Source organism: Thermobia domestica, chromosome 10 (genome assembly GCF_964235325.1).
Source record: "Thermobia domestica chromosome 10, izTheDome1.hap1.1, whole genome shotgun sequence".
NCBI classification, from domain to species: domain Eukaryota; kingdom Metazoa; phylum Arthropoda; class Insecta; order Zygentoma; family Lepismatidae; genus Thermobia; species Thermobia domestica.
This window is the reverse complement of record NC_137463.1, coordinates 41,250,577-41,322,665: the sequence shown is the minus strand read 5'-3', so window position 1 is coordinate 41,322,665 and position 72,089 is coordinate 41,250,577. Positions and strand designations below refer to the sequence as shown.

General features: G+C 36.3%; 1 protein-coding gene across 1 annotated transcript; it reads right to left on the bottom strand.

Moving 5' to 3' along the window:
- Window positions 1-24,274: 24,274 nt before the first annotated feature.
- LOC145661444 (uncharacterized) lies at window positions 24,275-24,826 on the bottom strand. The gene has a single exon (XM_081726752.1). The coding sequence runs from the start codon at window positions 24,824-24,826 to the stop codon at window positions 24,275-24,277; it is 552 nt and encodes a 183-aa protein (XP_081582878.1).
- Window positions 24,827-72,089: the final 47,263 nt, after the last annotated feature.

Sequence of the window (72,089 nt, the reverse complement as noted above, 5' to 3'; positions counted from 1 at the left end):
TGAGTGCAAATAAAACGTATTTTAATTTTGAGTTAGATTTGACATAAAACATATCAAATAACTTAGCGAGACAACAGGGACATTTCCATGAAAGCATATTCTTATGTAATTATTGAAAAGCCAGTTGTAATATCTCCTTTCTTCAAAATCTCTGTTTTCCGTACTTAATTTGATTCAAATTTAATTACTCACTAAGCACAGTAATATATTTTATTTTGAAAAACTTAAATGTTTAACAGTTTCGATAACTATCTACTTTTTAGACTTCCAAAGACACTGAATAAAATGAAAAAAAAAAAGTCAATGATAAAAGACAGCTTTTGAGATCCTTGGCTATTCTCAACCAATCTCACCAATTACAATGCAGTTCACTCTAAACAATCCAAAAGGTAAACAAACTCTTTAAACTACATTCCTCCCTATTGTAAGTTACTAAAACGTAAACTAATTGCTTAATTTGCCTTCCTTCCTTGTTTTGACTTATACATAAAAGCTTGTCGTATAGCAATCTGAAATACGAGTAATCCCTTATAAACTAGACGAACTGTTAAGTCCTGCGAGAGATTTGTAACTTAGGTAATAATTTCTTCGAATACATTCTTTTTAAGATTTCTTTGATATCCTCAAGTGGTGAACACCCTCTTTCCATGGGCGCCCGATGGGAAGGCAGGGATCACCTCCCTGGCTCACGAAAATGTATACGTAATATAGCAAACAACGTATATTAAATACCAGATATACCAGACATGGTACAGCAACCATGAAGATGCCCCTCCCTAGAAAATTTTCTCCTCTTTCTGATTTCTTTCTTATGCCATAAACATATTCAATCTAAACTTATGCTCCACATCATTTTAACATGAAATTTTTAATTATATTACAATCATAGACAAAGGCGGAGCTACTCTAAATATTTAGTTAGTTTTCCCCTTGATATAGTCAGTGTATTCATAGAAAGTAATTCAAAAATATTTAGGAAAAACGTAGAAAATATTGTTAGTGTCATGAGAGTAGTCTCACTTATTAAATGCAGGTAGAGCGAAATTTTTCATAGTACATTTTGTTAGGTTCTAAATCGCATTAGCATGAAACAAATTAAAGAAGAGAGAACCTTGTCTTCTTCCATTATCTTAGTATGAACGAATCGGTGACTCATAGAGCAGTTAACAGATCGAATCGGTCGCTCATAGGACAGTTAACAGTTCCTGTCGCTAATAGGAATGTCGCAAGTGGGACGACACCCTCGCTTAGCAACAGCTGAACCGTTATTGGCTCAACGCGTGGGTGTGTGAGGGTGTGAGCTTTAGTTCGCATTTTTGCCACGGCTCAAGACATTTTGGCAGCACAATAGTGAGCCTTTTGAGCCTATTATTTTCTTTTTATTTTTCTTTCTTTCTTTTATTTTAATTGAAATACACAGAGGCATTAACTGCATTACTTAGTTATCGATTTACTGCTGTTTTTTCCTCATTACACTATTTTACTATTTGCTTTAAGTATTTGTTTTATGATTTTTTTTGATTGAAGCTGGGAAAACAAGTATAATTGTTGATTTTAAGCCATAGTAAACAATATTAAAGGTAACTTCAACAAAGGATATTTCAAAGGAAAGAGATAGAGTATTACTATACAGGGTGGCCCAAAAGTAGGTATACATCCCTGCATTGATCAAGTATAATATTCTAACTTATGGGTTTATTTGCTTCGGTTGTTCCGGGTTTAAGGTATAAGTAAAAAAGACATTAAAAACTAGTAATAAAGAAGCTAGGTCTACCTGTTTCATAACAATAAGAAATTATATGAAATACAGTGAGCAGATCAGTACAGGATTGTATACCTACGTTTGGGCCACCCGAGGGCGCCGATTTCTCTGTATATTTGGGGGGGGTATTCAGATGCAGAAGGTATATATATATATATATATATATATATATATATATATATATATATATATATATATATATATATATATATATATATATATATATATATATATATATATATATATCAAGATTTTAACACAAATTGCACTCAAATTATGCCAAATATTGTATATTCATAAATACAATAGAGGGGCCCACATGAGTTTTGGGGGGCCCGGGCCCTCTCGGCCCCCCAGGATCGACGCCCCTGGGGCCACCCTGCATTTGTCAACAAGGAAATTGATTCGTCTTTTCCGTACGGAAAATATTTCTCAGTTTGCATGGTTTTATATTCGTAAAATGATTTACTATCTTATTGTTGGAAAGTATCATAAAACTTATTTGATTAATAAATATCATCTTCTTTGTCCCCAGAAACATTAAAGCAATTGGGAAAACAAGATTGGTTTAATGTGAGAGTCATTCATACATCATTTGGTGACGTAATACCAGGATCCTCCAGAAGGCGCTATTACAGTACTAGCAGAAAGTTTGGATGAGCGGCTCATTCTATGCCCAGCAAATATGGAGGTTGCAACAATTAATGCTCAACGATGTTGTCAAGCATTGACAAGTTTAAGGTGCTTTTATTTTTTTATTTTTTTAGAAAACGGCCTGGACTTTTTAAATCTGGCATTCTCCTTTTGGACGACAATGTGAGGCTGTACTCAGCTGTGGCAGCGAAAAACCTCTTGCCTCTTTCGGATGGGAGGACCTTGATCATCCGTCATACAGTCCCGATCTCGAGCCCACCAACTTTCATCTCTCCAACATTAAAGAAGACTCTTACATATATGAAGACAGTTATGAAAGAGTTTGTCCGTTAAAGGAGAAGTTACGTTTTTTCTTTAACAGATGTTTATAAACCTTGTAAAGCGGTATAACAAATGCATCAACATATTTTGTTCGTATGTGAGAAAAACATATCCTTGTTCTTTATTTTCGTAGTATGTTACTTACTTGTCTTGCATAAACACTTCTGTCATGTCTATAACCGCCAGGGAAACTTCCATTCCGATTTAATCTTGTACCATAGGCGCCGATTTTTAATTTTTTCAGTATGTCTCATGCTACGGTATTTATAAGATAAATCACAATTTTAACCCATTAATTTTTAATAACGCTCGTATTCTAATTTGTTTAACAGGTCCAACAGATAAGTTGTTCCCACACTTGAAATATTTATCAAATTAGGTTTAAATCAACTGTTTTGTCGAATTGTTCACTTTAACCATGTAATGTTGATAACCAATGAAAAACAATGGTAACAAAAAATGTTCTTACCTCATAACATTTGAATTGGAGTTAATTATATGAAATCGAATACAAATATTTTCCCAAAGCATACTCCGTGAGATCACTCACATATGTACCAGTACCTATATTGAATTACTAATTAAAAAGATAAAATTGTCACATCAAGCAAATTGATGAGATGAACTACACAAATTCTCATTTCAAAACATGGTTCGCATTGCCAGTTGTTTACCCACAATCTCACTTGAGATAATGCATTGACAATGTGAACCTTATGGAAAATGTAAACATTGCGAACGCATGTACGTGTTACATTCCATATATTCGCATCACATTCACATATACATGCAAAAATATACTAACATTTGAAATGAAATATAGGTATAAAGAGAATTATCAGTGAATCGTGAACTCTGTGGAAATAATTCCAAATCGAGTGTACGCAGCTAAAAAAGATGCTGCCACTACATGAACTGGGGTACATAGGCAGATGTTACAGGCATATGAAATCACATACATACACAATATATATATATATATATATATATATATATATATATATATATATATATATATATATATATATATATATATATATATATATATATATATATATATATGCACCGCCACACAAAATATCGATCTTAAAACATTACATTTGCATCCGAATGTGAAAAATATATACACTCTGTAAAGAAAAAATAGCGACACTTGCTCTAATATGGTTTTCTCAACATACTTTAATCAATATGAATTTTTACATGAATTCCTGACAATATTACAATGCAGATTCCTAATGAGCAGTTCATTCTTAATACTTGCGCCAGAATTTCAGGCTTTTGACATGAATTTAGTGAATTTATATGCATATATAAGTATCTATGTGTGTTTTGAGCAAAATCGTTTGTAGGAAGAGTAATTCATAGAACTGAAAAAGATCAACAACAATAGCAGAAAACAAGAAATGGAATTTCTTTAGGGTAAGACATATTGTGTGCAAACATCGAGAAGTACGATACACCAAACTAGTATTTTGTATGTGCACCATGGGCTTCCCGCATTGGTAACAAAGCTATTGCAAAATGCAACCTCGATATCACGGAATAACACCCGCATTATCTGTTCCTTGAATTCCATTCTATTTGAGATAGTTGTCTATTGAAATTTCTACTCATATTGATCCACAAATTTTCAACTGGATTCATGTCGGGTGAGTTTGTAGGCCACACGAGTCTCTAAATAGTCATATTCTTGAACCACGTATTAACAATTTTGGCTCGGTGACATGAAGCATTATCGTCCTGGGAAAGGAAGTAGTCCATATTTTCTTCAGAAAAGTCATCTTTAGCTGTTGTAAGAACTTTACGTACCAGAATTTGAAGATATTTTCGTGCATCAAACGATCCTTCACATATATCCGTCGTTCTGACGTCTTTAACGGTGAACCATGCCCATATCATCACTCAGTAACTGAATATTTGAATCTCTTAAACAAAATCCTTGTCAAGTTCCTTGCTTGTTCGTATCCACAACTTCACACCACTATCGTTTCCCACTATTCTAAACTTCTTTTCAATGAAGAAAACGACATGCTTTCGGTTGTCATAAGTCCAAGTTGCATATCGACTCACAAAAGTACATGTTGAAGTCCTCTGTGTTTTGTCAGTTTCGACTTTCTACGCGGTTTTTCTTTATAATATCCTCTTCATACAGTCAAGACAATACAATTGTACAAGTAACTGCAGTTCCAAGATCATGTCAAACTACAAAAGCGATTTTTGGGGAAATCACTCATTAAATCTGCGGTGCAATTGATTTTATTTAGCAGTCTGCTCTGGGTGATGCTTTGTTTTTTCTTTCACACTGTTGACGAAGGGACGATTTGTTATGCTGTTTCCACTTCTGAATTACTCTTCCTGCCGTAGAATGAAGGATTTTCAGAATTCCATCTATTCCTTTAGAGATTTGCCACAACTCACATTTCTTACCCATCTTATTTGTTTACAGTCCACATGTAGCAACAATATCACATACAAACAACACTGCACAAACAACACTGCACCACTTGACACACTGTCCAAACAATGAGAAAGCAAAGAACAATCATAAAATGCTATTTACCTCAGCCTACACATCACAAATGCAATGCAGAATTCTTACTACAATAATTTACGAGACGCACTCAGTTCCATCTATCGAAAATACTACTGATACACAAACAATTGACAAGCGATGTCCTACACCACAGGTGTCACAGATAACGCAAATTAATTATCCCACTCTTCATTTCCTTCTATTCTTCTTCTAATGGGCTGCAACTATGGTTTTCTGTGTAAGTTAGTTTGAGAATTGAGGTGTCGCTATTTTTTCTTTACAGAGTGTACAAACACTCAAATATCGCACACAGGACATTGAAAAGTATTTATACCGGTAAAAGGTAAGACTGCCTTAAACTTCGCTTTTTTTGTGGAATTTGGTAAACTAATCACGTCCATTAAACGATGATTTCAGGAATTTTGAATACGGAGTTGAAAAATGGTAATTTTTATTAATGTGAGCTCAGAATCAATTTAGGAAAGTTCGTATGCAAAGTCATCATGATGAAAACTTCAAACTAAGAGAAAGAAACGTTTAATATTCAAACTTTAGAACACGGAAAAATAAGACGAAACTAGAGGCAAACATTGTGTGTCATTAAAATGATATTAGTGTCAATTTCAATATAGAACTTTATGTGTGTGTGGGAAAATCAATAGAAAAAAAAAAAAGAACTACATTATGGTTACATTTGGATTAGTATCACGTTATGAAGTCTCATACGAGGAGCTAGCCAGTGGCTAATTAGAACTTCAACCTTTTTTTCTTTTAACATGGTAGCATTAAAATCATAACAAGAGAAAAGAAAAGAAAACATAATAGGCATTACTGTCGCTTGAAAACGTGAACAAATTGGTAAATATTACATTATACCTGAACAGCAGCAGTACCGAAGTACAGTTCTGATATGTGTCATCTTCAACAGCTAGGTTAATAACCTCAAAAACAGTTACTGTCACAGTAATCACTACACGACAAAAAGTGTAGATTTCCAATGGATGACTCTTCGACTAACAGTTACAGAGTATCTTAATCGATTGAAGATCTACGGCAAATCTTTCTAAACCTTCTTTTGGTCTTCTGACTATGGTTCAGCTTCAAAATCATCAAGAGACAATGGCCAAAATATCTACATGGAACATCTTCAATATCTAGGTCAAGAAAGACGGAAACAATATATAGACATCATCTTCTTAAAAGATAAAAATCTCAAAATATCAGTACTCAATTCCCCCCACCCCCTAACTAGTTCTTAACTGGTTCCCAATGCATTTTTAGGTTTTCGAACTGACACACAATCATAGTCAACGTCTTGCGAATAAAATCAGAAAAATAAACACACTGCTGAACAAGACTGCACTTATTTAATATAAAAACACATTTACAGGTGACGTTTCGATCTTCTAGCCAAGATCCTAATCAGACGTACACTGCAGTTCTTTAAAAAGGATTATCATCTTTCCTCTGCGGGTGTGTTTGCTTTATCTTTTACTAACATAATAGATTATTATTAAAAAAACAGACACATTGAGATTGTATTTGTAGTGTTTAGGCTTTTCTAAGTGCGAGTGCTCTTTCCCCTCTTCATTGTTTATGATGGGATGCCATACTTAAAATCGTGGCTTTTAAGATTTGTTCTTTTTGGAGAAAGGGTGAGGTGGTAAATGGTTACATTACACGGGGCGGCAAATTGCCTAGAGCCGGCCCTGTCTATATCTGACTTAACTTGATGGAAAGAGACGTTAAACTCCGACAAACAACAAACAACACAACAAAAGGTGTTATTTCGCATTATTTGATTGTTTTGTCACTAGCGAGGCTATTTAGAACAAAATTTACACTTTAAGATGGGAACAAAACCATTCCAATGTGTCCAATGTTTTTCCACCGGGAATCAAACCAGGTACTCGTGCATGTAAGGTATGCAATGTGCAAGTTACATGCTGGTACCATAAAGCTTCACTTAGAAGAACATACGTAAATTTAAGATCCTTAAGGACTTATTTTCTGTAATCCTCTTGAATACTAATCACTTGCAAGAGAGTCAGAAATATTACATATCTTTTAAATGTGTTGATCTTTGAGAGCACTTTACTTCAAAAATACTTAGATACATCCTATTTAATTGATAATATATTTCAATGGAAGTACATTTTATGACGTGATTTTCTTTATGTAACGTTTCTTGCTTGTTGTTATCAAAATTACAAATACGGAAAACGTGTAATTGTGACATTCAGTTTAATATATCAGATACTCTAAAAAAAAAAAAAATCTATTTAGTCTTTTGCCCATGAGATGGTGCTAGTGTTCTAAATCTCAGAAAATATGAATCGCAGCGGGTCAAGCCTACAAGTGAATGATGGAAGAATTGGTGAATTGATATTGTGGGGTAAAACAGGTGTGCCCCGAGAAAACCCACGGACATGATATTGTCCATCTCAAACTTTTTTGACCGGGAATCGAACCAGGGGTCCCATAAACCAGAGGTAAGTGCTCTACCATCTTTTTTTTTTTAAAAAAAAAAAAGTTAATTGATTTATCGAACTTTTCCCAGTAACTTATGTACCTAATTATTACAATGTTTTTACTACATCGTTTTCATCGGCACAAATCTATCTTCAACATGGGGAAGGGGGGAGTAAGATTGTTCCCATAATTTTTTTTTCTTTTGAGCGTTGTTCTAAATATTTACGACATTCAGAAACAGTGGTGTGGAGGATCAGGAAAGCAGAGTTGTCTTCACCAAGGGAGGCCGGCAGATTTGAGACTTATTCTGGGAGGAAGAGGATATGAATCTCATTTCTAAGGTGAATCCGTTGTATATTATACGAGTATATCAGGCGATGAAGATGAAGTAGTGGTACATATCACTAAAACATGTTTCAAATCAGATTATTGGGGGGTACACTCCCCCTAGTTCCAAGATTGGAGGATATGTCTTCTTCATTCCTCTGGAATTTGCGCCAGTGGTCGTTTTACTAGGTTTTACTCGTTTTTTCCAGTAACCGATAACGACAGGGACACGAACACACAAACATCAAGGACAGTTAAAATTCCAAATGCCACCAGGAATCAAACCCCGGACCCCGCATAACAAAAGCGCACGTGCTAGCCACTAGATCAGCGAAGAGGACAACCACTGATACACCGTGACCCTCTGTGTTTTGTCTTCATTTAAACTGGAACTTTATTAATCCTGTTTATAGTATTTTCTCGTATGTTTTACTTAAGATGTTTGGAAGACAGATAGCTCTGTATGATTCGCTATATATGTAGTGTTATTTTGTGTATTTTATTCTATCGACTTATCATAGTGTCCCTTTAATAAGTGTGGCGCTAATTAAGTATTATGTTGATAATATTGAAAGATTAGCTAAAATGGACGTTCTTTACACAGAAAGAATAACTTTATGAAAATTATTTGAACAGGTGGTCATAACATAATTATATTCACATTAGCCGACTCGAACACAAATGTAAACACAAGTGAACCAACATAGTGAAATGTCTTAATTATAACATCAATAAAATAAATTGAGGAAAGTTTACCAAAAAATACAATCTTCCTAACATCAATAGCACAGATGACCTAAACGATATAGCAAAAGAGTTGAAAATAGTACAATTAAGGAGGCTCTTCCAAAATGCTTATACAAAAAGAAGATAAATACTCCTTTTAGAACCTCACTTTAGTTGTCAACCCCATCTAATCAATTAACTAACCAAAGAAGACTGGAAAAATACAGAAGAGACATGGAAAAACATCATAATGGACTTATTAAGGAAAACAAGACTGATGGGTAAAATGTGTGAAAGAAGACCACCATTAAAATAATGTTATCACAACAAAGTTTAGGGGGGATTTTCTTACAAGCTTCCGTTGCGTTCGTTGCTTGCGATTTCTATGTGTAGCCAACAGAAAGTTGTGTTACACGTAGAACCGTCCTTAAGGTTGGTTTAAAGGGACAAGTTTTACCGATAGATGTCATTACTGTCTTCGTATCTCTCTCATGTATTTTTTACCTTTCACAAAAATTCACGATTTTTCTTACAAATTTCAACCTACAGACTCCAAATTTTTCGAGAAGGAACTTTATAACCTATTGAAAGCAACAACCCGTGCCGATTTTTTATTTAGAATTTTCTTCATTGTTGAGATGGATATCCAAACCTTTAACAATGGAACTGTTTCAACAATTAAGAACACTCTAAATGAAAAATCGGTACGTACTGTTGGCTTCGATAGGTTATGAAGTTCCTTCTCTAAAAATTTCAAGCCTCCAGATTGAAATTTGTAAGAGAAATTGTAAATTTTCGTAAAAGGTAAAAAATACAAGAGAGAGATACAAAGGCCGTAATGACATCTATCGGCAAAACTTGCCCCTTTACACCAACCTTAAGTACGGTTCTACGTGTAACACAACTTTCTGTTGGCTACACATAGAAATCGCAAGCAACGAGCGCAACGGAAGCTTGCAAGAAAATCTGTCCTAAACTTTGTTGTGATAAAATTATTTTAATGGTGGTCTTCTTTCACACATTTTACCCATCAGTCTTGTTTTCCTTAATAAGTCCATTATGATGTTTTTCCATGTCTCTTCTGTATTTTTCCAGTCTTCTTTGGTTAGTTAATTGATTAGATGGGGTTGACAACTAAAGTGAGGTTCTAAAAGGAGTATTTATCTTCTTTTTGTATAAGCATTTTGGAAGAGCCTCCTTAATTGTACTATTTTCAACTCTTTTGCTATATCGTTTAGGTCATCTGTGCTATTGATGTTAGGAAGATTGCATTTTTTGGTAAACTTTCCTCAATTTATTTTATTGATGTTATAATTAAGACATTTCACTATGTTGGTTCACTTGTGTTTACATTGTGTTCGAGTCGGCTAATATGAATATAATTATGTTATGACCACCTGTTCAAATAATTTTCATAAAGTTATTCTCTCTGTGTGAAGAAAGTGCATTTCAGCTATTTTTTTAATATTATCAACATAATGCTTAATTAGCGCCACACTTATAAAAGGGACACTATGATAAGTCGATAGAATAAAATACACAAAATAACACTACATATATAGCGAATCATACAAACCTATCTGTCTTCCAAACATCATAAGTAAAACTCATAACTGAACTCTGGACATATTATCTCAAAAAGGAAAAAAGAAAAAAGATAAAGAAAATTTGAAAGAAAGAAGCAGATATACACAGTTCATATTATTATTGTTTTAAAAAAATAATAAATTGAGAAAACACGAACGTAGTATACATCACTTCATTATCATGCATTTAAGTTTAGTAACTGTAACTTGATAACGTTTCTTATACCAATTACATTTATTTTTTCAGGAGTCCATAGTTCATTAAGATAACCTACGGCACGTGAATAATTGTCACTATACACAGTACCGCTCAAAAGTTCTCGAACACCACGGATTTGAAAATGAAGTTAAACCTTTCAGTTTAACATCAAACGGTTGTGTCCTTTAGGCTAAGGGAGACGATGGTCAAGGCAAGTGAATGATAATGGAAGAATTGATGGAATGAGAATATAGTAGAAAACAGGAGTACCCTGAGTAAACCCACAGACACGATGTTGTCCAGCACAAACTTACTTGACCGAGGATCGAAGCCTAGACCCGACGCACCAGAGATAAGGGTTCTACCACTGAGCCACTGTGCCCCAACCCCGGATTTGAGTGAGCATTTACCGTGCACCTATTATTTCGCACTAGAGCTTTACCATTGAATGTCAGAGGTACTCGTGTCTAAAGCATTAAATTGGTGACAGATCGGGATCTCAAAGATATTGCAGATGATGTATCTAATTATAATTCTTAAAATGGATACACAGGAAAAAGCACATTTTGTAGTGGATATTGCACAGTATAAACAAACCTGTGGGAGATCAGGTAGCATTTTGTTTTGTTCTGAAGATATACGGGATGAAGAAGAGATACAGTGACAGAAATTAGAGAGAAAACATGTTTCTTTATAGCATCTTGGTATGTTAACGTTTCAAAAGCCAAAAGAATCTTGCTTTGAAACATGTTTACAATAGTTTAGTATGCCCAATTATTGCTTGTTGGAATAACATCGACGAGCACTACATAAGTATACATACACTCCTATATTGAGCGACAATTGATCACAGAAGGCCGTATATAGGTAATCGTAAACAGTTTCAATGGCTTTTGAAAAGTTGATATCAACGAGGCATAAATAACTACAAAACATGTAAAACTTGTTTTCCTTCTGAATTTACGTCACTGCATTGACCCTGTATGCCTATATCTTTCAAATAAAACTAACTTTTCAACACGTTTGTTCTTACAGTGGAATATCTATTACAAATTCTCTATTTGTGTGTTGATTTAAGAATTATGATCATATATAGCATCTGCAATATTTCTCAGATCCCATTACAGCTGTTGCCAAATAATTTTGTGGTGTAGAAAGGAGTACTCCTGACACACACTAGCAAAGCTCTAGTCAAAAAGAAAAGGTCCACAGTAGATGCTCATCCAAATCCGGGGTATTCAGAAACTTTTGAAAATAGTGTACTCGTAGAGTGGAGACTTGTTAATGCAAAAACATTTTTAATAACCCAGGATTTCTACTGAACCGGTTGGGATAATTTTTCCTCCAGGGAATCTAGGACAATTACCGTTTTTCCAGATATCTTGCTAGGGATGCGCATGAGACAAGATTTGTGACTCTCTCGTCTCGAAAATGTGCTGTAAAAGTGATGTCTCGACTCGAAAAAAGTATATTTCTCTATTGAAAGAGCCATGTCTCGACTCGAATTTTGCCAGGAAAATCCTGTCTCGACTCGTCTCGTGCACATCAATCAATTCTCTGCTGTACAATTACCGGTATAGTTTTATTAAAATGGCATACAAATGTATTTTGAGATATGAAGTGTTTTTTTTTTGGAGGTCTAGAACTGGTGAACCCCAACATGAAGTATGGCCCTGGTTCCAAACCAGCGGAGTAAATCTATCTTCAACATTGGGAGGGGGGGGGACGGGTAAGACCGTTCCCATGATTTTTTTTAAAGCGTTGTTCAAAATATTTATGAAGTTAAAAAACAATGCTGTGGAGGATCAGGGGAGCAGTGTTGTCTTCAACATTGGGAAGCGGGCAGAGTTAAGGCTTATTTCGGAGGAACATAATTTTCATCTCACTTCCCTTTGTAGCAATCGGATACAAATCATCACATTTCTGCCCTCCTACCCCCCCAAAAAATACATATCAAACCGGATTATTGGGGGGAACAGTCCCACCCAGTTCCAAGATTGGAGGGGACATGTCCCCCTCATCCCCCCGGGATTTGCGCCAGTGTCCCAAACAATGCTACCGTAGGGTATCGCATGTGGAAATAACACGCTGCTAGCATAAAGCTTCAGTTAGAAGAACATTATGGAATTTTAAGTTCTTTAAGAACTTACCTACCGTAATGTACTTGAATAAAAACCATTTGCAAGAGAATCACAAATATATATCTTTCAAATGTGTAGATCTTTGAGAGCACTTTACTTCAAAAACACTTAGATAATGCTATTTAATTGATAATGTTTTTCAATGGGAGTACTTGTGACCTGAATTTAATATGTCAGATCGTCTAAAAGTATTGAGTCTTTTGTCCATAAGATGGTGCTAGTGTTCTAAATCTCAGAGAATATGAATCGCAGCGAGTCAAGTCTAACGTAATTTGACAACAGACAGATGAAGCTAATAGATGAACGGAAAGTTTTTCAATTCTTTTAATCACACGTAAGGTATTGTGCCGTGAGGATGAGTGATGAGAAAACTGCACTACATTTTAAATTTTCTTTCGATTAAGGCGCATATATAGCGCAGAGCCGTGAATAAGTTTGTGCTGTTTATGAGGAAGATCGTTATCAAAAGTGTCACCCAAAAGGTGGTTCAGTGGCTTTTGTTCTGGAAATTTCGAAATAGATTATGCTTCTCGCAATAGGTGACCAACCACAGAAACAGTGGATTATATTCTGGCAAAAGTCAAGCAAAACCGGAACTTAAACAGTTGTGATATTTGTCAATTTCATTCATTTGATTTTGAGTTTAGTGTCCCGTTCAGCCGCGAAGCTTAACGTATGATCTGAACTATATAAGATCTCACCGGGAACCTGGATTTCCCACGCTAAAGACGCATACGTTAACCGCTTATTCACGAGGAAGCTCGTTGATATCTGCTTCCGCAACAGTTTGAGAGAGGTAGTTGGTGAGTATTTCAAATTATATGCCCGCAATCAAACTTCCTCTATAAAAATTATTGCATGAATACCTTAGAATTCTGAAACATGTATTTTTGTATAGAGCACAAAATGTAGTTCCTAAGTGAAGTCTTGAACCAACTACGGTAGGTCCCATAGTTTTGGAGCTATGAACCTTTAAAATTCTTTTTTTTTTTTTTTTCATGTTTTCGGCAGTTTATAACTCCGAAAGGAAGCATTTGTGCACCCAGGTTGGTCTTTACTTTTTGCCTTATCTTCGTGTCAGGAATCATCTCCCAAATGTTGTCGGTGTTGTTTTGAAACACCCTGTATATAATTTTCAAATGACACTACATCATGTTATTAGGTATACGAGTGTGGAACATTAGGAACATTAGGTATATAATGTGGAACAATAATATATCTAATATGTAACTGTGCTGCAAACTTTATGAGTAACTTGAGGAGATTGATTAGTATTGCTATCATGCATAGATTGCAAATAAATATACGAAAAAAAAAAAACGTTCTGTGGCGAAAGTAGTTACAAACTGAATTATCCTATCCTTAAGTACAGAATTATGTACACTAACTCAACAGTGCTGTCAAACTATACAAATATCTATCAATAATTTTGTAAAGAATTTTCTGAACGATAGAGTTTTCGAACTAACACAACACATTTCTCATATCAAAATATTTCAAGCACACAAATCAAAGAATAACACCAGTAAATTAAACAAAATAGCCATATAATCATCAAAAGAAAACGAAGTGACGTGAATCACGAATAAGAACTTGGTTTATTTACCAGTTTTCGGCGTAGTTAAAGAGTAGCGTACTGAATTTACAGATGGTAGATTAGGAATATGAATACCACTCACCCAAATATTCTTGTTTCCTTTCAAATGTTCGGGATAAACATTTTTGGGAAACAGTAGATGCACATGTTTTATATCGCCAAATATTAATATCGACCAAATTATGTTAATATAAAGTAATAACTGTTGTATTGGTATGTAAGCAAAAGTATGTGTTTTAAACAAGGTGCGAAACAAAATATCTTCTCACATTAAGGAAAACACGTTAGTGTGTCTAATAAAGTAAACAATATTCAGAAACGTTAATGTATTACATTATATAGGTGTAAAGTAGTCGAAAAATTCATCAGTTTGGAGTTCTCTCCTGGTTATGTGGTTACCGTACGCATCTTTGGCGTAGGAGATCTCGGTTCAATTCCTTGCGGAAGCTTACATGGTTCGGATTCCACATTAAACTGTAGGTCCATGTGTCATATAGCCTCAGTGCTGAAATGAACTCTAAACTTCAATCTAATCAATCAATCAATCAACCCGTTTGAAGTCTGAATTCATAGGTATATAAGTGGCTGAAATCCAGAAGAAAATTGGTTGTACACCAAACCAACAACTTTCTCTTTACGTTAGTACAATTTACGTGGAATTTCTTTTATGGTAACGTAGGAGATAATGCACTTCAGCGCCCTTGATATCACATATTAAAACTCACATCTAATAACTGTATGGTGGTAGTGAAACTCTCAGGAAACTTTAGTTTTAGTACGTTTAAGTCTCTTGTTAGGTTTCGTTACCAATGTCTTCATTCCATTGTTCAGTCCATGAGGCCAGAAGAAGGAGACATTTTTGTGCTTCCCTTGCCTTGACACAAGAATGGGAGAAAGCGTTAAGTAATTCAAACACCAATCAATGCCATGCTTTTTTTTTTTTTTTTTTTTTTTTTTTTTTTTTTTTTTTTAATGTGATTTGAACTATCTGCATGTTCTGAAATTGAACTTATAGTTACTTAATTTCCTCTGTTACAATGTAATTGTAACCTTTTTAGACTATCATACAACTAAAATTTCTTGTTGGTAGGCAAGGTCCGTCGACCCTACTGTTCCGCGTTATTAAATTTTTAGCGTCAAAAATGACAAAGTTTGGACTTGTCAGGTACCAGAAGAAGGTTGAAAAATATAAGCAGGTAAATATGCCAACCCTCCTCTCACAAATCGAACACTAAAATGTAGTGTGTTTATAGATTAGAATTTAAAAAAGTAAATAAAATAAAATAAAATAAAATAAAATAAAACTTTGAACGTAATACACACGAGATAAAAAAAATAACCCCAAATAGGATTATTATTTATCTTGTTACACATTATATTACATATTATATCTAGTTAATTATTGGAGGCATTTACTGAGGACCTAAGAGCTGAAACTTACGGTCATGCGTCTTCTGACGGTGACTTACCGTTTGGCCTATTTTAGTTTCGTCTACTGACTATGTTACTACAGTCCGGCTCAAACCTTCTGACCTTTAAGGCGTGTCCTCCTTTTCACAATATCCAATGCAAGTTGGGCGACGTTGTCTAATAGCTTTGTTCCTGGATTAGAAGAAAGCAATTTCAAACGTGCGTCCTTATGGTATATGTCACTATAGCGTTAATAAATTAGTAAGAACAAATTTGTTTTTCAATTTCTTAATTTCTTACGTTAATGTATCATGTTATGCCTGTACATGAAAGGAAGCGAAATCCGTCAACATCGCACTTGCACACCATTGGCTTTCGACAGATGTCAAGACGTTTGAGCCAGACTTTACCAATTTATATTACTATCTTTCTTATCTTAGACGTAGGCGAAACGGGTATTCCCGTTTCACCTACGGTCACTCGGCGAGGGATATTTAGTGTCTGAGGGAATTTTTATGCAAAGATTTATTAAGAAAATGGGTATTTCTCAACGTGAACAGCAGCAGCAATAGCCATCTATAACAACAGATGTGATTGGTTGTAATTCTAAACTAACTTTTTGGCCCTCTCTGGAACTTAAAAGATGGGCGCTTTGATGCCATAATTATAAAATTATTTTGAACAACGATTCTATATTCTATGCTTCCTCAATATGCACACATATATGAAAATGGTTGACTGCGTCAGAACCATTTCCAGAAACTTGGGAACTGTACATGTGTATGCAGAAATTTTTAATACCGGTATGTTTATACAGGTGAATAGTAACCCTAAAGCTTAATTTTCATTTTATTTTTATTTTATACTAAAACATGTTTACTTTTTCAAGTGATACTAATTATGTATTACATTTTTAAAATATTTTTCAATCAGTGCTTACAATTTCCTATCCTCATAATTGTGGAAATAAATGTGCTTTAACTGAAAGATATGTGGTTCATGTTCAGGACTATTATGGTTGAAAATTACAAAAATTAATACTCAGGTTGTTATAGAATATGTATCACTTACTTCCTGTATATTCGATATTAAGGAAAGTTTTCAAACACAATATAATTTTCGTAAGTCTTTTGAACAAATCACAATAATTTCGCTTTTTAACCTCGAAAATTCTCTGTTCTATTGTGAATGCAACCTAGTACCGAATATATACACTAAATTCATGTACGTTAATCATTCGACTACCCGGCAGTATGTTTTGTTCCTCAATATTACTCCTTCAATATTTTTCTTTAGAACATATAAACTTATTGGATAATCATGATTGAGTATCTATTAGCCAATTGAACATGCACTTATGTAACTGTCGGTTAGCTTTCTCTACAAGAATTTATGGTGTACAATATTAACGATTGTTATAAAACCTAACTTGACTTTTCTTTTAGTTTTAGGAAACAAGCCTATTGGTTGTAGCGGAAGTCGACCAAGGACAAAAGGGGAAAATTCAATCCTATCTTGTGTGTTTCCACAGATACAGCAATTATATTATTATATTGTAAGTAAACAATTTTCCAATGACTTAAGAAAAAAATATTAAATTTTGAAGCAACATACCGTATATTTCCTTTGAAGCTTCACAATCATTCACATTGTCTAGGGTTGAAATCAAGCAGAAACAAGAGCATGAATAAATTACGTTGGTATTATCTATCATTTAACTCTGAGGAACGATTTCCACATTTATTATACGCAGATATTCTATGCAATATTTCACAGACATTTTGTCAGTGACAATAAATAACAAATTAAAATACCAATAACAAACTAACGAAACGTAAGTGCATTAAACGAGTAATACCGTAAATTTCTGAGTAAATCGCTGTTTCGTTGCGCAAATTTATACTTATATATAAAATAATATATACGAGTGTGTGTGTGTGTGTGTGTGTGTGTGTGTGTGTGTGTGCGTGTGTGTGTGTGTCTGTATATCTGTCTGGCATAAGATTTTCGCATAGAAAGGAGACATCTAGATCCACAATATTTGTACAAGAACGGGTGTCTGGCATGAGTGGGAGACCCGAATTCGATTCCCGGCGTGTGCTCATGTGGATCGGATTCCACGTTAATCAGTAGGTCCACGTCTCATATAGCCTCGCTGCTGAAAGGGACGCTACATTAAAATCAATTCAACTCAACTGTCTGGCATAATATTTTCGCATAAAAAAGAAACCAATCTAAATCCAACAAATTTTGTACAGGAACATGTCTGTGTAACTGTCTGCCATGAAAAAAAATGAAATATTTAAGTTTTACGTCCCACGCTTATGCCGGTTAGGCTAAAGGAGACGGTGATGATGAGAGATGAGTGAAATGAAGAAAGTAGGAGGAAACGGGAGAACCCCGAGAAAACCCACGAGCACGGTGTTTGTCCACCACAAAGTCCACACGGCGCGAGCTGGGATCGAACCAGGGACCCCAAGCACCGGAGGTGAACGCTCTACCACTGAGCCACCGCGCCCCCGATGTCTGCCATGAGATTTTTCACATAGAAAGGAGATACCTAGATCCACCAAATCTTGTACAAGAACGTGTCTGTATCTGTCTGGCATGAGATTTTCGCATAAAAAGAAATACCTAGATCCAACAAATTTTGTACAGGAACGTGTCTGTGTATCTGTCTGCTATGAGATTTTTGCATAGAAAGGATACAACTAGATCCACCAAAGTAACTTTGTGGTGGACAACATCGTCTCCGTGGGTTTTCTCCAGGTACTCCAATTTCTTCTCACATTCTCATTCCACTAATTCTTCCATCATCACTCACTTACCTTAATCATATGTCTCCCTTAGCTTAAAAGCCATAATCGTGGGACGTTAAACTGAAAGTTTTCGTTTCTTTCCTATTCTTTCAAAAATCCTTCCAAGGACATCGAAATTCACAACTACTTTGAGTTTAGTTTTTATTAATTTATAGTAGCTTCTGTTCCTGACTTCTCAGCATATCACGATCGATTGGAACTAGGATGTGATTGAAACGGTGTTGGCAGACGAAGGCTAAGATGTTAAAATAATAATAATAATAATAATAATAATAATAATAATAATAATAATAATAATAATAATAATAATAATAATAATAATAATAAATATATCAGTTTAACGTCCCACGATTTTGACCTTAGGCTAAGGGAGGTGGTGATGGAAGAATTGGTGGAATGAGGTTATGGGAGGAAACGGGAGTACCCCGAGAAAACCCACGAACATGATGTCCACCACAAACTATTTGAACGGAGATCGAATCATGGACCCCCCATGGATGAAGCGCTCTACCACTGAGCCACCGTGGCCCTCAACATGCTAAGATCAAAGTATTTCTTAAACATAAGGATGGAATGCTAGCAGGCCCGTATCCACGGGGAATCAAGGGGTGGCCAGGTCCCCCTAAATTTTTGCTGCCCCTTCTAAAATTTTCATGGTAGGCTTGCAAATGAACTATGATATGGTGATGAACTATAATATGGTTGGATCAGGCCCCCCTAACTTCTAAGCAGGCCGTATCCAGGGAGGATCTAGGGGCCCCCTAAATTTTGTCTGCCCCCCTAAAATTTTCACGGTAGGCTGGAAAATTTACTATAATATGATGATGAACTATAATATGGTTGGATCGGGCCCCCCTAACTTTAGCCGCCCCCCTACATTCATTTTTGGGCTGGGTACCGGCCTGAATGCTAGTTAGACACGAGATGCGAACACAACTAAGTTGCAACAAATTGTTGGGTTGTATTGTTAATAGTATGTGAGAAACTAATTCCTCTAATTATTTTTTTTCGTAGACCTACTAATTTGTAAAAATATTTTTAGTGTCCAGGACTATCATTTTTTATTTGTTAACAAAAAAAGATATAAATCGTTTTACGCGAAAGTCAAAACGTATAACATAAAACATGACAGAAAAAAACGTAGAACTTGGGGGAAAACGTAAGATTTGGCAACCTTATCCAATGATCAGTGGCGAATCTAGCCCGCGGCCGGAGTGGCCTAGGCACCCCGGTTTTTTGAGTGACAAAAATAATTGAAGCTATTATTTATATATTTTTTAACGTTTATAGTAAGTGTTGCTTTTTAAACTTTATTGGAAAATTTTGGAAATATAAGATATAGTTTCAGTTATATATTTCTGGTTATACAATGTGTAAAACTACTCAAAATCCACAATGTCAGCGTCCAATCTAGGCATAATATCCATCAGGAAAAAGTTAACTTGGAAACTACTGTAGGACCCACGAAAAACTGTAAACTCACGATATCACTAGTGCAAATCCCGGGGGGATGGGAGACATGTCCCCTAATCTTGGAACCGGGGGACTGTCCTCTCCAATAATCCAATTTCAAATGTTTTTTGGAGAGAAATATGATGATTTGTGCCCGAATGCCACAAAGGAAAGTGACAGGTTCAACTCAGAAATCAGATTCATCTACCGTAATATGAGTCTCATATCCCCTTCCTCCACCAAAATAAGCCTAAAATCTGCCGCTTCCCAATGTTGAATATAACTCTGCTCCCCTGATCCGTCAGAGCCAGCGGCTCAAATTTATCTTCAACATTGTGTGAGATGGGTAAGACCATTTCAAAATATTTATGAAGTTTAAAACAATGCTGTGGAGAATCAAAGGAGCAGAGTTGCCTTCAACATTGTGAGAGAGGCAGATTTGAGGCATATTCTGTGGGGACATCAATTTCATCTTACTTTCCTTTGTAGCAATCGGACACAAATTATCACATTTCCCCCCCCCAAAAAAAACGCATTTCAAATCGGATTATTGGGGGAACAGTCCCCCAGTTCCAAGATTGGAAGGGACATGTCCCCGTCATCCCCCAGGAATTTGCGCCAGTGCTCAGAGCATTGTATAACTTTAACATCGCTTAAAAAAAGGATTATGGAGACGGTCTTACCCGTCCCCACAAATGTTGAAGACAGATTTGCGCCGATGGATATAATTACCTATCATAATCTTGGATCTGGCTGCCCCCACTCCGTTTTTACCTTCTAGATCCGCCACTGCCCCTGGAGTAAAAGTTTCTAATTGCGATGTTGACCTCTTGGACACAGAACGTTCAAAGTTGACCATGAGAAATTAATCGAAAACAGACAAACACTTTTAATTGAATCCCGACCTGAACGCATCAGGAAATTAAAGTGGTTTCATGTTTGCTTTCCCCATCTTTGTCCCTCTTCCTCCGCCCCTAAACTCTCTCTTATAGTCAACTGCAAATGAACGACGGTGTAATTTGTCTGTCGTCTCGCTTATTACATCGGTAGTTACCGAAAGCACTGCTCACATGCCACGTGATAAATCAATGAACTACTCATAATAGATGACATCAAAAACGAGAAACAATGACCAGGAAAGGTCAAATTAATGGAAGGTCAATTAGACCAGGTCACGGTGCAAATTGACTGTAAGAGTTCAAGCTAACACTACTTTTCTTCTTCTTTCAGTAACAAAACAGTCTTTATCATTTTGTCTTGCATTTCTGGGCTTTTGTTTTCTAGGATGGAACTCCTAGAAGTACGTAGGTATGTACGTAACGCTTGTTTTTTTTTTTTAATTTCTAAAAAAAAAGCAACTAGCATTAATATTACGCATCTTACGATTATTTTTGGCTTTTTTTTTTTTTTTTACTATATCATTGTTTTACATTTGTTCTATGATCTAATTCTTCAGAAAGTAATACATAAAATAAGTCGTTCAGCTTTAATTTTTAATTATTGCTAAGATTTTTTTTTTTTTTAATTTAGGGCGATCGAAAGCTCTGTTGTTCAAATATAAATTTAGTTTCGCCCTTAGAATCTGATCGCGTCACAACTCAAAACAACTTTGTATTGAATCAAATTTTGTTCAGCTTCGGAATCCGGACTAGCAGCGCGTTCTTCACATGTGTGTTCATTCCCTGAGCGTTTGGGTCCATCTAGCCACTTCGTTGTTCAGTTCGATTTCTTTGTCGGAAACTGTGGTGAAAGCATCTCGTGTGATTTGAAATCAAGTAGCTATCTGCGCAGAATGTGGTTTAAAAGAAAGAAAGAAAGGAAAGAAACAGTCATTCAAGAGTGGCATCCAAATAAAACCGTCGTTAATAAGAGCTTGTCCAATGATAATATCGTTGACATTTTAGAAAAGTTCAAGAAGGTCGTCAACATCGGATTACTTAGGAACGCGGTTTTCAGATGACACTGGAAGCCCTCTGCAATTAGTACCTTAGCAAAGAGAAGAAAAGACAGATAATGCATAACCAGAACTAATGTTTTTCGCTGTACAAGACAAAAATGGGGAAAAATATTTCTTGTCTCGTTTCGTCTTCCGTAGAGCTCCTTCGTGGCTAAGCGGTTAGAATGCGCGCTTTTGGCGCGGGAGACCCGGGTTCGATTCCCGGCGGGAGCTCATGTGGTTCGGATCTCACGTTAATCAGTAGGTCCACGTCTCATATAGCCTTGCTGCTGAACGGGACGTAAAACTCAAAAACCAATCAATTAATCAATCGTTTCGTCTTCCCTCGATTCTTGAAAAAGCTTTCCTTCTCTATTTTTTAAAAATTTATAGATATACAGTATATATGTCCTGTTTTTTAAAGTCACGAGAATGCTTCTGCGTCACTACAGGTTCTTGAAAGATGTGATATGTCATCATAACCAGGAGTAAAAGTGAGGGGAAATGCGGGGAGACACCGTCCCCCCGCCTAGAAAAAAGTATGTACAGCGTCCCCCCCACTTTCGTATTGATAAAAGAAATACGAAAGAAGTTTTGAAACGAAGAAATATAATATAAGACTCTGTAAGCGGAGGCAAAGAAATCTAAAGTAAACACACTAAAGCCGAATCACTTTCTGCGTGGTGATCGTGGTTCAGTGGTCAAGGCACTCGACCAGTAGTCTGGAGCTACTCGAATCGAATCCACGTCGTGCAAATATTATTTATTTTCTAATTTAGGACTTTTGTTCGCGATTGATCGGCAATGACACACGTTTTTTTTTTCTTTCTTCAAATTTTGAATACTCAGATGTTGCAATACTTGAACTATCAAATCTTCAGGGATAATAATAGTAATAATAATTACCTCGTACAGGATTAAAAGTTAGGAGCTTATTATCGCTCAGATTATCCCATTACAAGCAGAAACGTGACATTTGGCAAAAACATATCGGTTTTGTTTAATGTTGCCCATGAGAAGAGGAATTTCTCATCTCGATTCTAAAACAAAACAAACAAAATCGGGATGAGAATTAACATTTTACATTCGAGACGGGACAAGGCTAACTCAAATTATCGCCTCGCTTTGGAGATGAGAATTGAGAAGAAACGAAAAGTATCATAAACATTTCTCGTCTTTTCTCGATTTTCAAAATAGTGTATGTCCATTCTGTAAGTAACAATTGCTCTGTAGACTGAATGTTATGCGCTATTTTGTTACTTTGTATTTCAGAGCTCATTGAATTATGGTCTGTGTAGGTATTTTTGTAGCAAAGGTTTTATAATTACCTCTGCATATCCTAAAAGTTAATTTAATATATGCCTTACTGTTCAATGATATTCAGTTATTTTTATTACAGTTATTTTCCTTGAAACGTAAAATTTCCGAGGTTGCAGAGGTGCGTCTTGGAGGTACGAACACCCCTCCCCGAAATCCAAACTTTTCTGTAGGTTTTTCCAGTAGGCCAACTTTAAAAATGTTAATACCATTATTATTATTATTATTATTATTATTATTATTATTATTATTATTATTATTATTATTATTATTATTATTATTATTATTATTATTATTATTATTATTACAAAACTGTTATGAATTTAATGGTTCCACCTAGTTCTCGTCCAGTGGGCATTGTGCTGGACAAACGCCTTGTGTGTAGGTTTTCTCGAGGTTCTGCTTCCTCCCACTTTCACTATTCCAATATTTAATTCATTCTCATCACGTCTTCTTTAGCTTATCAGGCATAACCATTACTTAAAACAAATTTTCTTATTGCTTTTGTGAATTCTTCTTCTTCTACGTCACTACAGCTCTTTGACGAGCCTTCGCCTCCGTCAGAATCTGCCTTCACTTCTTTCGGTCTGCCGCACTCGCCTTCCAGTTCCGTATTCCCATTTCCTTCATGTCCTCTAGGACCGTGCCCCACCATCTCCTCTTTGGTCTTCCCTTCGTTCTCTTTCCTTCGATGTTAGCGAAGAAGATTTTCTTCACTACTCGTTCTTCCCCCATTCTGACAATATGTCCCACCCATTGCAAACGGCTAAGTTTGATGTGCGTTACTATGTCTACGTCGTCGTACTTATTGTAGAGTTCATTATTATATCTCATTCGGTATGTATTTTGGTCTACCTTCACACCTCCATATATTTTCCTTAAAACTTTCCTTTCAAAGTTCCCTAGTAGTTGCATTTCCTCTTTCCGTATAGTCCAGCATTCTGATCCATATGTTACTACGGGTCTGATTAATGTTCTGTATATCCTGGTTTTTGTAGTTTTAGAGATGAGATTTGATTTTAGTAGGGGCAGCAGTGCAAAATATGCTCTGTTCGCAGTAGTGATTCTTCTTTTGACTTCCTCACTTTGGTCATTATTGATGTGATTGTTGTTCCTAGGTAGATAAATTCATTCACTGTTTCGAAGTTGTGTGATTCTATATTTATGTGTGTCCCGATTCTTTTCAGATGTCCTGTGTTCTTAGATACGACTAGAAGTTTGGTTTTTCCTTCATTTATTTCAAGTCCTACTTGTTTCGCTTCTTTCTCCAGGTCTATAAACGCTTCTTTTACTGCTTTCAGACTTCTTCCAATGATGTTAATATCGTCTGCATACCCTAGAATTTGATGGCTATTGGTCGTTAGGGTCCCTGTTCTTTTTATGCCTGATCGTCTTACTGCTGCTTCTAGTACCAGGTTAAATAGTATGGGGGCTAGTCCATCTTTCTGCACTGGGAACGCTTCTGACATATCGCTTCCTATTTTCACTTGGGCTTTCGATTCCTTTGTACTGATTTTACATAACTGAACTAGCCCTCCGGATATCCCTAGTTCCTGAAGTGCATTCCACATTTGCTTCCTATTTATCTTGTCGTATGCTGTTCTGAAATCTATGAATAAGTGATACGTGGTTATTTTTTTTTCTTCAGAATTTTTCAAGTGTCTGTCGGATTGTGAATATTTGGTCTGTGGTTGATCATCCTTTTCTAAAGCCACCCTGATATTCTCCTACCAGTGCTTCGTAGTATGCTTCCAGTCTATTGCGTATGATGGTTGTAAATATTTTATATGCTGTTTTGAGTAATATGATTGCTCTATAATTATCGCAGGATAGTTGGTCTCCTTTTTTATGTAGGCCTATCGGATTTATTATCCCTGTTTTCCATTCTTCAGGTATGTCTCTCGGGTCATTCCAAATTTTGCAGATCAGTTTGTGTAGAGCAAATCACTATTTCCTCTCCGCCTTTCTTAAGTAGCTCTGCCGCTATTGTGTCGATTCCCGGTGCTTTGTTGTTTTTAGATTTTTTTATTGCTTCTTTAACCTCTTGAAGTGTTGGGGTCTCTGTTTGCATTTCTCTAGTTTCTTTGTTTTCGAAATTTGTCTGAGCTGTTTCATCCGGTTCGTCGTGAAAAGTTCTTTCGTAGTATCTAGACCACCGGTTCAGTATCTCCTCCTTGGAGTTCTGCTATTTTGCTCTCTATACTGGATTTTTTCTTTTGTCGGAGTAGTTTTTTGGCTTTTCTCCTGGCTTCATTGTAAATTTTTTGTCTTTCCCTTGTTCTGTGGGTTAGCATGTTGTTCCTAGCTATGTTTCGTTCCTTTATTGCTATCTTGCACTCGCTGTCAAACCAGTCGTTCCGTTGAGGTTTGTTCCTTTCTCCGATTGTTTCTTCTGCTGCTCTATGTTGTCTTTTATTGATGTCCATATATCGTTGACTTTTTGTTTGCCTGTCCATTGTGTTTCCTCCATATACTGAGTGACTTTGCTCCTATATTCGTTGACTCTTTGTTCGTCCCTTAATTTCTCTATGTCCCATTTCTTGACTTGGGGGATGTTGGGCTTCCGTTGTGTGCTTATTTTTGTGTAGATACGGGTTACTACCAAATAGTGATCGGAGTCTATATTAGCTCCCCTCCTTGTTTTCACGTCTTGTATATTGCAACTGTGTCTGCTGTCTACTACAACATGGTCAATCTGATTTTCGGTCTTCCCGTCCGGTGATCTCCATGTTACCTTGTGTATTCTTTTATGTGGGAACCATGTGCTAGCCGCAAAGTCAATTAACTTTATGCCGTTGCCATTTGTTGTTTCATGCGCGTTATATTTCCCTATCGCTGGGTAGAATCAGCTTTCTTTACCGATTTTTGCATTCATGTCACCAACAATTACTTTCATATCATATTTCGGACATTCGTCATATGCTTTTTCCAGCTGGATATAGAACTCGTCCTTGGCTCTATCATCCTTTTCTTCGGTTGGTGCGTGGGCTGTGATAATGGTTATGTTGTATGGATTGGCTCTTACTGTGATTTTACATATCCTGTCGCTGATTGGCGTGAAGCTAGTATTTGACCCCCCCCCGTTCCAAATTCTTTGTTTTTGTTGTTCCCACTGAAATAGATGGTTTCCTTTTGTCTTTGGTGAATGCCTTTGTTGTACCATCTCGTCTCTTGTATGCCACATATGTCTATGTTATATTTCTGAATTTCGTTTGTTAGTTCTTGCAGGGCCCCCGGTCTATGTAGTGTTCTAACATTCCATGTTCCAAGTACCAGTTCTTTGTCCTTTTTTTCGTTTCCGGTCCGGCTTCCCCTTGATCCGTCCATTCCGAGGCGATTCTTCCGGTCTTCTAACAGTAGTTTTTTTTTTTCGGGGCCAGGTTGTCGGCCTGACGCCCAACCCCCAACCTGGAGGACCAGGCCCGACTTCTTCCGTCCCCTTACTTTCCACAGGGATTTTTTTTTACCACAGAGGTTTTATACCCTGCCTCCGGTAAGGATTAACAGCACCACCACTTGAAGGCGAAGTCGGACTTGGGTGGGAGAGGTGTGAGGCTTCATTTCAAGAACAGATCTGCCATTCGGTGCACATCACCACCCGAGTAGGTGCCTTTTGTGAATTCAGTAGACCTATTTTCTACATTAAATTCATTTGGAAAGGTTTCGTTTAACATTCAGCTACTTGTAGGGACGTACGCAGAGGGTATGTCCTGGTGTTCCCGACTATTTTGTAACTTTTGCCTAATGTTACTGGCGATTGCACAGATTTATGTCAAGTCTATGAAAAAATAATAATTTACAGCAACTGGGTACCTAAGAAAATGTTAAACCAAATAAGTCAATTGAACAAAATGGCTTCCTGATCAGACGAACAACGCTAGACAGATGCCTCGTAACTCGCTTGTTCCAAAGTGTTTACTTGGTACTTGCCTGCTTTGGTACTGCTTTTCTAAAATCGCGAATTTGTTCTTGTGTGTAGAGCTTCTATTTGGTCAGTGAACATCCAAGCGACTACAGTAAGTCTAAAAGACAAACTAATTCGTCAGCGTGGCAGATTAGTTGTCAAGCTTTCCTTATATAGAGGTAACCAAGAAAGTTCTGTCGCTTCTTGTGGAGGTCTGTGTTCCATTGGCTCTCACACCGTGAGTTGAATGCGAATGGAGATAAGGAGAGAGTAAGTTGATGGTGTGGGTATATCCAACATACAACCGTCAGTGGTAGAGCGTTCACCTCTGGTGCTTGGAATCCCGGGTTCGATCCCAGCCCTGGCCAAGTGAACTTTGTGGTGGACAAACACCGTGTGCGTGGGTTTCATCGGGGTTCTCCCGTTTCCTCCCACTTTCTTCATTCCACCATTTCATTCATTACTCATCATCAACGTCTCCTTTAGCCTAACCGGCACGATCGTGGGACGTAAAACTTTAAGATTTTATTTCATTTTCCAACATACAACCTGGTTGTGGCAGTTCAGTTACACCGTGAACTTGCATAAGGACAGAATGAACATGGGACCTCTAGGGAGCGTCAGGCCTTTGGTGTCTTGACTACACGGACAGTGCAGCGGTGGTTTAACAAGTATGAAGACGCTGACGAAACATTCGAAGACGCACCACGTACCGAAAGACCATCACATGTACAAAATGAAGATCTTCAGGCAGCAATTGAGGCGAACAGTGGCGAGACATGTGAGGAATTGGGACTATAATTCAGTGTGAGTGGAGAAACCATTCAGCAGCACCTCCATCAACTTGAGAAGCACACCTGTGTTTCTTTGTTGTCTGGTCTGAAGAATGACCCATTTCTGGACAGGATATTGACATGTGATGAGAAGTGGGTCCTGTACGAAGGGACACAGCGCCTTATCATTGGTTAGTATCCCATGAACCGGTTCCAAAACAGCCGAAACAAGCACTGCACAAGAAGAAGGTCCTCCTGTGTGTTTGGTGGACTGCTGGTGGCATCATGCATCGGGAACTTCTACCAGCTGGTCAGAGCATCAATGCAACTATGTACTGTCAGTAGTTGAGCAATGTTCAAGAAAAACTCGAAACTCTGGAACCAGCACTTCTGAATTACAAAGGGTCCTCCTCTTCAGGACAACGCTAAACCCCACATGGCTAGGATGACCCGGGGACACCATTCTACTCCTTGGCTGGGAAACACTATTTCATCCGCCATACTCCCCGGACATTGCACCCTTCGATTATCACCTGTTCTACTCCTTGGACAATCACCTTAGAGGACGCCAGTTCAAATCCCTAGTAGAAATGCAAAATGCACTTGATAAGTTCCTCGCTTCACGGTCCACCAAGTTCTACCGCGATTGAATCTATGGTCTTGCAGAACATTGGCAGAATTTCGTTGATGCTGACTATTTTTGATCTTCCAGGTACGTCTTAGGTGACATCGATTTTCGAAGGTGGTGGGTGAAAAAGCAACAGAACTTTCTTGGTTAGCTTATAGTAGAAGAAATATCAATTGCAAAACATGAAATTTGTAAAGTGGAAAAAGGCGTTCGATAAAGTGACATTACATTAATATGCGAGCTCAAGTTTTCACATATATACATAGTAGAACAACCCATGTGTGCACTAAGTAATAATTGTGTATATAAACGTGTAAATGCCTAACATGGAGGCACTTTTTCTTTCTTTCTTTTTTAATATAGAATTTTAATTAAAACATAATTCTTTCATCCGCGGTATTCACCTTTCACTCGAATTTTTTTCTCTCTCTTTGCATGTTATCGAGGTTATATGGTTAGTGTACGCGCTTTCAGCGCAGGAGACCCAGTTTCTATTCTTTGTGGGAGCTCAGATGGTTTGGTTTCCAGATTAAACTGCAGGTTTTTGTCTCATTTAGTCTCGATGCTGAACGAGACGCTAAACTCCATATCGACCAGTTTACCAACAGCAAGATTTGGTTCTCTTTCTGGAGAATCATACAGATAAACACCTTATGTTTAAAAATTATTTCCGGTACGTTGAGTGATATATAGTCTTTACATACATCAGAATGGACTGATGAACTTATAGCCATGCAAAAATAACTTTTTCGATATATAAGAAGCTATGAAACGTGTAAATTTGTTGAAATCTTGAATTTGCTTATTTCCCACGAATGTCATAATTTCTTAAGAGGCCTAATCACTAGAAATTAAAATATCGCTAATTACATTGTAATTATGTGATATCTTCAAATAGATAAAAGATAATCGAAATATGGAACAAGAGTGCGCTAGACAATATTATTTTGCATGAGGTACCGTTATCACGAGTGATCTAGTAGATTTCTGTATGCATCCATTTATAAGCGTGAAAATAAATACCGATTTTCTAAATGGCTGGAAATCGAAAGCAGATAAGTGAGTCGTAATAACGATATCTCATGTTAAATAATATTGTCTATCGTTCTCTTGTTCCACTTTTTGATTATCTTTTATCTATTTGAAGATAACACACAATTACTGTAAAATTAGCGCTATTTTAATTTTGCCGTCAACTTTACGTTTCATGTTTAGTACTGCCGATTTCTGTACAACTTCTTGTAGAACTCGTTCAGGTATGTTGTTTTAGTGTGATTTAAGGCAAAGATATCTAGATTCCAGGAAGCTTAAGCTAACTTTTGAAGGGTCCGGGTTCCCTCGGCTCTGTCAGGATCAGCAATCGTGTAAATGTTTATGTTCATGAAAGAAATTTCGGAACGAGAGTATGGGTGGAATTGGAATACTCTGAAAAAGCCTATAGACTCGTTGTCCACCACAAACTCATGTGGTCTGAAATCGCACCAAGAACCTCTCACACACCAGAGGTAAGCTATTTACTACAGTTGTTTACTAAGTTATTTACTACCAGTGGCGGCGATTGGACGTTAAAAGTGGGGGGGGGGGGCAAGATATGATCTGAATTTGTGTATATCTATGTTAGTGTTCCTGGTTGTTTCTAACACTTTGTTTGACGAAAGGTTGTATAACTATAATAGGATACTATATTTTTCAGTTAAAATACCGTATATCGTGTTTCATATTTAATTAAGTAAATTGACAAGAGTAATTTACTTAATTGCTCATGATTCCTTGCTCATGAACATCTTAAAATTCTGTCTGGAAAATTGTGTGACCAGATTATTTAATAACATTTATAAAACAAATAAATAGAAAGGATATTATTAATCATACTAATGAATAATAAGGCTTGTTTTGTAGAAGTTATATTGAAACTGGGGATTAATGAACAACTTACATTTTTAACTCCACACTTGCCATTAAATGTATGTTATTACTCTTAGAAAATGAAAGACAGTAAATACTACATGCATATGCTACGACGCAATTGTAATATTAATTCCTTTGAATTGCAATTAAAATGCAATTCCTGTAGCTGTTCTTAACTCCACGGGAAGACAAATAACCAATACACTCTTACGCAACGACAAATATTATATGGTACCATTTTTTCTATGAACCAGTAATATATGCAAAAACTTTACATTTCCAAATGCAACTATATACATTAACAATTTTAAATTATGGCTTTTTAAAGGTAAATTATTGAATTTCAGACAATCAGCTACAGCATCATCCCTATATATCCTCTAGGATCATGGTTAGTACCTCATTCTCTTCAGAATAGAACACCTTTTCAAACGGTTTCATTTAGGTTTCTTATCATGCCGCTAAGGCGGGAAAGTTTGAGGGAAATCTGGATTTTTTTTGATTTTTTCATACTTTGATTCCCTCTGGACCCCCTTTGTTAACGCACAGATCTCAAAATCAACTGAAAAATACGAAGGGGTGTGCTAAATATATATAAAAAATTTAAGCTTCTATCTTGAAAAGTAAGTGCGGGAAAATGTTTACCAATGAGCTAAGAACATTCCCACAATACCCCAGATGACCCGTATGTAATATAAAATTTTCCTGAGACATCCTTATTTATACTATGATCATTGTTCGTACATCATTCCCTTCAGAATAGAACATACTTTCAAACGGTACCACTCACATGTCTCCATTATGTACCTGAGGTGGGAAAATCATGAAAAAATGGATTATTTGTTTAAAAAATATTCCTTCTTTGTACTTTTTTGCCCCTCTGTACCCCCTGTTTTAATGCAGAGATCTGAAACAAATCTGAAAAATACTAAGGGGTGTACTAAATGTGTGTGCAAAATTTAAATCTTCTAGGTGCAAAAGTAAGCCCGCCAAAAATAATGTTTCTACAATAATCTAGATTCCCGTATAAAAAAGGATCTCAGGTAAAAATTCCCTGAGACATCCCTATTTATACTAAGATCATGGTTCGTACATCATTCTTTTTAGAAGAGAACAGCCTTCCAAACGGTAACCCTCACATGTCTCCATCATGTATCTGAGGAGGAAAAATCGCGAAAAAAGTGATTTGTTAAAAATATATCCTTATTTATTTATTTATTTTTTACCTTTTTGCCCCTCTGGACCCCACTGTTTTATCGCAGAAATCTGAAAATAATCTGGAAAATATTAAGGGGTGCACTGAATGTGTGTGCAAAATTTCAATCTTCTAAGTGCAAAAGTAAACCCTACAAAAAGTAATAAAAAGTCGTAAAAATATGTTTTAGTTATGACGTCATCACACTACGTCTCAACGCAGAAAGGCGTGAAAGCATATGTAACATGTTCTACAATGCCTCCAGGCTTGAGAAAAAAAAACAAGTAAAAAACTTTTTTTGGTACTCTTTTAAATCGAATAATGAAAATTCTAGCCTATCACCGAAAAATAGATTATATAATTTAAAAGAGTTAAGTGGTCACTTCAAAAAAGTGGGGGGGCAACTGCCCCCTCTTGCCCCCCCCTAATCGCCGCCCATGACTAACAGGAACATTTGCCTCTTGATTTTCTAAATAATTTTAGTCACGTTGTTACTTAGTCCGAACACGACGACAGGGACACGAACACAGAAATTTTGAGGACAGTTAAGAAACATCCATAATCTTCAGTGGGGTTGGATCCTCCAGTATATCGTCGCAGCAGAAGTAACCACTCTTACCATTGAGCCAGTGTATCTTTCTTCTATATTTTCTTCTCTCCTTCGTCGCTCAACAACAAAAATTTCGCGTGATATGTTGTTGTGGGTCCATATGCCAATTCAGAGTTGTCAGATTCTAAGATGGGGCCGCAGTGGCTCAGTGGTAGAGCGTTCACCTCTGTTGCTTGGGGTCCCGGGATCGATGCTAGCTCCCGCCAAGTGAACTTTGTGGTGGACAAACACCGTGTGCATGGGTTTTCTCGGGGTTCTCCCGTTTCCTCTCACTTCATTCCACCATTTCATCCATTACTCATCATCACCGTCTCCTTTAGCCTAACCGGCATAATCGTGGCACGTAAAACTCAAAGATTTCATTTCATTTTTCAGATTCTAAGATCAAAAAGTAGCGAGGTTCTATTCTAAAAGTAGCGTATGTGAACTATTTGTAGCCCAAATATAAAAGTGAATTATTTTGTAGCTATATACTTTTGCTAATAATATATAATCACGGCGTCTCGATTTAACAGAAACACTTGAAATTGGAAATACGTCAGATGTCTGGGTTCGCAACAGTCAGGCGGCGACCACAGTTTCGGACAGTTGGAAGTGGTGTGTTAGGGTGTTAGGATACATCAAGGGCAATAGAACTGCAATGTGGGATGAACGTGGGAGACGGTGATAGTATATAATGGGCGACTTTTCTAGTTTTCAGGGACACTTGTTTGCGTAAGTCATTTCTGTAAGTTCTTAAATACACTTTAAAATGTTTACAGTATGCGTTTTTATGGATATTCTTCACTTCTTTAATTCATTTACTAAATTTTTTATCTGGGAGTTTTTATTGTAACTCCACTTACTCATTATATTAATATGGATAATACAGTAACACAAAGTAGAGATGTTTACGTTTACACAGCTCCGTACCATGCGTGCCGACTGCGTGGGTGCTCCGGGACTCCGGCACCCATACAAGTAATCTTGTGGGTACGCCACACCCACAAGTTTTAGTTTGGACCCGGGTTTGAACCCGTTTCTCTTGCGTTTAAGTCAGCCATGCTATCGACTGAGCTAGGGCAGCCCCAGCTTATCCTTATAGCATGGGTATATTTTACTGTATCACAGTACAGCTCTTCATGGTAGTGTTCATAAAAGATTTTTAGCTAAAAATAAACCAAACGTCAAGACTTCCCTGAAAACATATAGACTAACACGTCCCGCCATTGATATGCACCCACATAAATTTTGGAAAGTCGGCGCCGTTCCTCCGTACAACTATTAGGCTTGGAAACTAACTGAGACATGAACACGCTCAGTCTCGTATCAAACACAAACAAACAAACAAACAAAAAAGATCTAGTGTTGTCAGATCTGGAGATTAAAAAGAACTAGAACAAGAATTAAATACCGAACATGTTAGTTTTACTAAAACTATTGTTCGTTGTGACTAAAATATTTAACAAACAAAATTTTTAATAATAAAAACAAGAAAGTAGCACATTCTTAAGAGTTATAGCTTGAAGATAATTAAAAGTAGCCCAAAAGTAGCGTGTCGCCTAATTTGAAATTTCAGTAGCGAGAAAACTTAAAAAATCGCCCAATCCGCTACTTGTACCCCAATCTGGCAACACTGAACACTGTGCCAATTGTCAACTGATTCACAGAATGATTATTCTTTAAAAGAAAGAATGAAGGAATTTGTCTGCATCGCACCAGGATCGAATATGAATTTTCTACAAGTGCATTTGTTGTTAGACGACTCGCTGTTCTGTGTAAGGGACGAAATTATTTACGTTTCGCAGTAGGAAAATAAGAATCTTATTTATGTTTTCTTCCAAGGAAAACCAGAATAGTTTGAACTGTGAGTAATCTACCCACTCAAATGTAATCGCTATTTTTATATGATGCAATTCCTTCCTTCGAAAAGAGGATGCATAAACATTTCTGCGAATGTGGTCACGCTAATCTATCTGATCCGTACACAGTCAAATGTTTAATTAAGCATACATAAACCCAATCAATCTATGAATGAATGTTAATCGAATGCACGAGAAAAGCTGTCAGTAACAGATTAAACTAACAAGCAAATTCCTCCTAGGATATTCCACAAACATAACACACAATTAATTATACAATACTGTAAGCAATAATAATAATAATAATAATAATAAACTGTTTAGTTCCTTGAAACTACAGGGTGCCCGACAAATCTCCGTACTCCTAGAGTTTAGTGTCAAAGAGCCCCCATCCAGAATTTTTTGTTGGGGGGTCAAATACTACAAACCATTAAGCCTATGTAGTTTTGAACCGATATTATTTTGTACCAGATAAGTAATTGTAAAATACTTTCACCTATATTTTCAGAAAAAAAATGATACATATAGATTGTTTGATATAAGAGAGAGAGTACAGATCGAGTGTTCAGGCTACATTAATCATTTCCCTGTTAAACAAGTATAGATTTACTAAAAAAGTGTACAAATGTATGTCGAGTTAGGAAATTTGGGGAGGCCCGGACCCGGTGGACCCCCCTTGGATGCGCACCTGCAGAGGGCAATGTTAGTGAAAAATTAGTTTTTATTTGGTACATATTACTATACTTGGGTACATACATAAACGGACTATGCATCCAGTGGAGCTGTATATGCTCCATCGTGCTGTACACACAAATACAGGGTGTTTCAAAACAATACTGACAACGTTTGGGAGGTGATTCCTGACACCAAGATAAGACAAAAAGTATAGACCAACCTGGGTGCACAAATGCTTCCTTTCGGAGTTATAGGCTGACAAAAACATGAAAAAAAAAATGAAATTAAAAGGTCCATAGCTCTAAAGCTATGGGACCTACCGTAGTCGGGTCAAGACTTCACTTAGGAACTAGTATGTGCCCTATCCAAATATCCAAGTTTCAAAATCCTGCAGTACTTCCGCAACAGTTTTTATAGAGGTAGTTGGTGAGTACTTCAAATTATATGCCCGTAGCCAAATATCCTCTATAAAAAGTGTTGCATGAGTACCTTAGAATTCTGAAACATGGATTATTGGATAGGTTACGTATTAGTTCCTACGTGAAGCTTTGCCGATACGATAGGTCCCATAGTTTTGGAGCTATGGACCTTTAAAGTTCATTTTTTCACGTTTTCTGTAGCCTATAACTTCGAAAGGAATCATTTGTGCACCCAGGTTGGTCTATACTTTTTGTCTTATCTTGGTGTCAGGAATCACCTCCCAAACGTTGTCGGTGTTGTTTTGAAACACCCTGTATATTCTTCTCCATGTTCCCCTTGACATATTACGGAGCATTCGAAAAGCTTCCTCCACACAGTCGCATAATTCTTCACCTGTGTTGTACTGACGATATGAGACATATGATTTGATTCCCCCCACAATGAGTTGTTTGGTGTTGTAAGGTCCGTGCTCTAGTTCACCATTCTGTTGTACCCATATACATCCCATGATTCCCTTCTCTTGAGCTCATTTGCAACATGTGTAAGTAAGAACGTTCATTCGCATATTTGTCAAGAAAATACGGTTTGAACAAGTACCGTGATATCATCCCGACATAACATGAGGTGGAGTTTCGTTCCAATTCTTGGACACGAGACCATATTCTTCCTGTGTGAACAACGATCAGAAATGACGTTTCTACTACTCACCTTCATGAATCTGGGTATCTTCTCTCATGTCTACCAAAAACAAGTACCGTACAGGAAACAACAGAATGATGAATCCGTCTTAAGAGTGAAGTTAAGTCAATTGAAATAAGATATTAGGAAAATATGTTTCACTAAGAAGCATTGCCTTCACACTGAAGAAAGAATGTGAATATTCTGTAATACTTCTTTTCTTTTAAAATATATTGTACGTACGTATATTCTGACTGTAAGTTTATTTGAGAACTGAAGTACTATAATCAGAAACGTGCACGTTCACATAACGTAATTTTAATGGTATCAGGACATTTACGGTACTGGACATTTGCGGTACAATGAGAAAACCAGTTTTTCTGGGACATTTGCTGTATTGTTCAAAACTTTTCCTTAGACAGTGCGACATTTGCGGTACACACCATGGAACCTGTGCATATTCTGAAGATTAGATGATGAAACAAACTTCCTGCTTGCAGATGACACTACAAAGGAAGAAAGAATGTTAATATTTTGCTCTGCGGAGGGAAGACAGTGTGCAAGTGAGCACACTGCCTTACTTTATGGATGGAACATTTAAGTGTTGTAGTCAGCAGTTTGCCCAAGTATATTGAACACACGCAGATATCCAAAGTAACTTGAAGGAAACAACAATTGTCCCATTAATCCTCGGTTTCTTACCGGCAAGAGACAGTAAGACGTTCCAGAGGTTTTTCTGTTTGGTGAAGGCTAATATTAGCCTAATGACTGAAATCCAAAATTAATGAAATTGGATTTCAAGCAAGCAATAACATCTCTAAGAACACCGTTTCTGGAAACGTACACTAGTGGGTGTAATTTCCATTTTAATCAGTGCTTGTGGAGGAAGAAACAGGAATTAGGACTCAGAAATGACTATAAATCAGTTCCAGAGGTGAGGCTCTCTTCAGAATGTGTTCTGCTCTAGCAGTTCCTGTAGATGATGTTGATGTTGGGTGGCTTTCCATTATGGAAGATGCACGACATCACCAAAGACTTGAGAGATTTTTAGATTATTTTCCAGAACTGTGGTTAAACAATCCCGTTATTCATATCTCCGTGTGAAACTGCGAGAATAAACAGCACAGAAGAATAATGCTGTTAAAGGGTGAAATTACAGACTCAAATAATTAACCTGTATACTCTAAGTCAACTCCTAATCTATACTGTTTGGTGAAGTATTTAAAAAGTGAGGCTGTGTACCACGATTGCCTATATGAAAGAAGAACATTGAAGGGAAACGTGATGACAGCAGTACATAAGATTGAGCAGAAGAATAGAAAACGTGTTAATTGAATATGTAGCTTTAAAAGATGTCAAGAAATCCTTGAGAGAAATGTACACATTCAAAAGTTGTTCCAAAAGATAAGCTATTTATTAATGTACTAATTGAACTCTATCATACATCTGGAAAATAAATTACTAATTCATTGAACGTGAAATTTCCTTCGTTTCTTATACTTATTCCGAACTAGATCTGACCAAAAATCCCTAAATATGCTGATAACAATGGACAAACATGTCCCAAATGAGTGCCTTGTTACAAATCACTCTGCTAGCAAGTTGCTGTTTGGCTAATCTCGTAATATGCGTAATTACAAATATCTCAATGTGTTAAAAATGAAGAAAGAAGAATGTTATATTTCAACTCTGAGTAACCATTGGCAAATCGTTATTAGAAAACTGTTAAGGAAAACTATTTTTAAAAAGTATATAATCATTTTCAGAAGTTTCCTTTAAATACCATGGTTAGGCGTTCGACAAATCAGAAATTTATTTACATTTTCCAGTTTTGGTCAATCACAAACAAGCATTTGTTTATATTTTTCAGATATGTTCTGTAGGGACTGTGTAATTGATAACTATATTTTAGAGATGCAAGGTCTCGGAAAAATAACGGCTTTTTTTGAAAAAAAACTCGGTTTTTTCTGCTTTGCTTTTTTGCTTGGGAAATTTTGGGCTTTTTTCAAAATTCTGCTTTAAATTGATAAAGCAGACTTTGTTTCGGTTCTCTATAACACAAAAAGTCATTTAATTAGTGGTTGATGCCGATAATAATATAAAACCTCGAAAATAAACCATGAATTTCGAAAAGATATTTCAAACAATTTTACTTCAACATTTTTACATTATGAATTCCAAAGGATTAACCAGTGTATATAATATTTTTTTTAACCTCCTATATACAAAAGCAAGCAGAGTTGGCAAGAACCATGGTTGTTTCTGAAAATGCCAAAAACCCGTTTTTTTTTTTTTGGGGGGGGGGGGAGTTTAAACCAGGTTTTTTTTTTTATTTAGATATTTTGCTTTATGTATTTATATTACTATTCACAGAAATAAGTTTGTTTCGCCTTGGTGTTATTATGCAACAACGGGATTATGCTGGAAGAGGTCCCATAAGCTTAAAGAAGTCCGGTCAGTAAATTTCTTAAATTGAGAAACTCCCGCCCTAGCCACCGGGAAAATCCCGTCATTATTGTAAAACAGTAACGGGAAAATCATGTTATTGCTTTCCATGTAAAATTTAAAGGTCAACGTATCATAATCAGTACGTTAAAACTGAGGCATTAAATTACAAATTTAGTATGTAGATATCATTGAAAGTCCAATCCAAGCTAATGTTGGAAGCTACGTAGGCAATCAATAAATTTTGCCAATTTCTATCAATATATTTAAGCAACCTTGGCTTCTTTATAAAACAACAGGCATGCAGAAATATATAATTTGGTTTCGTTTCTTATGTTTAGGCTTAACATCCTTACGTAATACCGAGGTTATCAAGGAGAAGACTTTCGCTTAAAGTGACCTCCGAACCGTTACTTGGTTTACACATGAAAGAAGGGCTGTGGTTCGACCGAGAATTGAACATGGGACACCTTGATTAAAAGGTGAAAAGGAAATAAGACTAATACAGATGATTTGACATGTGGAAACGTCACCATGAAGTTCGCATTTTTGTTTTTTTTATTTTTTGGGTTTAAACCAGTTATTTAAAAAGAACAGCTGGTGTAAACGAGCGAACCCTAAAAATAAAAACTTCTTTTTCAAAAAAATAAACAAATAACTAGCAAAATTGTATGTAGTATTTTTACTTCAAAACATTCCATTCCCTCTTTTTGAAACAAAATAAAACTAAAATAAAACATAAGAAAAATACTTAGATTTATATGATACACTTAGAGGCTGCACATCTAGAGCTTTTGGTCCTGTATATTCTTGAAATTCTACATTTAAGTTTTATACAACCACCATCACGGTTTACCCAATCCTCAAGTTTTCTGAATTTGTAACAAGAGGGATTCAACATATCATTACGGAACCCCCCCCTACCAAAAAAAAGGACTACGAAATATATTTAAACTAAATACAAATGCACAACAAACATGACTGAGTGGTTAGCTTTTGCGCTTCTATCGAGAAGTCCGGGATTCAACCCAGCATTCGGCCATTCTGACAAAGCTTTTCTTCATTCCACCTGTGAATGTAGAAATAGTGCGTGTACTGGCCGACTAGGTAAGGGTTGGCAGATTTCCTTTCTTATTGTTTTTAAATTGTTATTATTACTAATTACCAGCAGTGACGGTTTTGCGAAGGTTAGGGGGTCGGTCTTTCGGACTGAAGCTTGTTCCCCAAAGTTGCGGAATGTCTAAAACGAACGAAATATATATTAGTTATGCCTTTACTCATAAACTTTAAGCTCCCGTCAAATAAAAATTACGAATGTTTAGAAAAACTAAACATAAGTAAGAAAAATCCCTCCCAAAATACTTTTCTAAATTCGCCACTGATTCTCAGTATAAAATGATCTTCAAGGTTGCATCCGCAAGATTATTGCTAAACATATAAACGAAACGAAATATTAGTTATGCTTGTACTCATAAACTTCAAGCACCTCCCAAATAAAATGAGGACTTTTTAGAAAACGAAACAATCAGAGAAACTCCTCCCAAAGTACTTTTCTAAATCCGCTACTGATTATTTGTATAAATTGGAATTCAAGGTTGTATTCGGAAAATTATTGCTAAATCATTGCACAACTACAGTATAACAGAAATGTGGAAATACGGTTTGACGGACATATTGAAAAACATATGCTTTGACGGACTATAGAAAAACGTAAGTTCAACTTTTGTGCTAGAAGCTAGAGTACTAAGCTCTTAGAAATGAAACACGGATGACAAACTAAAATGATTAGAGAAGAAGAAAAAATGTCGATAACTTAAAAGTTAAAATAAAGTTAAATAGCCTGTAAAATTGCCCTCAAATACTACATTCTTCATGTTAGCTTTAATTCGTAAAACATGTGCTCCATCCGTCTTGATGGTGAATTACAGAGCTAAAAATGGCATTTAGGTCATGGAATTCTTATCTAACTATAGAATATACAACAGTGAAACCTCTACTAACGGACACCTCTGTAAAGCGGACACCTCTCATAACGGACATATTTTGTAATCCCCAAACACTGTAATAGGAAAAACCATGTTGACAAACCTCTCTAAGGCGGACACTCTCTAGTACGGACACGGACAGTCTTTTCTGTCTTTTATAGGTATTATTTACCTCCATATTACGGACACTTTCTCTAGAAACAAGTTGAAAAGTACAGAAAAAGTACATTTTCAGTAATGCATACATGTATCACCAAGGAAGCATTATAATAACATTTTTCCTCGTCAATTGGCTGTTCAGAAATTCAGATGAAGCGTCTTTGTTTAACAACACCTTCATATCCTTTGCTTGCATTCCACTCCCACCTAACCTGTTTTAGAATCAAAAGTGATTGACAGTTGCCTGCTATTTGGGATGACACGTCATTCTATTGTTGCTGCTGGAAGACATGTTTGGTATTTTTTGTCCGCGTATACGCATATTGTCTTAGTGCCTCTATTTGTAGAAGGAAATCTTTTTAAGTCATTCTGCATCGAATAAGCAATAAGGTGTAAGTTGTTGTGAGCTTTCGAAATGCCACGAGAAGCACTAATGTTAAAATCGAATTGATTGAATTTTCGAAGAATACTGAGGTTGCGAAGGATAGCTGAAAATGTTTGTATCGGTAAAACACAAGCACCTGAGATAATATAAAACCAAGACAAGTTAATAAAGTTGTGGTGTGAAAATGACAATGAAAATAGTGTCTCATTGCTTTGAACAAAGTTGGTGTGCAAGTGAATGGTTTTGTAGAGTGCGGAATGAATAAAAAAAAAATCTGTGTTAGGGTCGATTTTAAAAGCTAAGGATTTGGAGGTAGCAACAGAAATGGATGTTTCAGATTTCAAGGTCTCGAACGAGTGGTTAGAGAAGTTTCGAATTAGACACAAAATTTCTTTCAAAACGATTTGTGGAGAATTCGCAGATGTCGACATGCCCACAGTCATAGAACGGTTTGATAAATTAACTTCAATAGTTTGTAATTACATATCACCTTGTACTAACTTACGTAAGAAAATATCGAAACCTCTCTAAGACGGACACCTCTCTATAGCGGACAATTTTTGATTCCCCACGGCTGTCCGCTTTAGAGAGGTTTCACTGTATAAGAAAGCTATTTAGATAGAAAAATCATGAAAATGAAAAAAGTCCAAAATTTCCAAAATTCTCGTTTTTTCCCAAAAAAGCCGGCTTTTTATGTGAAAAAAAAACATCGATTCAAAAAAGTCGGTTTTTTTTTTTGCATCTCTATTATATTTGCGTTTACATGTTCTTAGGTGCCACGAGAAAGTTTGTATGTATGTATGTATGGCAAGTTAACGGTTTCTTATTTTGAAAGGATTTTAGTCAGCTTTTATAGTGCGTCCAGTAAGAGAACTTCTCTGACAGCTCCCAGTGACATTGCCACTACACGCGTGTCAAGGTTTTTTTCGGTTCAACTGTAGTGGCAATTTAATTAATTATATACGACAGAGTGATCGTGGTTGGTAACACTGATATCAAAGTAGGGGCTGCAATATCCCACCGCATGTGGTAAGAAACGGCAGAGACCATCTCTTGTTGGCCGTGCTATAGTATGCAAAAAGCCCGAGTCCCCTGAAAAAGTCATATATTCCTCCCTAGAAGTAAACTTGCTAACTACACCAATGTGGTAAAACTTGGTCTTTGTGTAGCGGTTGATACTGTATGCCTATCCTCTAACTTAACTCTCGAAAATATCCTCTCTCACAAGTAAACCTTACGTTTGGGTAAATAGAGTTGCTGACTGAGACACATATGAGAAAGTAGTACTAAATGTGGTTAGTATTTCAGTGAAGTTGTAGGTGCGAAGCTCCAGGGGTTTAGGAGATACAGCTACCAGAACATCACATGGAAGTACAGAATAGTCTTCATACAGTTGGAGGTAAAAGCTCTGTAAGACCTCTTGTAACGACAAAAGGTGAATAACAAATATATGGGTACATATTAGGACTAGGGGGAAGTCATATAGTAAGGGTATACCTGACGGCGGCCATCTTGAAATCCGCCATTTTGAATTAAAGTTAAGTTTTTAAAATAGGAATAGGGTCATGTGATACATGATTTAAGGCGCAAATTTAATCAGAACAATGGTCACGTTAATTTTGAGTTACGCACAATTGGTAAAATGTTACAGGGAAATTAAATATTGTTGCAGCATATGTATTAGTCCTTTACCCCACCTTGTAAATTTTGTTTTAATGATAATAATTAAATAAAAAAAGCAGGTGGATAAATATTATGTCTATGGTAAGAGTTGCCTTGATGGCGGCCATGTTTAAATCCGCCATTTTGAAGCAGACAAAAGTTTTAAAGAAAACGCATAACATGACACCTTATTAACAGCAAATTTTACCATAAATCCAACGGTATAACCACTTTTGCTTTATCATGAACCAGCATTTGTTATCGCATTCACAAGTTGCTAATTTAAGGGAAAATGACCAAAGAGGAATTGATTCATAATTGAACTTGGGTCTTTCTTCCAGAAAAGTCCTCAATTAGTACAATCAATATGTAGTTCAGAAAATAGTGCATGACTTGCACAAATGCTCTGCTCACAGTGACCACACCTGACAAAGGCAATCGAATTACACTTGACACATCTGTCGTTAACAATTCCGTCCAAGCAGTAGTCGTAAGGAGCCATCCATTTAATTTTGTGCTGGTTAATGATAAAGCAAAAATGGTTATACCGTTGGAGTTATGGTAAAATTTGCTATTAATAAGGTATCACTGTTATGCGTTTTGTTTAAAAATTTTGTCTGCCTCAAAATGGCGGATTTGAACATGGCCACCATCAAGGCAACTCTTACCATAGACCTAATATTTATCCACCTGCTTTTTATTTAATTATTATCATTAAAACAAAATTTACAAGGTGGGGTAAAGGACTAATACATATGCTGCAACAATATTTAATTTCCCTGTAACTTTTTACCAATTGTGCGTAACTCAAAATTAACGTAACCATTGTTCTTCTGATTAAATTTGCGCCTTAAATCATGTATCACATGACCCTATTCCTATTTTAAAAACTTAACTTTAATTCAAAATAGCGGATTTCAAGATGGCCGCCGTCAGGTATACCCTTACTATATGACTTCCCCCTAGTGCTAATATATACCCATATATTTGTTATTCACCTTTTGTCGTTACAAGAGGTCTTACAGAGCTTTCACCTCCAACTGTATGAAGACTATTCTGTACTTCCATGTGATGTTCTGGTAGCTGTATCTCCTAAACCCCTGGAGCTTCGCACCTACAACTTCACTGAAATACTAACCACATTTAGTACTACTTTCTCATATGTGTCTCAGTCAGCAACTCGATTCACTCAAACGTAAGGTTTACTTGTCAGCTTGGAGAATAAGAAGTTATTTTGAATAGTACCGCAAATGTCCCAGTATCACGAATGTAGATACTCGAAGTACCGCAAATGTCGATACCGCAAAAGTTGCGCTTTCAATTTTAATTTTACTTAGTTACAAAAAAGTCAACAGGGGTCTGATTTAGCCCCTGGGGATATATATACACTGTATATTAGAATAACATTGACTGACACATTAATATTCTCTATATTAGATATGTGGTACGCAAGTCGAAAAGGTTAAGAACTCTTATTCCAGACGAAATTAAGAAACAAGGGAGTTTCGTTTCACGGCGTGAAACTAAGACATCCAAACTACGCAAATTCAATACTCAAACTTGAAGCAGTACATTTATAGGTATTGGTTGCAACAAAGAAATACGATCAAAAATAGAACTAGTTCCTCGAACGCTGAATCTATACCAAAAAAAACATTACTCTCTATCTGTTATTGTTTTTGTTCCAGCGACGCAACTACAAGGGTCGTTCAAGGTTGAGCGGGACTTTTATTTCTTCAGAGGAAACAGATAGCACAAGAAGCACCAAACTATGTTAGCTTTTCAAAGTATTCTCCGTGGGCGTCGAGGCACCGTTGCCATCGTTGTGGCAGCTCCCTAATTCCTTTGGCATAGAAAGAACTTGGTTGTTATCGTAGCCACTGGAGGACATCGTTCTGCAGTGCTTCATCTGTCGTGAATTTCTTCCCTCCCAGATGGTCTTTAAGGGGGTGCAAACAAATGATAATCACTGGGAGCTAAATGTGGACAGTAGGGGGAATGGGTCAGAACTTCCCAGCGCATTTCGGCTATTCACAGATCGTCATGCATGTCCACTTCTGATCAAATGTCAGCTGGCGGGGAACCCACCTTGCACAGATTTTGCGGAAGCGTAAGTGATCGTGAATGATTGTCTCAACACTCCTGACACTGATGTTCACCTCGGAAGCAATATGCCGCACTGTAACTCGCCGGTTCTCAATAATCATTTGCTCAACACGTGCGATATTCACTGGTTTGACTGCAGTCGGGCGAATGTGTTCATGCGCTTCATTTGTCACCAGCTCCCGTCCTTTACGAAACTGTTCACACCATTCGTACACTCTTGTCCGTGGCATCGTTTGTTCACCATAATGTGCTTGCAATCTTCTGAAAATCTCAGTTGGTTTAACTTTCTCTTTCACAAGAGATTTGATTACACACCGTTGTTCCACAGACACAGTGCTTGCCGCCATGTTCGCTACAACTGCTACGCATGAGCCAAATACGGGGCCGCGGTGGCTCAATGGTAGAGCGTTCATCTCTGGTGCTTGGGGTCGCAGATTCGATCCCAGCCCCCGCCAAATGAACTTTGTGATGGACAAACACCGTGTGCGTGGATTTCCTCGGGGTTTTCCCGTTTCCCCCCACTTTCTTAATTCCATCATTTAATTCATTACTCATCATCACAGTCTCCTTTAGCCTAACCGGCATAACGTGGGACGTAAAACTCAAAGATTTCATTTCATTTTCATTTCATGAGCCAAATACGTCATGCCGGGCACTAGTTACTCGATAAGGAATACATTACGTCACCCGCAAGTTTCATTATGATCCGAATATTCATCGATTATTTACGTACGAAAATCCCGGTCAACCTTGAACGATCCTTGTTGTCGACCGAGGCAAGAACTCGCCTTAGCACCTTCAAACCCCTGACCATAGAGGTCTGCACGGGCTCGGGCCGAACTCGGGCCTACAAAGAATATATTACTTCGGGCCCGGGCCGGGCTACGGCCGTAAAATTTTAAGTATACAACCATATTTTTCGGGCCTTTTCAGGCTTTGTAAATATACTGTACAACGATATACTGTATAACCGTTCTTTAGAACTTTAAAGCACAACTGCAAAATTAAACCGCTAAGTGCTGTAAATTAAAATAATATTTTGGGTTAATTATTAAGTGTCTGAAATTCGGGCAAATTTCGGACTCATTTGATTATCACACGCGCTCGGGTCGGGCTCGGGCCTAAATTCTAAAACATTTCGGAGTTGGATCGGGTCTCACATTATAAATTCATGGGCCGGGCAGGGCCCGGGCTAAATATTCCGACCCGTGCAGACCTCCTACAACACCAACGAAAGCAAAACGCTCCCCGACCGCACCTGATATTGGTATCACTCAGTAATTCTTCTAGTCTATTTGTTTCTTCAAGTGGTAAAGCTTGATTTCAATATTGCAGTACATAATTTAATTTTTAGTACAAGGTAAAACACCAAACTAATTAGCTTTTGATTGCCAAATAATTTGAGAGTAGCATGCTTGACACATACTTAGAGTCTTATCATAATAACTGCAAATCACAATGCAATGCAAAGTATTGAGATGCTCACATGTGTAGAATGAATCATCAGTCTGTTGTTTTAGAACAGAATGTTTAATTATGACAAACAGACAAGTTGTATCGAGTATTATGATCGGACATTTTGTAAATCTCTTAAATCAATGTAGGTAAAAATCTAAACTAAAATTTAACTTTGTGAGCTCTTTTGGCTGCAAACGTTTTTTACAGTGTCCTCAAAAGATATATTTGAAGCTACTTTTGCTGTATGGATATGATCCTAAGATTGGCGAGTCCTTGTTGCCCTGTTAAGTTACAGAGGATAATTTTTTTAATGATCTTCAGTTTGTTAAAATTCCTTTTCTTGCCTTATAGTGAAATTAAATATTTGTCCAGTTTTGGGCCCTCCGAATCCGGCGCCCGGGGCACAAGCCGCGTATGCCTATCCTTAGTTACGTCACTGTTTTACCCTATGGGAATTAACAGTAAAACTGTGCGTGGTAATGATGTCTATCTCTTCCAGTTGCAATAGAGGGACAAAATCAGTCTAGGGATATATTTTTGTGGAATTGAATCTATCTCTCTCTCTCTCTCTCTCTCTCTCTCTATATATATATATATATATATATATATATATATATATATATATATTGAAACCAATATTTTCTGAGGGGGTGCACCAATAATTACCAGTACATTTGAATTGAATTGGATTTCTCAAAATGCCTTTAGGCATCTGTGGTGTGAATGAGGAAATGCCCTTGAAATGCTGTGTCTGTTCTCGGTGAATCCTTTCCTTTCAACTTTTAGAAAATTGACTTAAACTATCGATTTTGCAAAACTTCCCTTTGTTTTAAGCTCAAACGGAAACATGACAGCAGAAATTTTCGGAAAGTGTTGCTATTTTCACTGCTAGCTTCTCACTTTAGGTAGTGTATATTTACGACCCCCTAAATCCGGTCATATATATAAGTGCTTGACGCTGTCTATTTCCGTTTTATTTATTACATTACATAATCGGAAATCGTACATTACCAGCACTTCTGGTTTGAACAAATAAGTAAAAATTCGAGACAAAACTCATTTTTGCGACTCTAAATCTGTCAAAATAGAGCTTTTCGATACCTCTTACCGTTTGTACTCTACGGAATAAGTACAAAAAAAAAAAAAAAAAAAAAAAAAAACTCAAGGACTAGAAAAATTTCAACCGCTTCAACTTTTGTTAAAGTCTTGCGGATGGTCATGATATGTTCTCTATAGAGACACAGAACTGATTGAAGAAAACAGTTTATCTCTATTTATTACCATTTTTGTTATATAGCGATCAACGTTAAAATCCGGAAATGGTTGATTTCTACCACTTTCGGTTTGAATAGAGAGAGATATCAATGGAGATGAAACGTATTTTTAGGTCGCTTAATTTATTGCAGAAAGCCGCTGCTCGATATCTTTAGCAGTTTTTGCTGTATGGGAATCAGAATTGAAATCGGAAGTGCTAATAAATTACAATCTGTTTCGGTATTGTTGCGAGTGATGATGATATGTTGTCTTGAGACACCGAATAGACTGCCAAAAACTACTTGTCGCTGTGTGTCACTGTTTTTATTCTATACTGACAAACTTAAAGCAAGAAATGGTTTATTTCTATCACTTTTTAGTTTGAATAGAGGCAGGACCGGTAAGTTTTGAGGAGCGGCAAAATCTGCCATATCAATATTATATAAAATAAATATTTTTCTGTTGAAAACAGACATCATGATGATGGTAATTAAATTTACTAAGGTGACCTTCTATTTGGATACTATATTCATAAATCACGTTTAGGCCGCATTAGTTTAAGGTCAAATGGACAGTGCTAAAGCAAATGCAAAGAAATCCCAAAAGGAATTGCTTGATTGTTGTCAAATACAAGAACTCAATTCTCGAACAGTAGTGAACACTTGTTCCATTTAGTTAGTCATCACAGTTTTGATATGAAAACTAGTTTTGTCTTTGTTACAAACAAGTTCCTTATCATTGAAGGTGGAAACAAGTTCTATCCTTATTATTTTTTTAAAGAGATGTAGGAAGAAAATCAAGAAATGAAGGCAAAATAAATTAGTTAGTTGCACTGGAATTACATATTGATATATTGAGATTGAAGCTCGATATTGAATTCTATACAAGAATTACCATCTTTCCTCTGCAGGTGTATTTAGTTTACTTTTTACTAACATAATAGATTACTATTTAAGAAAATAAACATGAGTGCGAGTGCATTTTCCCTCCCTTCCCTTGTTCATGATGGGGTGGCATACTTAAAATCGTGCCTTTTAAGATTTGTCCTTTCTGGAGAAAAGGGGGCGAGAAATGATGCCATTGCACGGGGCGACAAATTGCCTAGGGCTATCCCTGATGGTGAAGATGGAACCTATTCTTGAGACGTTGAATCGATTGCCCCCCCCCCAAAAAAAAAAACTTCTCAATATCTTTTACCGTTTTTGTTGTGATACTTGTTGACAGATGGATGGACGGACATAGCCTTCTATAAGAATTCCAACATTTATGCATAGCATAGTCTGGAAGTCTTTAAGGAAAAAAGTCAGAGCATAAATTTCTGTGCCCAAATTTACAAAATGAGACGAAAGAAAAACTTTCCGAGAATCGAAACGATACGAGAAATAATTCTTGGAGAACAGAGACGAGACTTATACAAACATTTACGAGATGAAATGAGACGAGAAAACATTATTTCTCGTCTCCACGGCTTCTGGGAAATATTATTCGTTCCGTTCGACTCATGTCTTCCGTTTGGCAAATTTTCCTATTGTTATTTCTCACGAGTTTCAAATGACAATTCTATTAAGTCACCAATATTTTAACAGTTTTGGCATTCGATTTTCAGTGGGGACACTCAATCGAAAAAGTGTAAAAGATTTTTTTTTCTCAGGTCAGCCATCCTAAGTGAGGTTTTCTTGTTTCACATATTTCACACCAGGCAAATGCTGGGATAGTACCTAACATATAGGTCTCAGACTCTTCCTTCCTTCCCTTTCCTCGGATGGTGTGATTGCTGAGAGATCTCATCCCTCATACATGACGAGCTAACATGGGCATAGATGCCGAAAGCCCAGAATCTAAATCCTGCTATGGCTGCAGACGACAGAGACAACAACGACACCAGTGGTCACGTGACAACGAGAGCACATCAGCGCCACCGCCTCACCTGGAGCTTTTGTATAACCGAGAGAATTCCAAGGAAAGACATCAGTCTGCGACTGGTCATTTCTTCTCTAGCTTGCTCTGGAGCGCTAAGGGATGTCTATCCCAAAGCCTCTAGTTTGCTTCAGAACTTTAGCGTTCCCCTCTTAGCTTGCTCGGAGTTGTGCAGGGCATCCTAACCTCAGTCACCTAGCTTGCTTCGGAGCTCTGTGGAGATCCTGCTCTAGGCTGTTCGGGTCTTGGGTCACCTCTCTTCATCCAGTATTAGAGAATTTACATTACAATAACACTTTGTAATAAAAATAGGTAGTGCGAAAACGATTCCGAATTGTAATTGACTCTAGCTATAATCTACCCACATCTGCACAAGCAGACCTTTACAATATAATTGGCAATTATGTAAGTCAGCAGCATTTTAACAGTTTTTGGCGTTAAATTTTCAAGGATAAGTACTACACGTGTCGTACACAGTACAGTAAGATATTTTTTTTTAACTATATTGTAGAGTTCATAATCTAGTGGAATACGTATCAGAAAAAAAAAAACCTATACATAGCCTATACATATATGTATGCCGTTGCAGAAATGATTTCACTCTGGCGACAGCGTAGGAGGATGAGCTTTTACCCGCAATAACCTCTACTGTGTGTAGCTATAGAAACAAACGGTCTATAAACACTTTCAATAAATTCAAAGGCAAAATTTAATTACGTAACTGGAAGGGCAAATATAGGGCAGAAAAAACATTTAAAGAGAGACAATAGGTAAATGAAAAGTGAACACGACGGGATGAAAGGAATTATGTTTTAATTAAAATTCGATATAAAAAAAAGGAAAGAAAAGGGCTTCCACGTTAGGTACTTGAGCGTTTATACACAGTTATTACTTAGTATGCAAGTGGGTTGCTCTACCGTGTGTATATGTGCCCACTTGAGGTTATACTGTATATATTAATGTAATGCCATTTTATCGAACTCTGTTTCCCCCTTTACAAAATTTAATTTGTTTCAATTGATATTTCTTCAACTACGCACATGAAATATATATCTCTGAGAATTTGTATGAAATAAGAGCTTTTTTCTTTTTTCATAGAATTCTGTACACGTTATTAAAATTTTTATTGCGTTCAAATTGTTCTTATTTTACCATTCTAGAAGAAAGTAGTTAAAATAGGTTTTTAAAAAACTTTAAAAACGGTAAAACAACAAATATAATCGTGAGTAGGTAAGGCGTAAAAATCTGGAGAAAATGGTAATTAGTTTTTCTAATTGAACTCATGAAAGAGTATGACGTGGGTAATTGAAATCATGAAGGGGTATGACGTATATAATTGAACTTATGAAAGAGTATGACGTGTGTAAATGAAATTATGATCGAGTATGGTGCATGTAATTGAAGTAATTAGTTTTTGTAATTGAAGTTGTGAAAAGAGTATGACGTATGTAATTGAAGTGATAACGCGTGGCAGATGGTGCCGTTGGCGCCATTACTGTCTGGTTATGTTGCGACTTTCCTTTATACTTTTGCCGCCCGTCCGCTTTGTATATTACCGACTGCTGCGTTGTATTGAACGTTAGTTTTTTTGCTGGCGCCATTACCGTTGCGAGTTTTTTGTTCGCCCGCTTTGTATATATGCCGCTTGGTAGCCACGTACGCTAATGGTATTTTTATTTATAGATACCGGCACAGTTTGTATATTTATTTATTATTGTGATTTAAGTAAGAAGAGAAAGTTTACGTACCTTTGATGACACGGCCGCTATTTTGTTGGCTATTTCCTGGTTGTTTGTTGTTGCAGTTGTATATAATTTATGGCCATATTGCAGTGTTGTCTGTAATGAGAATAATTACAGTGATTTTTTTTCCCCTAAATAATTAAATTTTCCTTTCTTTAGGGATTTCTTTTTGTAATGTTGCAGCGAAAAAGGGTAACTAGATTTTCGATAATTTGTATGTAAGCTATTGAGTGTTTCCTTTTATGTACAGTGATTAGACTACGTATAGTTACCTATATTTTTTACGTAATGAGACCAAACCCTAATTATGAATTATACTTTTACTTTCTATTAGATTAATTATGAATTTACCTTGCACTTTTTTTATTTATATAATTGAAAATGGTCAATATTAATTAACCTATAATACTTACCATATGTATATACTTATGTATGAAGAATTGAGCTTTACCACTTGTGGTTTTTGATGGACGGATTTGGTTTTCCAATATGGCGGCGTTGCGTGATCGTTGAATAGAGGTTTCTCCATAGTAGGAGTGTGAAATGCGAATACGCGCGTTTTGCTTGCATTTCCGTATAGATTGATGCTAATTAAATTTGTGACGAATTTGGATGGGCGAAGTTGCATAGTTTATTACATTATTACAATATATGTTTAATTTATATTAAATTTTGTTTTATCGTGTGTTTAATTATTATAAAATTGAAATAATAATAATAGATAACGATACATTTTGATAAAGAAAGCGGAACCCCACAGTACTACGATATGTACAACTGTGCTGCCATCTATTGGCAATAATTACAACTTCATTTAACAGCCACGTTATATGGGAGACTGATATAGAATGAAGGGGGAGATTTAAGGTGAACTACATGAGATTTAGATGTACAAGGAAGAGAACAGAATAAAATAAATAGAGAAAATATTATTGTTTATTGAATTGAAGCACCATTTAAGCGTAATATATTAGTTTGTAATGAGGTTATTAAATTAGGTTTAACTGGATACGTATGCACTCTGTAGGGTTGTTTATTATTTATTTAGGATTTTTATTTAATAATATGGTTTGTAGAAGTATATTGAATTGCTATAAAATAGAACAAACTTATATTTTATTTGTATAGATGTATTTAAGATTATATTCGGGTGCAGTTTTAGTATTGGTTTGCGTTAACGTATTGAATGTGCGGAACGGCACATGATGGATTTGGAATGGGCGGAGTATTACAATTTACACGTTGCTTGGGAATTGTTTAGTATTGGTTTGCATTGATGAATGTTGCACATATTGAGGAAATGCTGAAGATTGTTTTTATGCTAATTGACGCCCATGAATTCCTTTTGAAAGAATTAGATAAATAATAGCTTGAAAATATTTTAAATTGGATTATGGTATGGAGCATAATATTTAAGTATATTGTATTTACTGCGAACTAGAGTATATATGTAGTTGCTATTATAGAATTAACAAGTACCAGAGATAATTATATTGTTTTTATTTACCATGTATTGAATTATAAGAATATATATTCCTTATAATATTTGATAACAGTTGGGAAGCTTTATATGGTGATTGATTTTTACGTGTGGAACTGATTTAATTTGAAGCAACAGCAAATACATTTGACAGGCAATTGACGTATTTGCAACTATTGAAATGGGTATAAAATGCTTTATGTATGTAAAAATATTTAATATTTTTTGTTTGTAAAGTATGAGGCAATTTTAACTGCTAATGTATAACATTACAGATAGGGTTTTAAGCTATTTTAGAATGAGCTTAGGAGATAACAAAATTATTATGGAATGAGACCAGCATGATGCATAGGGAAGATGACATGTGGAATGTTTGGGAAAGTTTTATTATTTTAGGAAATAATATATTAATGAATACAACGGGTAATATTTTTAAGAGAAACCCATATTTTAGTATTGGTGTACTATTGAAAGCATGAATCAACAATTTTGAAGGCATAAGACATAGGCAAAGACTTGTATTTACTGGTGTTATTGTTTTACATTTACCGGAGAGGATGTTGCTGCCATTATGTTAATGAATACAACGGGTAATATTTTTAAGAGAAACCTATATTTTAGTATTGGTGTACTATTGAAAGCATGAATCACCAATTTTGAAGGCATAAGACATAGGCAAAGACTTGTATTTACTGGTGTTATTGTTTTACATTTACCGGAGAGGATGTTGCTGCCATTATGTTAAAACAGTTTTGAATAGATTTGAATTATTGGAATATAGTATTTTTTATACCTAGGGACTTATTTATAAATACAACTTACGAAATTAGAATATTATCGATTGAATTATTTACAATGCATATAATTATATATATTTTAATGTTATTGACTAGTTATTTAAAATTTAGACGAATTGTACTTTTAGTGCTGGAATGGTATATTTATATTTGTATAGATCATGTACTAATACGGAACACATTGATTAGCATACAACTTTGCAGATTATATATTTGCGTAGACGAAATTATGAAAACTATTGATTTTTAGTATTCAACGCACTTACACGAAAATAATTGTACAATTAGAAATTGTTGAAAGTTTTGAATGGGCAATTTATGTATATGCGTGGTGTTGTACAAGTATTTGGAATATATGTATTGTATTGTGTTATCAACTATTGATACAAATATGGCTGAAGGATCTACGTAGTATTTGCGCTTGCGACAATATAAAATGTTATGAGAATGACATGATACCACGTGAATGTCAGACTTGCATTATATAGTAATTAGATTTATGTTTTATTAAGATATAGAGGTACATATTACGCATTAATATAGACACAGATTGATTTATTTTATTTTAGGCATGAAAGAGAAACCCATACATGGGCGTTGACTGTGGAAAAACAGAGACGTGTGTACACTACAATTTTCCATTAGTATCTGAAAAGTTACACAGAATATAAACCTTCATCCAACCTATGAGGTGGGTGCTTTTTGACTTGGCTATGGAGACGATGCAATTTATGCTTAGAACAGTTAAAATATGGGATTATATAGGGAAACTTATATGCGAAAATTTGGTAGACAGAACATTTTTTTTTGTCATTTATTTAAAAAACTATTGTATAGTTACAAGAGAATTTTGAATCGATTTTAATTTATTTTGGAACTACCATATACAATATTATAATTATTTACGGTGAATGCGGTAGCAACACATGATTGCACGAAAATATGTGGAGCCATCTATTGTATAAATTGGAAAACACAATTATGACTGTAATCGATAGAGGCAGACGATGATGAATTACACACTTGTAACATTTCTGATAACTACATAAAATGTTATGAGAACGAGATGATACCACACGAATGTCAGACCTGCATTATATACTAACTAGATTTGTTTTATTAAGATATAGGTGTACATATTATGCGTTAATACAGACACACAATGAATTATTTTATTTGTGCATGAAAGAGAGATACCACATATATGCGTTGACTGTGGAAATGCAGAAGCATGTGAACATTGCAACCTAGCATTGGCATGTGAACAAATACACAAAATATAAACTTTAATGTAGTTTATTTTTAATATTTATCAAGAGTTTTATTCCCATCCAATGGATGGGAGGACCGTAGAAGGCAATACCTTTTTTTTTGTGGCCAGAATTCTAGTTTATATATATATTTTTTTTTTTTTTTTTTTTTTTTTTTTTTTTTACAGGCTAGCCTGACGGGCTAGCTGCCTTTCAGAGGGTTACGCCCTCTTTTAGGAACGAGACATGATAGTTAACTACGGAATGAGTATGTTAGATGGGCTAAGTGATTTTATACGTTATTAGCAACAACATTTACATAAATAAGTAATTTTGGAGATGGAGACTGAAGGAACAGTAATCCTTAACATTTGGTGCAGGTATATATACAAGGAAAATAAACATACAGTATATTTTAAACAAATAAACGATAACAAAAGAGAATGATGATTAGGTATAGAATTCATGATATGTACAATATAGCAATGGGAGTGAAAGATGTGGTGAGGTGCATACACAGGACAACACGTGGATGATGTTAATTACACAGATGAGGTTATCTTCAGCCTAGGGGCTACTCTAGGCAATGATGTAGACGAATGAGGCCCTTGTTAGTAAATAATGGTAATCACTGTGCTGGAAATGATGGGTGAATGAGAGGAAGATGTTCATGAATGACGTAATCTGTGATTATAAGTAAAGCAGGGTCTAACGGTGGGAGAGTATAATGATATAATGTGAAGAGAAGCGAAAGTGGAGGATGATAATAACGGTGAGGTGTTGGATGAAGTGCTAAATAACGCATTGTGTTTTGTAATAAAGGATGTCGTGTTTCGAAGCGTTTGGTGATAAATGTTAGCCGCAGCTTTTCTAGGTAATATTGTAAAGTCGGAAAAGTGATTTTGCGGTATAGATCCTGTGTAGGACTAGGCAGCTTAATGCGGAACGCTGTACGGAAAGCATGGCGTTCGAGAATTAAAAGTTTACTGTAGAACTTAGTGGGTGCAGCTATCCATGCAGTAAATCCATAAGTAAGGACAGGTCGTAAGAATACCTTGTAGGTATTTAGGATGGTGTGTGCTTTAAGGCCCCAGGTGGTACCAGTCAATCGTTTCAATAGATTGAGTCTATTATAGGCTTTTGTAGTAATGACTTTCAGGTGTTGGGACCAAGTAAGGTGGTGATCATAGGTAATTCCCAGATATGTGACAGTATTACTGATTTGAATAGGCACCCCATCAACGTATAGAGAGAGATTGCGTGGATTTCGGCGGACTTTGGAAGTTCTTCTGGGTGGTAGGAATATGATGGCTTGGGTTTTAGCTGCGTTGATAGTAAGCCGCCAAAGAGTGCACCAAGTGTGAAAGCGATTAATAGCAGTCTGTAACTTAATGTTGAGCTGCTGGATAGTTGCTCCAAGGGCGAGAAGGGCCGTGTCATCCGCATATTGGAAGAGATGGACCTGATCTGGCAGGCGGGGCATATCTGCTACATACAGAAGGTACAGTAAAGGAGACAAGGCTGACCCTTGTGGTACTCCAGAGAACAGAAAGATCGGATGTGACAAACTGCCTCGTATTGAGATATAGGTGATACGATTTGTAATGAAATGGTAAATGAGGCGAATGTAGGAAATAGGGAGCTGAAATTGCAGAAGTTTGTATATGAGCCCATGGTGCCAGACTTTATCGAATGCTTTCTCCAAGTCAAATAAAACTAAACAGGAAGGATTTGCTGAATTATAGTGTTGAGTAATGAGCGTTGTGAGTCGAAGTAGTTGATCATTTATAGAGAAAGCTGGACGAAAACCTGCTTGTGTGACTGGAAGTAGGCCGTGATCTGAGATGAAAATATGTAATCGTTTAACTAGGATACGTTCCAAGATCTTACTGAATGTGGATGTAAGTTGTATAGGCCTATAAGACGCAACATCCTGAGGAGGTTTATGTGGTTTGGGAAACATTAGCGTCTTAGATGTTTTCCAAGCTAAAGGAAAGAAGCCAGTTCGCAATATGAAGGTATAGATATTCGCAAGAAGTAGTAATAATGAAATAGGGCATTCCTTGATATGGCGATACGTCACGTTATCTAAGCCAGGTGCAGTATTTCGTTTATTTTTGAGAACTTGAGAGATGTCATGAGTGGTGATTGGAGCGGAAACAGCAGTATTAGGAGGTAAAACATGAGTAGGATTGGGTTGTAGTTCCGGTGATGAAGTATTGAGTCTGTCTGCAGGGTGAGGTGTTTTCTCAAATGGCGGTGTGAAGATAACTTGTAGGTGATCTGCAAAGGTATTTGCTTTATCGCTATCGGTACTAACGGGCGTATCACCCAATAAAATGGGGTAGGGTGTATTAGAGAATTTTCCACAAAGCGCATTGAAGCGGGACCAGAATTTAGTAGGATGTGATGTTTCAGACAGGGTGTTGCATGTCTTTACCCAGCACCGAAGTTTATATGCTTTGATGTAATTGTGCACTGTACGTTGAAGTTGTTTGTGATGTCGGAGTGCTTCTGGGTTGCGAGTGTGGAGATATTCTCGATAGAGCTGACGTGAACGTTTGATCATGGAGAGATAGTGTGGCGGAAGTTTAGGCTGATATGGAACAGATTTCGTTGTCGGAATATACAAGTTGCTGGCTTCCTGGATTGCAGATGTAATGCGATCTACAGTCTGGTATAAATCGTCACATGTGGCCGGTTCTGTTATATCACTGGTGAGGTCTGAAATATGTGAACGATATTGATCCCAATTAGCTTTATCGTAGCGCAAGCTCACTCGTACTGGTAAAGAGGAAGGGGTTGTAGCTGAGTATGGTTTGTAAACAAGCTTGATTGGTGCATGATCACTACCAAGAAGATCAAGGATTTCTACAGTGCAATGTGAGATAAGATTTGTGGAGACAATTACTATGTCAGGCTTGGTGTTTGAGATTGGGCGTGTAGCTTGTGGAAGATCAACAATAACCCCAGTAGTGTGGGTTGTTATGAAGTTAATGAAATTTGTCCGGTCACCATCGCTGCGGCTATGCATATTGAAATCGGCCATAATGATGTATCTATTGAAAGTATTGGAGATATATTGTACGAACTGCTCAGGTAATGGATGATTTGGTCTGATGTATATAGTTGCTAGGGTGATGATGACATTTTTGAAATAAACTGTGGCAAGGAGATATTCAGGAAGAGCTGTTGCAGTATACTGATGCTGGCGATAAGGGATGTGAGGGGAAATCCCTATGGCTACTCCCCCATTTGCCCGAAGTGCAGGTACGGGATTTGCAGAATGTAATATGGTATAGCGTGGTAAACGGCAAGTACGAGAGTTTGTTAGAAAAGTTTCATTGAGTAAGAATACTGTAACATGTTCCTCAAGAAGAAGCTGTTCAAATAAAACTTTGTGTTTTGGTAGTGATCGGATGTTCAGAAAGAGAAAGGTTAAAGCCATGATGTTAAACGAGTGAACTAGCATGCGATTTATGAAAATGAACAGTATTTCCGGAATAAGTAGCAGTAAAATGAACATGAAAAGTGGTTTTTGCTGCCAGAATGATTTGCTGTAGAATATGCGGCCTAATAAAAGGGTGGATGTTTTGCAAAGTTAGCGTTAGAAACGTCAATAGCTGGTCTAATGAGACAGGAGCGTCAATTGGATGTGGATGGGTTTGAACTGGTGCCGGTGGTCGCAAGGGAACAACGAGTTCAGGACGATCCTGAATAGGGTCTGGCTTTGCCTTACACTTGTAACTGTAGGTCGGATGCTGCTCATTACAAGTGGCGCATTTTGGTGGCAATTCCAAGTTAGCACAGGTCCGGGTGTTATGAGGACCAGCACAATAGCCACATTTACTGGAACTTTTACAATCGGATGTGTGATGGGAATTGTAAGCCTGGCAACGTTCACAGCGGACCGGCATTGGAACTGGTGTTCGGGATGGTTCGACTCTGTGCTTGTGATTATAAATGTATGCACCTGACGCTAGTAACTCATCAATGGTGTCTTGATGGTTTGTAAGCACACGAACCATATAAGTAGGACCTTTATCGTTTCGAATGCGTATTACTTTCGTAATAGTGTGGCCCTCTAGCTTGAGCTCCTCTTGTACCTCTTCATCTGTATAGGAGGGGTCAACCCCCCGAATAACGACAGATAACAATGGTGGTCGCTTTGGTGGTGGAGGCTGCTTACGTGTGGGGGAGTTCAGAGATTGGATCTTCGCATTTGGACCAAAAGTGTCAATAGGCACTTTGTTTTTTATTGTGGTAAGGAGAGTTGGGTCCGGTGTTTTTAAAATGATACCATTTCTCGTATGAACAATTTCTGAAATCGCTGCTCGAGGGAGGTATTTGCGCAGTTGTATGGCAACAAACTTCGCATTGCTGAACTTGACATCAAAATTAGTGAGCAACATGGAATGAACTGAAGGTAGAGTAGATCCATCAGAATGATTTGAAGTTGTAGTTATGTCCATGGGAACTTGGTTTAGATCTGAGTTAGAAGAGAGATGTTGCTTTTTCGGAGGTGGAGACTGTTGTAGACGTTCGGCATAACTGTCTGTATGGTCTGATGGATGTGGCGATCTGCTGCGGACAGAACCAGAAGAGAGGACTGAAGTTGCAGAGGCAACTGAGGTTTGAGAACCTCGCCGCTGCTGAGATTTGCTAATAGTAGAAGTGTGGCTCGGATCCTTGCGGGTCCTGCCGTTCGGGGTGCTCGCGGAGGGTCCGGGTAGAACTTGAGGTAACCCTGTATGTTTGCCTTTCATCGTTTTGCCTGATCCTAGCCGTGGGTCCGCCATCGAAAATCCGCCCTTGGGCTGATGCCCAAATGTAAATACGAAGATGTGTGTCTATAAATGTGAGATGAACGATTTGATGATAAAAGATAGAATGATGATGATAGCTTCACCCTCCAGCACTGAAAAGCGCCGTCAATCCCAATGAGAGCGTATGCGTGCTCAAGTAAATCGAAAAACCAAAGAAATAGCAAGGTCGTCAACTTAGAATCAAGTACGTCTGTTTACCTCCGTGGAGGATTATAATCAATTCGACGGTTGTTTTCTCAACCTCAAAGAGGCAAGTAATCCAACCGTATATGAGAAGATCGCGACTAAAATAAATCAATAGGGATGGAATACCTAAGGGACTTGGTTATTTTTCTCCGCCAGCAACGGATACCCTATTTTTTTACCTGGTTAGAGATTCCAGGTGGCCAGTTCCTCTAGTTTATATTTATGACACTTAAAATATGAGAGTATATATGAGAACGTATATGCGAAAAAAAATTTGTAGACAGAACTTTTTTACTTATTTAAGACTGCTGTGTAGTTACAATAGAGAATTTTGAACTCGATTTTTAATTTATTTAGGAACTACCATATACAATATTATAATTATTTACGGTGAATGCGGTAGCAATAACAGATTGCGTGAAAATATGTGGAGCCATCTATTGCATAATATGGAAAACACGATTATGGGTGTATTTGATAGAACTACCCGGTGATGAATTACACATTTGTAATATGTGTGATAACTACATAAAATGTTATGAGAACGAGATGATACCACACGAATGTTAGACTTGCATTATATACTAACTAGATTTGTTTATTAAGATATAGGTGTACATATTATGCGTTAATACAGACACACAATGAATTATTTATTTTGGCATGAAAGAGAGATACCACATATATGCGGTGGTTGTGGAAATGCAGAAGGATGTGAACATTGCAACCTAGCATTGTTATGTGAACAAATACACAAAATATAAACTTTTATTGGAACTTATACGTTTGTTGTTCGTTTGTTTGTTTATAGCTAGTTCTATTGACTTGTACCATTTTAGAGGGTTACGCAGTTTTTAGGGAAGAGTGATGTATAATTGGAGGATTTAAGGATTGTGTGATGTTTCATAGAAGTTTTTATTACATTATAATAATTGCTAAGGTCTTAAGGATCTTTCCAATCCTTAACATTTGCTAGGAAATTAACGAGGAAATTGCAGTTAGTGTAGTATTGTATAGAACTGGAAGAGTAGAAATATGGAAAGAATAATGAATATGTACTGATAAAGTATATTATACCTGTATATTGTGAATGATGAGCATGAGGGATGAGGCGAGGTGTGCTAGTATATTACAGCACAGAAGTGTTAGGCAGATGAAGTTTTTTTTTTTTTTTTTACCTAGGGGGTGCTTAAGCTTTAATGTAGATAATGGGAACCCTGGTAGTGGTAGATGGATTTAGTGTACAAATAATGGAAATATGAGTGGCAGATGATCATGAACTTGATAATTTGGGAGACCCTACTGGTCAAAGGGCTCAGGAGGTAGATTGTAGCAATAAAGAGTATAGACCAATGATAGCGTTGGAGGATAATATTAACATGGAGAAGGATGGAGAGCTAAAAGGCACATAGTATTTTAAAGTAAGGGGTCATGGGTTATAACGAGAGCATATGTATGCGAGACGCAAAGTTTTAAGATGAAAATGGAGTGTAGGAAACTGAATTTGGTTGCACAACTTTGCTGTAGGACTAATTAGTTTGACTCGATATGCAATGCGGAAAGCACATTGTTCCATCATTAATAAGTTTTTGTAAACTGTGTGGATGATTTTAACTCATGCAGCATTTTTGTAAGTTAGCACAGGCCGTAAAAGACGCCTTGTATGTATTTAGAATTGTGTTTGCTTTTAGTATTCAGGACGTTTGCCGACACTTTTTTTTTTAATAAGTTAACTTTATTGTATGCTTTTTTTTTTGCGATTGTTTGAAGATGTTTTTAACTGAGATGTTTAGTGAATGTGACCATTAACTAAGTTACACTTGAATGTGCTTGGATGAGAGCTTGATTTAGTTTTAGGGAAAGGTAGTTAGGATTTTTTTTTTTTTTTATGGATTTTTGATGTTTTACGGAGGAATGAAGATGATAATTTGTGTTTTTTGTGGTGTTGATTGTTAGTTTTATTTGCTGCACCACTGAAGAAAACTGTTAATTATTATCTGTAGAGCAATGTTGATGGATTGGATACTAGATTCTAACGCAAGAAAAGATAGTGTTGGTGGCATATTGAAAGACCTGAAGTTATCAGGAAGTGGATACATATTGGGAACATAGAGATCTGGTGACAGAGCAGATTTTTTGAGGTACTCAACAGTGAAGGAAAATAGGATGGGAGAAGCAGTTATATATTGAAATATATGACAGGCGGTTGATTTAAAAACTTGTATATCAGTTTTATATACGAGATAGGAAATTGAAGATGAATTATTGTGTATGCAATTGTGTGGTGTTTACTTTGTTAAATATTTTTTGAGTTAAATAATATAAGACATGTTGGTTTGATCTAATTATAATGTTGTGTAACCATGGTAGTTAAGACCGGTAGTTGATTGTTGATCGAATATCCTGGGTGAAATTTTGCTTGATGTATGGGATGTATTTTGTGTTGTTATGTATGCATACAGACGTCTTACTATAATACGTTATAGGGTTTTACTAAAAGCAAACGTTAATTGAATTGTACGGTAGGATGATAAGATGGTATGAGTTTTTCTTGGTCTGGAAACATTAACGTTTTAGAGGGTTTCCAGGTGACAGGAAAATATCCAGTGTGCAGAATGATAGTAAAAATTGTGGGTAACAAAGTAAGTAATATAAGAGGGCATAGTTTAATATGACGATAGTTTATTGAATTAAAGACAGGGGCACTATTCCTTTGTTACGAATAACTGTACGGATATTTGAACTATGAATGGTTTTGTTTGAGATTTATTTTTGCGGAAGAGTATGAAGGATATGAGGTAATGAAGCAGAAGATGAAATGAATGTGTTGGATGGATGTCTATATGAATATGTGGGACGGAGTGGTGTGAAGAAGTCTTGAAGGAAATTAGCAAAAGCAGCAGCTTTAAAAGAGTCTGTCTATATAGATAACGCATCATTTAATAATGGATATGGTGTTTTACTGCTTTTGCAAAGAGCATTGAAATGTTTTCAATACTTGTTAGGATGAGTGACCTCAGAGAGAGTATTACAGATTTTATACCAATACCATAGCTTGTAAGCACAGATATAATTTGATTAACCTTTGAACTTTTGGTGATGATGAAGTGTTTTGGATTTTTTTTTTTTAATATTATTTTTTATACGCTGATATTTATGATAAAACTGTTGAGAGCGAGTGATAAATGTGAGATATTTTGCTGACAATGCTGGTCGATAAGTGGATAATGTAGTTACTGGTATGTAAAGTGAACTAGTTTTTGATTGAAGTTGTGATGATATGATTGTTATGATACAGTTTTTTTTTTTTTTTTTGATGTAGGAGCTTGCAAAGGGTTTATTGCTCCCGATAGATATGTTTTGTATTGTTTTCAGGTGAATTTATTAAAATGGTCTTTAGTTCTTTGAAATTTGTAGACTGAGACATATCTTGAGTACTATAATGTAATTTGATTGGAACATGATCACATCAATTTTTTTTAATGGATTGAGAACATTAATATAGATTTGTGAAATGTGATTAGCAGAAGTAATGACAATATTTGGTATGTTTTGTGATATAAACCTATTGGGTTTTTGGAAGATTATGAATGATATCAGTTATGTGACTTGTGACAAAGGTTTGAAAACTAGACCCCCACCCCCTATTAGTTTTAAATACTATTCTTTTATTCAAATTAGCTTGAATATTTCATCTTTACATCAGTTTACAACCGACAAAGTCACCCAGACCGTTTACTGCGCGTGCTTGAATTTCTATATATTAACATTGAAAGCAATAATTAGAAATCACGATACCTGAACTCCAATAACTCCTTTGTATTTACTTGTTTTTAATTAGCCTGTTGGATTTTAACGTATCGCTAAACAATGCTTTTAAATCCTTAAAATATACTTCTGGTTATTTTACATTTAAGACATGGTGGATTACTTCCTTTTGTGACAACTTTTAGCAATGAGTGGTGCTATTTTATCTACAGAATACTTCACACTTGAAAAAAATTTATTACAATTGTTATCATAAGACAATAGTTATTGAACTTTCGCTAAATATGTTTACAGATAAAGTATTGCGTACAATAGGGAGGAACAAAATGCTATCGAAAACTCGCCAAATGTTAAGGATTCTTGTAGTCAATTCATGTAGTAACTTGTGAATATATGTTAAAACTGAAGCCTACATTATGTATTTGATCAGTGCTAGAAATTCCTATGAATTTTCATTAGATATGCTATGTTATATGTTAAAAGCTTAAGAAAGAAAAAAAAACAACTAACATCAACTTTCCAAGGGCAAAGGAGAATAAACTGTTTTACAAACTTCTTCTTATGTCTGAAGTTTCATGAAAGTAAAATTTATTTGTACAAGTAATCATTGATTTATTTCCTATTTATCTGTTTTTTTTTTCATGTCTATATGGCGTATATTCAAAGATCATTTACTTATTTAAACAGGTTTTTATGTTGATCCGTTAGGTTATACATTTCTATTGTATTGAATTAGATTCAATCTCCCAAATATGACCCTCCTCCTCTTTGCTAAGCGGATAGCGTCCCTGCTTTCGGGGTTGGCAGACCACAGTCATAATTCGTTATGGTCCCTTATCGATTTCGACCGTGCAATTCGACCTTGTATGTCCATATCAGATAACTCGCGGCGGAATGTGATTGTCGACATAGGTTGTGAGAGGTGCTGCTTCAGTTTTTCCGTCACTTGCATCACAGATGCACCTCGGTTCTGATTGATAATCCTCTTTAATGCTAGGCGGAACCTGTCACTGAGGATTTCCTTCAGACCAGTTGTTCTTTTTCATCCATGTGGTTTTGTTGTGAATTTTGTAGACTGTCATCAACTACATATCCAATAACACACCACTTCGTCACGCTCACACCACATAAATAAGCATCAACTTAACCATTTTGGGAAATCAGAAAAAAATCGTACGCACATTTTACAGTATCAGTTTGCTCAGTTCGCTGCACACTGGCGTTCTACTGATCCTAACATATTACGGAAAAAAGTGTGATTTACCATATACGAAGTAGCGTGCACCTTTGGCGTACAGGGTTCCGGGTTCGATTCCTGGTGGGAAAGCCATAAAATATTTTTAAACCCATTATTGTGATTCGGATTCCATGTGTAGATGCATATAATTTCTAAGTTTCGGAAGTCCTGTTTGATAGAGTGTACGAATGAGAGAAAAAATAAAGTAAGAAGAATGGACGGTCGTGTGTAACTGTCATACATGTATACATTTAAAATGACTGATCGTTACAAGCGATTGTACCCATATGGCAGAAATCTGGTAGTATACATTTCCTGGTAGAGAAACGAATAATGACACGTCCGTGGTATTGAGATCATTTGTTATTGATCACTTTGCTCTACAGAAAGTTTGTCATATGGGTTAGATGATGGGTTTACGTTTGTGCTTTGGAGGAAAGTAATATGATGTTTTGTATTTGTTAACGTATTAGATAATTAGAAGAATGTTTAGGTGCTTGGCGTGTGACAACAGTGAGTGATAGTATTGGCAAAATGGCTTTGGATCATTTCATATTTGTTTCTATCTTGCCTCGACGAAGACTAAGGGGGAAGGATGGAAAAAGCATACCAATTATAAGTGAGATGTTTGTACCTGTAGATGTGTTCTAGCCATACCTTTGATACTGTGCGTGAACTTCCATTCTTGTAATGCTGTATATGTGTACATGGCGATATTCATTTGTGAAGGATAGTTTATTAATTAACTGTCCAATTTGGTTGACATAAATCTCATCATTGGGGAGGGAAAAAGTAAAAATGCAAAATGGGGCATTGCCTTGTCGTTATTTCTTTCAAAGATTGGGTTTTCGAATCTGGGAAGATGGCATTTTCCTGAACTGAATATTTCTCAGCCATTGGATTGGCAAAGTAAGTCTTAACTTTGTTAATCCAATGGCTGAGAAATATTCAGTTCAAGAAAATGCCATCTTCCCAGATTCGAAAATCCAATCTTTGAAAGAAATAACGACAAGGCAATGCCCCATTTTGCATTTTTACTTTTTCCCTCCCCAATGATGAGATTTATGTCAACCAAATTGGACAGTTAATTAATAAACTATCCTTCAGAAATGAATATCGCCATGTACACATATACAGCATTACAAGAATGGAAGTTCACGCACAGTATCAAAGGTATGGCTAGAACACATCTACAGGTACAAACATCTCACTTATAATTGGTATGCTTTTTCCATCCTTCCCCCTTAGTCTTCGTCGAGGCAAGATAGAAACAAATATGAAATGATCCAAAGCCATTTTGCCAATACTATCACTCACTGTTGTCACACGCCAAGCACCTAAACATTCTTCTAATTATCTAATACGTTAACAAATACAAAACATCATATTACTTTCCTCCAAAGCACAAACGTAAACCCATCATCTAACCCATATGACAAACTTTCTGTAGAGCAAAGTGATCAATAACAAATGATCTCAATACCACGGACGTGTCATTATTCGTTTCTCTACCAGGAAATGTATACTACCAGATTTCTGCCATATGGGTACAATCGCTTGTAACGATCAGTCATTTTAAATGTATACATGTATGACAGTTACACACGACCGTCCATTCTTCTTACTTTATTTTTTCTCTCATTCGTACACTCTATCAAACAGGACTTCCGAAACTTAGAAATTATATGCATCTACACATGGAATCCGAATCACAATAATGGGTTTAAAAATATTTTATGGCTTTCCCACCAGGAATCGAACCCGGAACCCTGTACGCCAAAGGTGCACGCTACTTCGTATATGGTAAATCACACTTTTTTCCGTAATATGTTAGGATCAGTAGAACGCCAGTGTGCAGCGAACTGAGCAAACTGATACTGTAAAATGTGCGTACGATTTTTTTCTGATTTCCCAAAATGGTTAAGTTGATGCTTATTTATGTGGTGTGAGCGTGACGAAGTGGTGTGTTATTGGATATGTAGTTGATGACAGTCTACAAAATTCACAACAAAACCACATGGATGAAAAAGAACAACTGGTCTGAAGGAAATCCTCAGTGACAGGTTCCGCCTAGCATTAAAGAGGATTATCAATCAGAACCGAGGTGCATCTGTGATGCAAGTGACGGAAAAACTGAAGCAGCACCTCTCACAACCTATGTCGACAATCACATTCCGCCGCGAGTTATCTGATATGGACATACAAGGTCGAATTGCACGGTCGAAATCGATAAGGGACCATAACGAATTATGACTGTGGTCTGCCAACCCCGAAAGCAGGGACGCTATCCGCTTAGCAAAGAGGAGGAGGGTCATATTTGGGAGATTGAATCTAATTCAATACAATAGAAATGTATAACCTAACGGATCAACATAAAAACCTGTTTAAATAAGTAAATGATCTTTGAATATACGCCATATAGACATGAAAAAAAAAACAGATAAATAGGAAATAAATCAATGATTACTTGTACAAATAAATTTTACTTTCATGAAACTTCAGACATAAGAAGAAGTTTGTAAAACAGTTTATTCTCCTTTGCCCTTGGAAAGTTGATGTTAGTTGTTTTTTTTTCTTTCTTAAGCTTTTAACATATAACATAGCATATCTAATGAAAATTCATAGGAATTTCTAGCACTGATCAAATACATAATGTAGGCTTCAGTTTTAACATATATTCACAAGTTACTACATGAATTGACTACAAGAATCCTTAACATTTGGCGAGTTTTCGATAGCATTTTGTTCCTCCCTATTGTACGCAATACTTTATCTGTAAACATATTTAGCGAAAGTTCAATAACTATTGTCTTATGATAACAATTGTAATAAATTTTTTTCAAGTGTGAAGTATTCTGTAGATAAAATAGCACCACTCATTGCTAAAAGTTGTCACAAAAGGAAGTAATCCACCATGTCTTAAATGTAAAATAACCAGAAGTATATTTTAAGGATTTAAAAGCATTGTTTAGCGATACGTTAAAATCCAACAGGCTAATTAAAAACAAGTAAATACAAAGGAGTTATTGGAGTTCAGGTATCGTGATTTCTAATTATTGCTTTCAATGTTAATATATAGAAATTCAAGCACGCGCAGTAAACGGTCTGGGTGACTTTGTCGGTTGTAAACTGATGTAAAGATGAAATATTCAAGCTAATTTGAATAAAAGAATAGTATTTAAAACTAATAGGGGGTGGGGGTCTAGTTTTCAAACCTTTGTCACAAGTCACATAACTGATATCATTCATAATCTTCCAAAAACCCAATAGGTTTATATCACAAAACATACCAAATATTGTCATTACTTCTGCTAATCACATTTCACAAATCTATATTAATGTTCTCAATCCATTAAAAAAAATTGATGTGATCATGTTCCAATCAAATTACATTATAGTACTCAAGATATGTCTCAGTCTACAAATTTCAAAGAACTAAAGACCATTTTAATAAATTCACCTGAAAACAATACAAAACATATCTATCGGGAGCAATAAACCCTTTGCAAGCTCCTACATCAAAAAAAAAAAAAAAAAAAACTGTATCATAACAATCATATCATCACAACTTCAATCAAAAACTAGTTCACTTTACATACCAGTAACTACATTATCCACTTATCGACCAGCATTGTCAGCAAAATATCTCACATTTATCACTCGCTCTCAACAGTTTTATCATAAATATCAGCGTATAAAAAATAATATTAAAAAAAAAAATCCAAAACACTTCATCATCACCAAAAGTTCAAAGGTTAATCAAATTATATCTGTGCTTACAAGCTATGGTATTGGTATAAAATCTGTAATACTCTCTCTGAGGTCACTCATCCTAACAAGTATTGAAAACATTTCAATGCTCTTTGCAAAAGCAGTAAAACACCATATCCATTATTAAATGATGCGTTATCTATATAGACAGACTCTTTTAAAGCTGCTGCTTTTGCTAATTTCCTTCAAGACTTCTTCACACCACTCCGTCCCACATATTCATATAGACATCCATCCAACACATTCATTTCATCTTCTGCTTCATTACCTCATATCCTTCATACTCTTCCGCAAAAATAAATCTCAAACAAAACCATTCATAGTTCAAATATCCGTACAGTTATTCGTAACAAAGGAATAGTGCCCCTGTCTTTAATTCAATAAACTATCGTCATATTAAACTATGCCCTCTTATATTACTTACTTTGTTACCCACAATTTTTACTATCATTCTGCACACTGGATATTTTCCTGTCACCTGGAAACCCTCTAAAACGTTAATGTTTCCAGACCAAGAAAAACTCATACCATCTTATCATCCTACCGTACAATTCAATTAACGTTTGCTTTTAGTAAAACCCTATAACGTATTATAGTAAGACGTCTGTATGCATACATAACAACACAAAATACATCCCATACATCAAGCAAAATTTCACCCAGGATATTCGATCAACAATCAACTACCGGTCTTAACTACCATGGTTACACAACATTATAATTAGATCAAACCAACATGTCTTATATTATTTAACTCAAAAAATATTTAACAAAGTAAACACCACACAATTGCATACACAATAATTCATCTTCAATTTCCTATCTCGTATATAAAACTGATATACAAGTTTTTAAATCAACCGCCTGTCATATATTTCAATATATAACTGCTTCTCCCATCCTATTTTCCTTCACTGTTGAGTACCTCAAAAAATCTGCTCTGTCACCAGATCTCTATGTTCCCAATATGTATCCACTTCCTGATAACTTCAGGTCTTTCAATATGCCACCAACACTATCTTTTCTTGCGTTAGAATCTAGTATCCAATCCATCAACATTGCTCTACAGATAATAATTAACAGTTTTCTTCAGTGGTGCAGCAAATAAAACTAACAATCAACACCACAAAAAACACAAATTATCATCTTCATTCCTCCGTAAAACATCAAAAATCCATAAAAAAAAAAAAATCCTAACTACCTTTCCCTAAAACTAAATCAAGCTCTCATCCAAGCACATTCAAGTGTAACTTAGTTAATGGTCACATTCACTAAACATCTCAGTTAAAAACATCTTCAAACAATCGCAAAAAAAAAGCATACAATAAAGTTAACTTATTAAAAAAAAAAAGTGTCGGCAAACGTCCTGAATACTAAAAGCAAACACAATTCTAAATACATACAAGGCGTCTTTTACGGCCTGTGCTAACTTACAAAAATGCTGCATGAGTTAAAATCATCCACACAGTTTACAAAAACTTATTAATGATGGAACAATGTGCTTTCCGCATTGCATATCGAGTCAAACTAATTAGTCCTACAGCAAAGTTGTGCAACCAAATTCAGTTTCCTACACTCCATTTTCATCTTAAAACTTTGCGTCTCGCATACATATGCTCTCGTTATAACCCATGACCCCTTACTTTAAAATACTATGTGCCTTTTAGCTCTCCATCCTTCTCCATGTTAATATTATCCTCCAACGCTATCATTGGTCTATACTCTTTATTGCTACAATCTACCTCCTGAGCCCTTTGACCAGTAGGGTCTCCCAAATTATCAAGTTCATGATCATCTGCCACTCATATTTCCATTATTTGTACACTAAATCCATCTACCACTACCAGGGTTCCCATTATCTACATTAAAGCTTAAGCACCCCCTAGGTAAAAAAAAAAAAAAAAAAAAACTTCATCTGCCTAACACTTCTGTGCTGTAATATACTAGCACACCTCGCCTCATCCCTCATGCTCATCATTCACAATATACAGGTATAATATACTTTATCAGTACATATTCATTATTCTTTCCATATTTCTACTCTTCCAGTTCTATACAATACTACACTAACTGCAATTTCCTCGTTAATTTCCTAGCAAATGTTAAGGATTGGAAAGATCCTTAAGACCTTAGCAATTATTATAATGTAATAAAAACTTCTATGAAACATCACACAATCCTTAAATCCTCCAATTATACATCACTCTTCCCTAAAAACTGCGTAACCCTCTAAAATGGTACAAGTCAATAGAACTAGCTATAAACAAACAAACGAACAACAAACGTATAAGTTCCAATAAAAGTTTATATTTTGTGTATTTGTTCACATAACAATGCTAGGTTGCAATGTTCACATCCTTCTGCATTTCCACAACCACCGCATATATGTGGTATCTCTCTTTCATGCCAAAATAAATAATTCATTGTGTGTCTGTATTAACGCATAATATGTACACCTATATCTTAATAAACAAATCTAGTTAGTATATAATGCAAGTCTAACATTCGTGTGGTATCATCTCGTTCTCATAACATTTTATGTAGTTATCACACATATTACAAATGTGTAATTCATCACCGGGTAGTTCTATCAAATACACCCATAATCGTGTTTTCCATATTATGCAATAGATGGCTCCACATATTTTCACGCAATCTGTTATTGCTACCGCATTCACCGTAAATAATTATAATATTGTATATGGTAGTTCCTAAATAAATTAAAAATCGAGTTCAAAATTCTCTATTGTAACTACACAGCAGTCTTAAATAAGTAAAAAAGTTCTGTCTACAAATTTTTTTTCGCATATACGTTCTCATATATACTCTCATATTTTAAGTGTCATAAATATAAACTAGTCACACCATACTTTCCCACAGCTTCGCTGTGAAGCGCCACTGAGTGAACAGTGACGTGTTTTGAGAAATCCTTCCTGTTCCTACTCCTGAGCTTTTTCTCTGTCTCTTTTGTGCGAACCGTCTGTCAGACTGATCAAGCCAAGGGCAGCCGGTTCTACAGATCGAGGCAGGGGACCTGCTCCCCCTGGACAACTATCCAAACGGGTTGTCCTACCTTCATTATCATCATCAACTTCCACTCCATCATTCACTCTTCATTGTTAAGCGTCACGGTTTTCCACCACATATCGGTTTTTTGCGATGGGAGATTCAGATACTCATCCTGGGTCCTTAGTGGATGGACGCCACTCTGGCTTACCTCCTGTCTTTGTCACTCCGCCCGCTTCGACCGCGAAGGTGGTCAAGCGGAAGGATAAGGGCAATAGACAGAGAACCCAATCGAGCAGTTCCACAGCATCCAATGCCTCAAATGTCTCCACAAGATCCAGGTCTCCAAGACAGCAGCAACTGTATGCTGACACTATCAAACCGCCTCGCCATCAAGCCAAGAAACCGCACAAAGATAATGCTTCAGAAACTTCTGACATGGAAACCGGTGACATGAGCTCTTCTGGAAACCATCAAACTCAACATTCGCATAACAACCTTTCAGATAAACCTGTACTTCATTCCTTTCTACTGCAACACTATGACACTAAGTATAGCAATGAGAAGTTCATAACTCTCCAACTACGGAAATACCTTCCAAGTATACCGATAACAGAAGTCATCAAAACTCGAAATGGTTACATCTTCAAATCCATTGATCCGCAGTTTCTCACCACAGTTAGAAATAAAGCTTCCTTTGAAATATTTGGCAAGAATGCCACGATGTCATCTCTTTCTTCCGCACGCCAAAAACAACCACCACCCCCT

Bases quoted from the DNA above. Each gene is read 5' to 3' on its own strand.
- LOC145661444 (XM_081726752.1), bottom strand. From the start codon at position 24,826: ATGTGGAATGCACTTCAGGAACTAGGGATATCCGGAGGGCTAGTTCAG.